Consider the following 68,908-nt stretch of genomic DNA (forward strand, 5'->3'; position numbering starts at 1 on the left):
TTTGTCACCAACTGCCGAGGAACCTCTGGAATGAGGTCAGGACCCTGGAGATGGGCACAGGCTGGTCAAGGGAGGGACTACCTTCACTGGGGGACATGGGGAGGCCAGCCCCCCTTCCCACCCCCAAGCTGGCCCGTCAGCCACAGTCACTGCGCAGCTCCCTCACCGCAGCTCCCTCACCGTGTGGCTCAGAAAATTCTGCATTAGCTGCCGCCCACATGCCTTTCGCTTCTCGTCAGGGGTCACCTCATACTCTGCCTGTAGTGGGGGGTAGAGAACAGGCAGAGGCTTGAGGGCTGGACCAGAGGGAGAAGGGGTGCTGCTGGGGAGCAACCTGGGAGGGAGGGAGGGAGGGAGGGATGGAGGCAAGGAGGGAGGCAGGGTGCCGGGCCAGCCTTGCACTTACCACCCCATCCAGGAAGGAGATACAGCGAGTCAACTCGGGCCTAGTGGCACAGAACTCCCGAAAGAGCAGCCGCCCGATGGGCTGCCGTTCACACAGGCTGTGGTAATCATGTTCTGCAGGGCAGAGATTAGGGGCAGGGGGTTGGGCTCCTAGGCCTTCCCTGCCCCACTCCAGCCCCCTTACTCATCCCAAGGTTTGCAGCTCCTCTAATCAGAGAGGACCAGAGACATCAACTCACTCTCCCAAAGACCCAGGGCCTTGAATTCTCAATTTCTCCCCTTCCCCAGAGCCACCCCCGGCTCACATCAGAGCTGAGGGTGGGTGCGGTCCAGAGCACCAGGCCCACACCTGCTACTGCCTGTCTGCTGGGCTGGGGCAGGAGGGAGGAAGTTGTGGCTTCCGGGGGACCAAGCCTCTTCCCAGGTAGTGGGAGCCCTAGTACATCCTGGGCCCATGCACAAAGGAGCCTGGGTCCTTCTGGCCCTCTCGGGAACAATCTGTCATACTGTCTAGGCTAGACCAGAAGTGGGGCTTCCAAGGCAAACCATCTGGGAGTGGCTCTAGCCCCCGCCATGGCCTCTGCTGGTTAGGATGTCTGGCTCACAAAGGCCCTATCCTTAGCTTTCTCAATGTCTCTCTGAACTGACCCCAAATATGACCCTGCCCTCCCCAACCCCATGGGTCCCCAGAGCCCTCTGTGGTCTTTGTGGTGCCACCCCAGGACGGGGTGCACCCCTGCACCCCCACTCTCTGCTTGAGGCCTCACCCAGGCACAGCCGCAAGTCTTCACACTGGCTAATGTGGGGGAACTGCAGCATCTGACGCCATTTCTTGCTCTTGCCTTTTCGGGTGCCGCCACCGCCTTTAGAAGCCAACAAAGGGGGTGTTGAGTGAGGGGCCAGTGCCACCAATCCTGGGGCACACTGGTTGTGCTTAGAGGGCTCACTCTCACAAGTGCTAAGGAGGGCTGGGAATAGATCCCAGGCCCTCGCGTCTGGCTCAGCACAAGCTTTAAGCCTTCAAGTCCATCCCCTGGTGTCAACCAAGCCAGCTCACGACTCAGTGTAGTTTGGAAGCCTCTCAGCACGGGCCTCCCCTCCAAAGGATCTGCCTCTTTGGGGGTCTCTTTTCATTTTCCTTTTTTTTTTTTTGTCAGCTTGGCTATACTCAGGGCTAATTCCTAACTCTGTGCTCAGAGATCACTCCAGGTGGTGCTCAGGGGGGCTCGATGGGATGCTGGGGATGAAACCAGGTCAATGGTGTTCCAAAAAAGATCCTTACCCACAGTACTATCACTCTGGGTTCTAACACACACACACCTGGTCCCCTCCAGCAAGGGTCTCCTGGCTGGGCTGAATCTACAGGCCACAAGGGAGGGACTGTGGAATTTCTGGGGAGCTGAGCAAAGGGCCAGATTCAAAGATGTTCTCCCAGGGAAGAGAATCAAGAGCATTGTGTGTGAAAAGCATTAGATCAAGGCCTCAAAGATTTGGGATCCAAAGAGAAGAAGCCAGGGCAGGGAGAAGAAATTTGCCTACATTCCTCCACCACTGGTTTGATCCCCAGCACCCCAATATGTCCCCTGAGCACTGCCTGGAGTGATCTCTAGAGCACAAAGTCAGGAGAAAGCTCTGAGTACTGCTAGGTAATGTCTCCCCTCCCCCTCCCCCCCAAAAAAAGAAGTAAAGAGGGGCCGGAGTGATAGCACAATGGTAGAGTATTTGCGTTGCATGCAGCCATCCTGGGACAGACCCGGGTTCGATCCCCAGCATCCCATATGGTCCCCCGAGCCAGCCAGGTGTAACCCCTGAGCGCCACTGAGTGTGACCCAAAAACAAAACAAAAAAGTAAGAGAGGGGTCAAAGAGATAGTACAGCAGGAAGAGCATTTGACTTGCCTGTTGCAGAACTGAGTTTGATCCCCAGCATCCCATATGGTCGCCCAAGCACTGCCAGGAATAAGTCCTGAGCAAAGCCAGGTGAGACCCAAACACCAAATAAAATAAATACAATAGTCTGGATCACAGGAGGGTCCAAGCCCCTATTTCCAGGAGATGCCTAACTTGGAGCTATCAAAGATGACAATATATAGTGGCAGAAACAGATGTTACTCAGGGGTCATTTGGTCCTACCACCTGCCTCAGTTTACTTAGCTGACATCACCAACCCACCACCTTGTTTCCAGGAATCTACTGAGACCCAGTTTCACACAGCTTACATGCATCCAGATGGGGCAACAGTGAGTAGTGGGGAGTGTGGCAGAGTGGCTGGGGCAGGTGTCTAAAACAGGGGCAGCAGAAGTAGCACCAGCCTGAATGCCAGCCTGGTGCCAGGCTAGCTACTGTCCACAATGATCAACTCTTTTGATTGTTCAAATCCAGCTGGCACAGGGGCTGGAGTGATAGTACAGCGGGGCGGGGAGCTTGCCTTGCCAGTGGCAGATCCCCAGCATCCCACAAGGTCCCCCAAGCACCAGGAATGAGTCCTGAGCACCGGCAGGAGTGAACCCTAAACCAAAACAACTACAGCAGGCACAACCTCTCTGTCATGTGATCTCCTGGTCTGAGGGGCTAAGCTGCTGCCCCAAGTGGTAGACCATGTGTCCAGCTTTTGTGTGACCCCCAGTTCGATCCTCCCACATAGTCCCCGTGAGCACTGCAGGTTGTGGCCCTATAAGTCCCTGAGCACTGTGAGGCCTGAGAATCACTGAGAGGGGCCCCAGTTAGACAGTGAAAGAAAAACAGACGTGGGCGCAGCGGCATTTGCCTTGCAAGCAGCCAATCCAGGACCTAAGGTGGTTGGTTCGAATCCCGGTGTCCCATATGGTCCCCCATGCCTGCCAGGAGCTATTTCTGAGCAGACAGCCAGGAGTAACCCCTGAGCACCGCCGGGTGTGACCCAAAAACCAAAAACCAAAAAAAAAAAAAGAAAAACAGACGTGGAGCTGGAGTGATAGCACAGTAGGTAGGGCCGTTTGCCTTGTACACAACTGAACCAGGTTCAATCCCTGACATCCCATATGGTCCCCCAAGCACCGCCAGGAATAATTCCTTGAATGCAGAGCCAGGAGTAACCCCTGAGTGCTGCCAGGTGGTCCTAAAACAAACAAACAAAACAAAAAACAGACATACACCCACAAATAAGATGTGAGAAAGCTGGCCAGATGTTGGCCCATGGGCCACCAGGTGGAGAATGGAACCTCACAAGGCCTGGATTTGAATTTCCGATTCTCATCATTGGGGCTTTTCACCAACCTCAAATTTTCCAGAGGTCTTTCCGGTCCTAAGACCCCATGGAGGTGGAGGGAGAGTGACAGGAGCCCATTAATCCCGTTCCCACTGGGGCTACGGGGGTGTGGCAGAAGCCAGGAGTTGGACCCCAATTCCCACCACTTGCTGGCCATCATAGGCAACCACTCTCCCTAGCCCAGCCTCAGTTTCCCCTTTGGTTTCCGCGGCCTGGTTTCCATGTGGCCTGAGTGAAAGCTGGGGGCGGGGAGGGGACAGGTGGAAGAGATGGCCTGAGGGACCGTGGCCACTCAAGGGAGGAAGTATAGCATGCACCCCATTGGGCAACCAGTTTGCAGCCTCCCCCTCAAACTGACCCATCGCACCCAGGCGTTGCTTCACTGCTAGTAAGCAACAAAACCCTCAGCCAGAAGGGGAACTCCTCCCCTGCACCCCATAATCCCTCCCCCAGACTCCATCCGCTGCCGCCCTGCCCCCAACCCAGGCAGTTACTTCCTCCTCCCTCTCCTCCTGACCACATCAAGGCAACAGCAGATCACATGCAAATTCTAGGGTGGCTTCTAGGGTGGCTTAGTTCCCTCCAGGAGGACATAGAGCAGGGGACTTATCACCAGCCGCCTCTCACTCCTGACAGGACCCCACCACTATTTCCAAAACCACTCTGCCACATCTAGCACAATGCCAATCTCATAAGGAGTTTTCCAAAATGAGTAGTCCCTGGGTTCCAGAATCAAAGGACCTTGGAGATGACAGGGAAGAACTTGAACCCAGATCCTTGGACACCTTATCGACATGAGGCACCCCTTAGATGCCAGCAGGAGACATTCTCTAAGGTTTCCTGATTCCCAGCAGTCACGAAGCTCAGAAAGGGAGGCCCGAGTGTTAACACAGCAGGTAGGCGCTTGCTTGCCTTGTACAGCGCCAACCAAGGTTCAATCCCCGGCATCCCATATGATTGATCCCTCAAATGCTCCAGGAAGGACTCCTGAGTGGAGAGCCAGGAATAATCTCTGAGCACTGCTTCTGTTTTGGTGTGGCCACAAAACAAAACAAAACAGCTCAGAAAGAGCCAATTCCTGGTCTTGGACTCTGTGACCAATGGAATCCTGCATTTTCTCTTCGTACAGGTAACTGTTGCTCAGCATGGTTTGTTCGGTGCCATGCAGGTGGGAGGGGGCAGAACCGGGGTTCTCAAATTCACTATATCCACCACCCCACTAAATACACCAAGCAACACACTCCAGCCAGCCTCTTGCCTGAAGGAAACTGCCCATATACTGGTCTGCAGACCTGAGGCTGCAAAGGCTAGGGCCCAGCCAGGCTCTCACCATACCCCTCCTCCCTCAGGCTGGATGATGAGGCAGAAAGCAATCATGGGTGGATGCCCCCAGAGGCTGGCAGTTCAGGAGATAGAAGAGGTTCCGGCATGAAGAATGCAAGTCTGCCCGGAGTTCCTCTTTAAGGCACTAGAGCACCGGAGATTCGACCAGCCCCCAGGCTCTTCGATGCTTTCTAAAAAAACTCTAGCAGAGGGCAGCCCTGGAACCTGGGCTAACCCTGATCCATCTGGGTGGCTCTGGCCTCAGTTTCCCACCTGTAAAACCGAGCACCGAATGGCAGCCCACAAAGCGGAAAACTGGATACTGGGGGGGGCCCTCAGAGCCCCCAAAGTTGCTGGCCAGGAAGGGACCCAGAAGGGGTAAACGGAGCTGAGAAGCACAGGGACACAAGGACAGCAGCAGGCAGGAAAGTGACCCGGGGCAGGCAGCAGTGATCCCATACTGGTGAGGTCGGAGACGCCATCCCCCTGGCCTGGCTGGCCGTGCTGAGCACCAGAGCTCGGCTCCCCTGCGCCCCGCGCCCTGTCGCCCCACTGAGTCTCCCTCCCGGGAGCAAGGACGGTGACTCATTCACCTTTGTTCCCAAAGTCCCACAGGCACGGAGCGTTGACAGCAGAACCCAGGGCAAAGCGGGCCGCCTTGCCCCGAGCCGTGGGAGCGAGGGGCCGGCCCGGCCATTCATTCCCAGCCGCCTGGCCAGGCCACCTTCACCTCCGTGCGGGTCCAGGCACGGCGGGCACGTGCTGGCGACGGGCCCAGCCGGTCCCGGCGGCATCTCCTCCCCGCGGGCAGAGGCCCGCCTGCAAGAGGCGCTGCCCTGGCTCGGGTCCCACCCGGGCTGCTCTTCCTTCCTCTCTCTCCCCTGCCCGGGCCCGCTCGCTCGCCCTTGGCGGGCGCCACACGGCCGGCCCGGAGGCCCGACCTCGCCCTGGGCCCGGATCCCCGCAGGGCAGGTGCGCAGGGGCCGCCCGGGGCGTGCATGCAGGGCGAGTCGGGCCGCCCCACTCCGCAGCCCCCGCGCCCGGCCCGCAGCCTCACGCACCTTCGCGGGCTTTGAGAAGCACCGTGTTGGCGACGATGTTCTCGAGCTCCATGGGCTGCGGCCCCCCGAGGGCCGGGCCGGGCCGGGCCGGACGGCGATCGGCGCGGCTGGACTGGGCTGGGCTGGGCTCGCAGTGAGCGCGCCGCGGCCTCCCGGGCCGCCGCCGCCGCCGCCGCCGCCGCCGCCGCCGCCCGCCGCGCTCTCCCCGCCTCCTCCCGGGGGCCCCGGCCGGCCCCGGCCTCGCCCCGCCCTGTTTACTTCGCCAGGCCAATCAGCAGGAGGGTGATCCTCGCGCCGCCCGCCCATTGGACAGCGGCTGCTCGGGGATTCGCTCAAAAGAGTTGAAGGCGGGACTTAACGAGCCACACCTCCTTCTGGTTGGCCGGCGGCCGCGGCTCAACGCCTAGATTCGAATTTCTGAGCCGTGGTAGGATAGCCAAGCTGTCAATCAGGGTCGAGCCCTCTGTCAGGATTGAGGGGGCAGGGGCCTCCGGAGCCACGCCCTTGAGTTGCGCTGTTTGATTGGGTGAAGCGACGTCAGTCATGGCTAGAGCTGCGCGCTGATTGGAGTATGTGTGGGTGGGCGGGGTGCTGGTGGCCGAGCGCTCATCTGGGGATGCGCTTGTTGCTACTCTAGGCCTCGTGAGCTCCCCGCGCTTTCTCGGGCCCTGTGTCCGGCCAAATTGCTCCGCGTGGGCCCATCCTGGGGGATTCCCGTGGAGCAATTCTCCCCCGCTGCTCGCTCCCTGCCAGGGCTCCGGCCTGACCGTGGCGGGCGGGGTCCCCCTGCTTGGCCTCTTCTGCAGGATGTTGTGATTTCTCCCCACCCACGCAGCGCTGCTGCCCTCGACCTCTGCTGCCTTATAAGGCCGCGCCAGCGCCGGGCCTGGAGGATGAGCTCACGCCCGAGGTACAGGTGACCCGCAGAGGCCCATGGCTGGCCCCAGGCCGAGATGAGGAAGAGCCCCGGGCTGGCATTGTGCAGCTTACCAACACGCCGCCGAGTTCAGCACCCTCCCACTCTTCGCGCCAGGAAGCAGGGCCTTGCCCCAACTCAATCAGGTAGCTGCAACACTCATGAGGCTAGTCCTGAGATTCTCCTTGTGGTCACTGGTCCCTGGATGGCTGCCACACTCCCAGGAGCAAATCTGAACCCCAGAAAAGAATCTCTCCTGCCAGTAAATTCTTCTGAGACACCATGAACCAGCAGCTAAGCCATGCAGTTAAATGACTGAAAAGGACTTCTCTTTTTCGGGGAGGGTGTCCTACCCAGCAATATGCTTGGGTTACTCAACTTAAGTGCTCATAATCATGCCTAGAAGTGCTCCGCAGACCATGCAGTGCTGGAAATCTCACTGAGTTATAGACTGGCCCAGAAGAACCATTGTTTCGTTTGTTTGGTTTTTGGTTTCGAACTAAGCGAGGCTGTGCTCAGGGTTTACTCCTGTCTCTGAACTCGGTATTCACTCCAGGCAGCTTCTGGAATTGGGGTCAACGAGGCAAACACATTCCCGACTGTACTATAACTCCAGCCCCTATTTGTTTGCTTATGAGAGAGACTACATGAGTCTACTCAGGGCTTACTCCTAGCTCTATGCTCAGGGATCATTCCTGGTTGTGCTCACCGATACATATTCAGTGCTGAGCATAGTACTTGGATGGTAAGTGCCAAGCAGCCACCCAGAAATAGCTTCTAAGATCCCCCCAAATAGGAGAAAAGAAAAAATAAATGACTCTTTACCACTTAGTGGGGCAGAAGCAATGGTTCCTCCCTATTGGAACCCCAGATATATTTTTTTTTGTTTTTGGGCCACACCCACTGGCGCTCAGGGGTCACACCTGGCTCTGAGCTCAGAAATCGCTCCTAGCAGGCTCAGGGGACATATGGGACGCCGGGATTTGAACCACCATACTTCTGCATGCAAGGCAAATGCCTTACCTCCATGCTATTTCTCCGCGCCCCCCCAAAAAGAAACTTAATTTTGGGGCCAAAGAGGTGGCACAAGTAGTAGGGCATTTGCCTTGCGTGCAGCTAACCTAGGACAGACCTCGTTCTATCCCCTGGCGTCCCATACAATCCCCCAAGCCTGGAGCGCTTTCTGTATGTATAGCCAGAAGCAACCCCTGAGCATCACCCAGTGTGGCCTAAAAAGCAAATAAAACTTTTAATTTTGATTTTGGCCCACATCTGGAGATGCTCAGTGATGCCTGGTGGTGCTCTGGGTACCGTACAGGATTCCAGGAACCAAAAATCCTAGGTTGCCTTACCTGCTATTAGACTCTTTCTCCAATCCCAACTCTAGAAACTAAAGGAGGGGAAACAGAGATAGAATATTCAAAGCCGGGACCCGGAAGGAGGCGCTAGAGGTAAGGTGTCTGCCTTGCAAGCGATAGCATAGGACGGACCGAGGTTCGATCCCCCGGCGCCCCATATGGTCCCCCCAAGCCAGGAGCGACTTCTGAGCGCATAGCCAGGAGTAACCCCTGAGCATCAAACGGGTGTGGCCCAAAAACCAAAAAAAAAAAAAAAAAAAAAAAGAGAAAGAGAATATTCAAAGCTGGGGCCGAAGAGATAGCATGGAGGTAAGGCGGTTGCTTTTCATGCTGCAGGTCATTGATTCGAATCCCGGCATCCCATATGGTCCCCTGAGCCCGCCAGGAGCGATTTCTGAGCATAGAGCCAGGAGTAACCCCTGAGCGCTGCTGGGTGTGATTCCCCCCCCCCCAAAAAAAAAGAATATTCAAAGCCTGTGAATGTCCCTCTTTGATCTCCAATGGACCATGTCTTCATCACCACTCCTTGAATAGCCTTTTGGGTTCCTTCTCCTTCAGTACTTTGAGTTCATGTTTCTGGAAACTCTTTTCCTCCCTCTCGCTACTGCAGACTTCTACTCTTTGCCAAGACTTATCCAAAAGCCTTTTTGAGTTTGGGCTGGAGAGTTAATACAGTGGGAAAAGTGTTAGCGTTGCATGCAGTCAAGACAGATTGGAGAACACCCCAGCACTGCATTGGGTCTCCTGAACACCAAGTCAGGAATAAGCCCTGAACAGAGCCAGGTGTGGCCCCTCATTCAAAAAAAGTCTCTTGCATTCTGAGCAGGAGCTGCCCCTTCCCCCAAATGAAAGAAGCCTGTGGGGTGGACATAGGTCAAGGGCTGTACTCAGAAGCAACCATGCACCAATGAGGGAACCTTCAGAAGCTCGAATAAGCAGGTCCTATACCACTGCGAGTTTCACTTTCATCAGGAACTGAGTAACTGCCACCGCAAAATGCTACCTTTAAAACAAGGTGCAGAAAGGGGTGCATACTGCCCTTCTCCTGGGCTTCTGTGCCAAGGAATTTTCCAGCATTGGCCACTCCTGAAATCCAGTTGAAAAATACTGTGAGGCTGGAGAGATAGCACAATGGTAGGGTGTTTGCCTTGCGACCCAGGACTGACATTGGTTCAAATCCTGGCATCCCATATGTTCCCCGTGCCTGCCAGGAGTGATCTGAACACAGAGCCAGGAGTAACCCCTAAGCTCTGCTAGATGTGACCCAAAACAAAACAAAACAAAAATACTGTGTTAGGTCAAAACCAGAGTAGAGGGGCTCGGAGAGATAGCGTGGAGGTAGGGCGTTTGCCTTGCATGCAGAAGGATGATGGTTCAAATTCTGGCATCCCATATGGTTCCCCGAGCCTGGCAGGAGCTATTTCTTTTCTTTTCTTTTCTTTTTTTTTTTTTTCCGGCCACACCTGTTTGATGCTCAGGGGTTACTCCTGGCTAAGTGCTCAGAAATTGCCCCTGGCTTGGGGGGGACCATATGGGACGCCGGAGGATTGAACCGTGGTCCTTCCTTGGCTAGCACTTGCAAGGCAGACACCTTAACTCTAGCGCCACCTCACTGGCCCCGGAGCGATTTCTAACTGTAGAGCCAGGAGTAACCCCTGAACATTGCCGGGTGTGACCCAAAAACCAAAAAAAAAAAAAAAAAAAAAAGACCAGAGTAGACCAGGTAAGGTGCTTGCTTTTCATGTGTCTCATCTGGGTTTAATCCCAGGCACCCAATATGATCCCCCAAGCCTGCCAGGAGTGATCTCTGAGTGCAGAGCCAGAGTCAGTCCTGAGCACAGCTAGGTGTGGCCCAGAAAATAAACAAGTAAAGGAAATACTATGGTTTGGGGCCTGAGCAATCCCTGAGCACAGAACAAAGAGTAACCCCTGAACACTGTTAGAGTGACCCTCCCCAATGCTGTTTTTGTTTCGTTTCGTTTTGTTTTTTACTTTTGTTTTTGTTTGTTTCTGAGGCTCACCCGGTGATGCTCAGAGGTCACTCTTGGCTCTGAACGCAGGTCTCACTCCTGGCAGTACTCTAAGTACCCTTTAGGCCGCCAAAGATTGAACCCAGGCAGGCCACATGTAAGGCAAGTGCTGTTCTTTTTTTTTCTTTTTTTGGTTTTTGGGCCACACCCGGCGGTGCTCAGGGGTTACTCCTGGCTGTCTGCTCAGAAATAGCTCCTGGCAGGCACGAGGGACCATATGGGACACCGGGATTTGAACCAACCACCTTTGGTCCTGGATCGGCTGCTTGCAAGGCAAACGCCGCTGTGCTATCTCTCGGGGGCCGCAAGTGCTGTTCTAACACTACAGCCCTACTGTGTTTGGTTGGGGCTGGAGTGATAGTGGTTTGTTCTGTTTTGTTTTTGTTTTTGGGTCACACCTGGCAGCGCTCAGGGGTTACTCCTGGCTCTACCCTCAGAAATCGCTCCTGGCAGGCTCGGGGGACCATATGGGATGCTGGGATTTGAACCACCGTCCTTCTGCATGGAAGGAAAATGCCCGCAGTGGGCATTTGCCTTGTACTCAGCCAATTTAGCTCAATCTCCATCTAGTATAGTCCCCTGAAATCCACCAGTAGTGATGCCTGAGTGCAGAACTAGGAGCACTACTACCAAATATGTTTTAACATCCAAAAAAGAAAAAAATGAGAAAGTAAATACACTTCCCCAACCACATGGACTCTAAGAGCCCCTTAAAGTGCAGAGGCTTCTCTCCTTGTCCCCCCATTCTTCTCCCTCCCCACTAGTTCCTGGGAATGCAAGAATGGCCCTCATTGAGGTTATAGAAATAACTCATGGGGCTGGAGAGATAGCATGGAGGTAAGGCGTTTGCCTTTCATGCAGAAGGTCATTGGTACGAATCCCAGCATCCCATATGGTCCCCCGTGCCTGCCAGGAGCAATTTCTGAGCATGGAGCCAGGAATAACCCCTGAGCACTGCCAGGTGTGACCCAAAAACCACAAAAATAAATAAATAAATAAATAACTCAAAAGCTATCTCTGTAAGAACTGGGCTCAATCCCTAGCATCACATGATCCCACAGTTCTGCCAGGAGCAATGCCACAGCACAGAGCCGAGAGACCCAGTGACCCTTATGCCACATTTTTAAAAAGTTTTTTTGGGAGGTCACACCTGGCGATGCTTAGGACTTACTCTTGGCTCTGCACTCAGAGATCACTCCTGGCAGTGCTGGGGGAACATATGGAATGTCAGGGATCGAACCTGGCTGTGCCGCATCCAAGGCGAACATCCTTCCTGCTCTCTGATCGCTCTCTAGCCCCTCATGCTACTTTGATGCCCTGTAGTGATCAGAGAGTGAGAGGGGGCCCCCTTGGCTCATTACTTAACTTGCACTTCCCAACTTCTAACTCCTCAGGCCCTGGGGAATGTTGGCCTCTGCATAAAAAAATAACTTAACCAATCCTACTTCCCAGGGGGCCAGAGCAATAGTACAGAAGGGAGGGTGCTTGCCTTTCACATAGGAAACCAGGGTTCAATCCCTGGCCCCGAGAACTGCCAGAAGTGATCTCTGGGGCCGGAGAGATAGCATGGAGGTAAGGCGTTTGCCTCTCATGCAGGAGGTCATCGGTTCGAATCCCGGCGTCCCATATATGGTCCTCCCGTGCCTGCCAGGAGCAATTTCTGAGCCTGGAGCCAGGAATAACCCCTGAGCACTGCCGGGTGTGACCCAAAAAAAAAAAAAACCACAAAAAAAAAAAAAAAAAAGAAGTGATCTCTGAGCACAGAGCCAGGAGTTACCCCTGAACACCACTGGGTATAGCCCAAAACAAACAAAATTTCTGTTTCCCATGTGATGAGACCTTGACCCATGTCTATTGATCTGGACTCCAGAGCAGTCTGTCCAGCGCCATGAAACTTCTGTTGCTCCTGGGGTTCTTGCTGGCGAACCTGGAGTCTGTGATTTTGGTGAGGACTATGGGAATCAAGAGGATTGGACAAGGGGTTGCCAGGTCAGGGGTCAGGAGTCAGAGGTGAGTGAATGGTATTCTGGTTTGGTGCCAGGGCCACATATCCACCCCCAGCACTGCGGGAAATAGCTGTGGAGGCCATAGAGAACAGCTCCCAAAATGACGAAACTCAGGGATCATACCACAGTCTGGGAAACTGCCGTGGTCTCTAGATCCAGAAAACTAAAACAAAACAATTTTGTTTGTTTGCTTTGGGGGCCAACTTGGTGGTGCTCAAGGTTGACTCCTGGTTCTGTGTTCAGTGATTAATTGTGGTGGGGTCAGTACCATATGGGTTGCTGGGGATGGAACCCAAGTTGGCTGCATGCAAGGAAAGTGTCCTCCCTGCTATACTATCATTCTTTTTTTGTTTGTTTGTTTATTTGTTTTTTGTTTTTGGATCACACCTGGCAACGCTCAGGGGTTACTCCTGGCTCTATGCTCAGAAATTGCCCCTGGCAGGCACAGGGGACCATATGGGATGCTGGGATTCGAACCACCGACCTTCTGCATTACCTCCATGCTATCTTTCCAGCCCCTATACTATCATTCTTACCTCTGATTTGATTTTGATTCACACATAGCAGTGCTCAGGACTTACTCCTGGATCTGTGTTCAAGGATCATTCCTGGCAGGCTTAGGGACCAAATTGGGTGCAGGGAATGGAGCCCGAGTCAGTCATCTGTAAAGCAAGTGCCTTACCCTCTATATTATTGCTTCAACCCCAAGGCCTGCTTTATTTTGTTTTGTTTGGGGCTCATATATAGCTATGCTCAGGGCTTACTCCTAGCTCTGTGCTCAGAGATCACTCCTGATAGACTCAGAGGACCTAATAAGATGCTGGGGATTGAACCCAGGTCAGTCTCATGCAAGTCAAATGTACTATTTAGTACAAACTTGATGTACTATTTCTCCAGCACTAAGGCTTTTTTTTTTTTAAGGTGAAAAGTTGGGGTCATATCTGGTGGTTCTCAGGAGTCACTCCTGGTCAGTGCTTGGGGGTTCTACTAGCCGTTCTCAGGGGACCCTATATAAAACCAGGGATGGAGCTGGGCAATATTCAAGGCAAATATCTTAACTCCTATTGTCTTTCTCCCTAAGACCCAAGCTGGGGAGAGAGAGAGAAGCCAACCAGCTTCAAGAGGCCGGGATTAATTTTGGGGGAGAAAGGAACCCAGCAGCAGGCCTGGGAAGAGAATGGGGAGAGGTGGGAGGAGCTATGTCTTGCAAGGAAATCTTTTAATTTGGGGTGTGGGGATGACACTAAAGGAATAGATTCAGTACTCAGCTATGATGTGACAAATTCCCCACTGCTGTAGATCCCACCTTGGAAAGGCCGAAAGGAACAGAAGCAGGTGGCAAATGGACACACAGTGAGTAAGTAGCTGACTCTACTCCCAGGCACCCTGCGGCTAGCCTGAGAGGGATCTACACAGGCCAAGTGGGGCTTTGCATAAAAGAGGCCTGGATTTGAACCCCAACACTGTCTGGTCTCCTGTGCACCCTGGGAGTGATCCCAGGGCATCCAGCTGGGAGCAGACCTTGAGCTTTTACCAAAAATACTCCAAGAAAGGGCTGGAGAGATAGGATAATGGGGAAGGTATCCCATAGAGTCCTCATTTTTTTGTTTTTGGGCCACACTCTGCAGTGCTCAGGAGTTACTCATGGCTCTGAGCTCAGGGATGAGGGATGATAGTGCTCGAGGAACCATATGGGATGTCAGGGATCAAATCTGGGTCAGCTGCATGCAAGGCACATGTACTACAGGCTGTATTATCACTCCAACTCCAGGAGAATTTTTTTTTTTTGTCACAGTACTCAGAGCTTATTCCTGGCTTTAAACTCAGGGGATCAATCCTGGCATATTTGGGAGACCATATGAGATACTAGGGATTGAACCTGGTCGACCATGTGCAAGACAAACCCTACCTGTTGTATTATCACTCTGGCCCCAACAGGAGATTCTTTTTGTTTGTTTGTTTTCTTGGTTTTTTGGGCCACACCCGGTGACACTCAGTGGTTATTCCTGCCTATGCACTCAGGAATTGCTCCTGGCTTGGTGGACCATATGGGACTCCAGGGGATTGAACCAAGATCTGTCCTAGGCTAGCGCTGGCAAGGCAGACACCTTACTGCTCCACACCACCACTCCGTGCCACAACAGGAGATTCTTGAATGCACGAGTAACTCCCGAGTATTGCTGTTGTGGCTCCCTGCCCCCACCACAGATTTGGGACCACATTCAGGAATAAGTGATCAGAAATTACTCCTTAGACCATGCTTTAGAGACCCTATGAAGCATTAGGAATCAAACCCAAGTAGGCTGCAAGCAAAAGGCGAAGTATCTTACCCACTATACTATTGCTCTTCTTCTGTATTATTTCTATTTTATTTTATGTTTTGGGCCCTTCAGAGGTGCATATTCAGTGGTATTGGGGGTGGGACAATGTAGTGTAGGGCTCAAACTCAGAGTCCTATGCCAGTTACATGCTGTTACAGAAAGATTTATCTGTACCCTCGCCCCACCCCAAATTCCCTTCTCTCTATCTCTCTGTCTTTTTCTCTCTTGGTTTTTGTGTTCAGGGGTTATTTCTGGCTCTGCATTTAGGGATCACTTCTGGCAGTGCTTAGGGGATCCTATAGGGATGCTAAGGAATAAAGGCAAGTGCCTTCCTTCCCTTCCCTTCTCCTTTTTTTTTTTTTTTTTTTTTTTGGTTTTTGGGCCACACCCTGCGATGCTCAGGGGTTACTCCTGGCTGTCTGCTCAGAAATAGCTCCTAGCAGGCACGGGGGACTATATGGGACACTGAGATTCGAACCAACCACCTTTGGTCCTGGATCGGCTGCTTGCAAGGCAAACGCCGCTGTGCTATCTCTCCGGGCCCCCCTTCTCTTTTTTTTTTATTAATTTTTTGGGAGGATTATACCTGGCTATGCTAAGGGCTTTCTCTGACCCTGTGATCAGGAATCATTTTTGGTGGGATTCAGGGGAACCCGTGGGGGTACCAGGGACTCAACCTGGGTCAACTGAGTGCAAGGCCTGAGTTCTCCAAACTAGCTCTACCACACCTGGGTTCCCTTTCAAAGTAATCTCCCTGTGCCTCCGAGCCTGCCCTCTTCCCTCACTACATTCCCTAATATTATTCTCCCAGGGACTAATATTTATCTAGTGATAGCAACTAGATGAACTCTGCCCTCAGAAGCTGTGGGCAGGTCAAGCTTCTGTGAGCACAGGGTCAGGAAGTCCAACTCACAAAATCTGAGGGCCTTGGCCTCCCGTCCTTATCACCTCTCCCTTTTGCCGCTCGCTTTCCTTTCCTTTTTGGGGTGTGTGTGTAGAGGTATGTGTGTAGAGGTGTGTGTGTGTGTGTGTGTGTGTGTGTGTGTGTGTGTGTGTGTGTGTGTGTGTGTGTGTGTGTGTGTGTGTGTGTGTGTGTTTGGAGAGCTTTCCAAGCAGAGATTAAGGGCCTGAAACACTTGTCTGCTGGACTAGGTGATTCAATGCTTGAACCTGCTGATGTGATGCTCTTTTGGGCCAATAGGGGGCGATGTGGTATCAGGGATCAAACTTAGGGCCTTTCACAAACAATGGTATGTTTCCTGAGTTTTCTCCAGTGCCTGCTTCCTTTCCTTTGCTTTCAAATTTTTTGTTTTAGTTCTTGAAATTGAACCTGGGTTGTCTGGATGCACAGCAAGTGCCCTACCTGCTATACTATCTCTCTAGCCCACTTTTTTTTTGTTTGTTTTTGTTTTGGGATCACACCCAAAACTTACTACTGACTCTGTGCTCAGAAATCCCTCCTGGTAGGTATGGGGAACCATATGGGATGCCGGAATTCAAACCACCATCTGTCCTGGATCAGCTTCGTGCAAAGCAAACGCCCTACCACTATGCAATCTCTCTGGCCCCAGCTTTTCTGATTACTGAGCCATACCCTGCTGTGTCCAGGGCTTATTCCTGGTTCTGCACTCACAAATTATTACTGAAAGGGCCTGGGGGACCAATCTCTAAGAGTGCAGGGATCACAAATAGCAATATGACAAGATTGCCTTGAGAGCATGTGGGTGACAGAGGGGATCTACTTCATGGCCTTGTGTTTGCTGGACTATCTCTCCAACCCAGAAATACAACTATGGAGTCTGAGCAATAGTGGATAGGGCACTTGCCTTGTAGGTGACTGACCTGGATTCATTCCCTGGCATCACATATGGTCCCCCCCAAACACTACCAAGTGTAATTCCTGAGTGTGGCCCTATTACCGATAGATAGATAGACAGACAGACACAACTTTCAAACTTGGGTAGGCTACATGCAAGGCTCATTTTCCAGAAATAAAATTTCTTTTCCTTTTCTTCTGTAGAATTAATTAAATTAATAAGAGTCCTGGATGATGGTGGATCCTTTCTCAGCCTGCCCAGCACCTGCAGCTTCTTTGGTCTGGCAGGTCTGAGGGTTCAGGATAAAATCGCGGAAATTATCCACAGCAGTCAGATTTCAGGAGACATGAAGCTTTATCATTAATAGGCCCCTGGCCACCATGTGTGACTTCATTTTTTTTTTTTTTTGTCTTTTGGGTCACACCCAGCAGCACTCAGGCATTACTCCTGGCTCTATGTCCAGAAATCGCCCCTGGCAGGCACAGGGGACCATATGGGATGCCGGATTCGAACCACCGTCCTTTCCTCCATGCTATCTCTCTGGCCCCATGTGTGACTTCTAAGCTAACCTTTTAATCAGCCTCCATCAGCTGCCCTGCATCTAATCCTATCTCTCTCCCTGCTGCTGCTTCTTCTTTTTTTTGGTTTTTGGGCCACACCCGGTGACGCTCAGGGGTTACTCCTGGCTATGCGCTCAGAAGTGCTCCTGGCTTGGGGACCATATGGGACGCCGGGGGATCGAACCGTGGTCCGTCCAAGGCTAGCGCAGGCAAGGCAGGCACCTTACCTTTAGCGCCACCGCCTGGCCCCAAAATTCCTTTTTTGTTTGTTTGTTTTTGTTTTTGTTTTTTTGGGCCACACCGTTTGATGCTCAGGGCTTTCTCCTGGCTAAGCGCTCAGAAATTGCCCCTGGCTTGGGGGGACCATATGGGATGCCAGGGATAGAACCTTGGTCCTTTCTTGGCTAGCGCTTGCAAGGCAGACACCTTACCTCTAGCGCCACCTCGCCGGCCCCATTATTTTTTATTTTTTATAAAAGGGTCTTTATTCATAAAAAGCCAAAGAGGCCCCAGGAGTGACAGGACAAGCAGGCAGCTTCTCAGGGGTCAGGGGCATTTGGGTGATGCGCTTGAGTGGGGGGTAGCACCCTCCTAGTCGTCTGTGTCACCCTGGGCTGCCTCAGGGACAGGTGGCACTGGCTCAAATACGGAGTAAGCTTCAGAGGCCTCAACCTCCAGCAATTTTGGAACTGGCTCCTCCTTGATCAGCATTGAGGGTTCATCAGTACCTCCTGCTGTTAAACCCCGGGATCTCTCTTCTGACCTAGCTGTGGAGGCTGAGCTTCCTCGGGGACCCTCTGGTGGTCCACCAGGTGATACAGGGTGGCTGGGCTGGGGGTACCCCCAGGACTGGGCTCAGTTCCCTTCTGTACGGCGCCTTCCAAATGGAAATGCTGGTTACTGTTCTCATGATTGAGATGGAGTAGGAGGAGTGGCCACCTCCGAGAGGACTGATGCCCCTGCCCCTGCCCTCCACTCCCAGCCCCTGGATCACTCTGACCACCTGCCCACCGGCACTCCTCCTGGGGTCCACAACTGACACCCACTTGAAGATCCGAAGGGAAATGTCACCCACGGTTACCCAGCGCTTCTCCCATCTCCAGACCTTCTCTCTCTCTCTCTCTCTCTCTCTCTCTCTCTCTCTCTCTCTCTCTCTCTCTCTCTCTCTCTCTCTCTCTCTCTCTCTCTCTCTCTTTTTTTGTGGTTTTTGGGTCACACCCGGCAGTGCTCAGGGTTTACTCCTGGCTCCAGGCTCAGAAATTGCTCCTGGCAGGCATGGGGGGGGGGGGGATCCGAACCGATGACCTCCTTCTTTTTTTTTTTTTTTTTTTTTTTGGGCCACACCCTGTGACGCTCAGGGGTTACTCCTGGCTATGCGCTCAGAAGTTGCTCCTGGCTTCTTGGGGGACCATATGGGACGCCGGGGGATCGAACTGCGGTCCGTCCTAGGCTAGCGCAGGCAAGGCAGGCACCTTACCTCCAGCGCCACCGCCCGGCCCCCCGATGACCTCCTTCATGAAAGGCAAACGCCTTACCTCCATGCTATCTCTCCGGCCCCATCTCCAGACCTTTTCAATGGTCGACATCACCTTATTTTATTTTATTTTGGGGTCACACCTGGCAATGCTCAGGGGTTACTCCTGGCTCTATCCTCAGAAATCGCTCCTGGCAGGCTCGGGGGACCATATGGGATGCCGGGATTAGAACCACTGTCCTTCTGCATGCAAGGCAAATGCCTTACCTCCATGCTATCTCTCTAGCCCTAGACATCATCTTCTTGATGTCATCCTTGGGCTGGTTCAGGTCTCGGCTGTACAGTCCGGCCAGCCATGCTGGCGAGACTGGGGCCGAGGCCAAGCCCGCGGCCGCCTCCCGTCCGAGGGCTTAGGCTCAGAGCCATGCCAGGGCCACCCTCCGTTTTTTGTTTTTTGTTTTGTTTTTTTTTTTTTGAGACACACCTGGCAGTGCTCAGGCGTTACTCCTAGCTCTGCAATCAGAAGTCACTCCTGGGAGACCGGAGAGATAGCACAGCGGTAGGATGTTTGTCTTGCATGCAGCCGATCCAGGACAGACGGTGGTTGGAATCCCAGCATCCTATATGGTCTCCCGTGCCAGCCAGGAGCAATTTCTTTTTTTTTTTTTTTTGTTTTGTTTTGTTTTTTTGGGTCACACCCGGCGATGCTCAGGGGTTACTTCTGGCTGTCTGCTCAGAAATAGCTCCTGGCAGGCACTGGGGACCATATGGGACACCGGGATTCGAACCAACCACCTTTGGTCCTGGATCGGCTGCTTGCAAGGCAAACACCGCTGTGCTATCTCTCCGGGCCCAGGAGGAGCAATTTCTGAGCACAGAGCCATGAGTAACCCCTGACTGCCACCAGGTGTGACCCAAAAACAAAAACAAAAACAAAAAAAAAAAAAAAAGGAAAGAAATCACTCCTGGAAGGCTCGGGGGACCTTACAGGATGCCGGAGATTGAACCTGGGTCCATCCGTGTCAGTAGTGTGCAAGGCAAATGCCCTACTGCAGTGCTATCACTCTAGCCCCCAAAAAGATAATATCTTTTCATTTGTTTGTTTGTTTTGGGGTCACACCCAGCTTGGGGGACCATATGGGATGCCGGGATTCTAACCAGGGTCCGTCCTGTATTGGACGCGTGCTAGGCAACGCCTTACCACTGTACTATCGCTCTGGCCCCAGAGATAATGTCTTAATCAGGACACTAACTTTTTGCATTTTTTTTGTATTTGGGTCACACCTGGTGGTGCCCAAAACTTACTCCCAACTATGTGCTCAGGAATCACTGAACCCTGTCTGTAACATACGAAGAACTTTACCTATCTTTAAGTATCTTTGAGGCAGTGAACTTTGTTTTTATTTTTGTACCACACATGATGTTCAGGGGTCACTTTTGTCTCAGCGAATCCCGGCTCTTCTTAGGGCAGTGCTTCTCAAATAGTGGGAAGCACCCCTCAGGGCGGGCGTGAGGCTCCGTAATGGGGGCACGTTTGACCTTGGCAAACACTGTCATAACAAGTTTAGCCCTTATCTCTGTATGTCTCTGGAGCTGAGAGTTGCTGTGGCCTGCTTCAAACTCCGCTTCTAAAAGCTATGCATTGCAAAACGTGCTCATTGTAGCCATTAATCCAGACATCACCTCTGATTTAACAGCTCAAATTATTTTATATATTTTTGTTTTCAGGTTAAAGTCTTTTTTTAAATAAAGATACTATTTACAGTCATGCGGGGGGGGGGGGCGCGAAAAATGTTTTCTTGTTCCTAGGGGGGCATGACAGGAAATAATTGAGAAGCACTGTCTTAGGGGATCATATAGGATGCCAGGGATTAAACCCAGATCAACTGCATTCAAAGAAAATGCCCTCCCCCCTGCTGTACTGTCACTCAGACTACAAAGGCTGTTATCTCTAGACCCAGGAGACTATTGGGGGGTGGTAATACCTCTTCCCTGGCAGTTAGGGGTAGTGCCAGGAAAGAGAGGCCCTGGGAGATTCTCTAGGGCATATTCTCCCTGCAGCACTGACTGTCAGCGGGGAGCCCTGCCATTTCCCTTTCAAGTACCTTCAGAAGCTCTACTACCACTGTACCCAGAGGGGCTGGCCTGGCTCCCGGCCATGGTAAGGCTGTTGGAAGGGGTGGAAGCTTGAGCCCTACCAGAGAGGGAAGCTGTCCCAGAATCTTTGCTTGAGGAAGGAGCACAAGGAGGGGGTCCTCCCTGTGCCAGGTGTGGAAACTGGATCTCTTCCAACAGGTGTGCTACCACCCCCAACTTCGATCAAGACCAGCGATGGGGGTATTGCCTGGAGCCCAAGAAAGGGAAAGGTCACACTGGAGGTGACCCAAGGCTCTTCCCCCCACCCCAAGGGGCTGTTCTGGTTGGTCATTGGCCCCATTTACCCCATCCCATGCCTATGATTTTGTCAATACCCCCCTCTCCAGTCTCTTTCCTTCCCTTCTGAGGGAAAAGCATGGGAGGGAATGGACCCATTTCACAGGTGGGTAATTAAGGCATGACCTCTTGGGATTGTCGTTTGAGGAAACAAGTGGGATCAAGTCTGGCTCCACCACAAGGACTTAAGGGGTCAGTGGGTGGGGCTGTTAAGGGGTCAGACTCAGGATCCCCTTATTTTTTCAGACCACTGCAGCAAACACAACCTGTGCCAGAACGGGGGCACCTGTGTGAACACGGCCCGTGGTCCGTACTGTGTCTGTTCAGAGAACTTCACTGGAGAGCACTGTCAGAGAGGTGGGGAGGCACCAAGGACTGGCCTGGCTAGGGAGAAGGGGCTGAGCGGTGGCGCTGGAGGTAAGGTGCCTGCCTTGCCTGCGCTAGCCTAGGACGGACCGAGGTTCGATCCCCCGGTGTCCCATATGGTCCCCCAAGAAGCCAGGAGCAACTTCTGAGCGCATAGCCAGGAGTAACCCCTGAGCGTCACAGGGTGTGGCCCAAAAAACAAAAAAAAAAAAAAAAAAAAAAAAGAAAGAGGTTTAGGATCTTTGGAGTCTCCTCTGGGGACCAAAACCCCCCCCCCCCCATCACCTCTATTTTTCAGAAAAGTGCTTTGAGCCTCAGCTTCTCCGATTCTTCCATGAGAATGAAACCTGGTACCGGGCTGAGCAGGCCGGTGGAGTCAGATGCCAATGCCAGGGCCCCCGGGTCCAATGCCAGTTGTTGACCAGCCAAGGTGAGCACTTGGAAGGCCAGATATGGGTGGGGGAGCTGTCCGGTTAAGGGCTGTGTGTGTGTGTGTGTGTGACTTCCTGTCCTTTTCTCCCAGTCTGTGGGACCAACCCATGTCTTAATGGGGGAGACTGCCTGCAGGTGGAGAACTACCCGCTGTGTCGCTGCCCCAAGGGCTATTCTGGAACGTTCTGTGAAGTAGGTGAGTGAAGGGGTGTTGTATTAAGTTAAAATACAGCGTCTTGAGGCTGGAGAGATAGCATGAAGGTAAGGCGTTTGCCTTTCATGCAGAAGGATGGTGGTTCGAATCCCGGCTTCCCATATGGTCCCCGGTGCCTGCCAGGGGCTATTTCTGAGCATAGAGCCAGGAGTAACCCCTGAGCGGTGCTGGGTGTGATCCAAAAACCAAAATAATAATAATAATAATAATAATAATAATAATAAAATACAGAGTCCTGGAACTGGAGAGATAGCATGGAGGTAGGGCGTTTGTCTTACATGCAGAAGAACGGTGGTTCAAATACCGACATCCCATATGGTCCTCCGAGCACGCCAGGAGCGATTTTGGAGTTCAGAGCCCGGAGTAAGCCCTGAGCACCATAGGGTGTGACCCCAAAACCAAAACCAAAAAATATATAGAGTCTTAGAGTTGGGGTGAGACCTTTCTCGGCCTGGCATGGCGCCTATAGCCCCTTTGGCGGGTGGGCCTGAAGGCGCAGGATAAAGGCGTAGAAACTCACACCGCAGTCAGATGAAGTTCCAGGAGTCAGCCAGTTTTGACGGCCCAAACCGCCATGTGCATTTCCCCACATGGCTTCTATGCTAAGCCTTTTCAAAAAACCTCTTTCTGCTGCCCTCTATAATCCCTTTCTGCCGCCTTTTTCTGCTGCCTTCCTCCCCCTCCCCTACCCCCAGGCAACACCCTTATTCCCAACCGCAGACCCCTCTCAGCTGTGGGTGGGTCTGACCATACCTGACATACAGGTGATATCAACATATGGAATTAGGGGGGGTAACAAGTAGGGGAGTAAGGTCTTGAAATGATTTCATATTTCTCTAGCCCCTCTCCCTAAATGTTTGGGGGCCCATACCCGGTGGTACTCAGGGTTTACTTCTGGCTCGGAATTCAATCAAGGATTACCTCCTGGCAGGCTTAGGGGATCCTAAGGGTGCTGGGGCTCAAACCCAGGTTGGGCACATGAAGCACCCTCCCTGCTGTACTATTTCCGATTTTTGCGGGTGGTTGTTGGGGCACAGCGTCAGAGGAGCTGGAAAGATTACTCCAGATTCCATTCTAAGGGGTGATGATCAAATTGCCAGCAGAGGGCTGTGATCCATGACCTTTGCCTCTGGGTGTTTGGGGTGAGTTGTTTTGGGGTGGGGAGAGGGCACATCTGCTGCGGGAGTCGGGGGTGCCAGGGATCGAATCAGGAGCAGAAGCAAGGGCCTCACGCACTCGACGGTCTGTCTCTGCCCGCTCCCTGCCAGATCTCACCGCCAGCTGCCACGAAGGCCGCGGTCTCGGCTACCGCGGCAGGGTGGGGATCACGCGATCGGGCGCTCGCTGCGCGTCGTGGACCTCGGAGACCAGTTACCGCCACGTGGGCGCCGAGCAGGCGCGGGCCTGGGGCCTGGGGGAGCACGCCTTCTGCAGGTGCCCGGGCGGGGCGGGGCGGGGCGCGGCCTGGCGGGGCTGGCAGGGCCTGATGAGTGGCCGGGCGCGGAAGTGTCTGCCGGGCGGGGCCGGGCGCGGCGGGCAGGGCCTGGTGGAGCCGACCGGGCAGGAGGGCGAGCCGTCGGCGCCTCTCTGGACGCCGGCGCGTCACGGTCCCCCTCGCGACGGCCACAGGAACCCCGACAACGACACCGGCCCGTGGTGCTTCACGTGGAGAGGCGGCCACATCAGCTGGGAATACTGCGCGGTGCCCCGGTGCCCGCCCCGGCCCAAGCTGTGGACTCCGCCGAAGGGCCGGGCACCACTCGGGCCAACGCTCTCGGCGCGGCCCCTGAGCCCCGGCGCGAGTCCGAGTCCTCGCCCGGCTCCAGGTAGAGTGTTCGCCTTGCATGCAGAAGGTCGGTGGTTCGAATCCCGACATCCCAGAGGGTCCCCCGAGCCTGCCAGGAGCGATTTCTTAGTGTAGAGCCAGGAGGAACCCCTGAGTGCGGCCGGGTGTGACCCCCCAAAATATTATATTATGCTAATTATATTATTATATACTATATTTTATTGTTACATTACATTATCTTATTGCATTATGTATTATCTGACATTAATACCAGAGACGCGAAGCCACGGGGACTTCGGGCTCGGGGCGGCTGGCGGGCTACTCACTCTGCTCTCGCTCCTGCAGCAGCCTCGCCCGCCTCGGCCCAGCCCTCGACCCCGGCCTCGACCCCGGCCCCGGCCCCGGGCTCCGGGCTGCGCCAGGTGGAGCCCCAGGACTGCGGCCGGCGGCTGAAGAAGCGGCTGTGGTCGTCGCTGTCGCTGCGGCGAGTCGTCGGGGGGCTGGTGGCGCTGCCCGGGGCGCACCCCCACATCGCGGCGCTGTACTGGGCCGACGGCTTCTGCGCCGGCAGCCTAGTGGCGCCCTGCTGGGTGCTGACCGCGGCCCACTGCCTGCACAAGCGGTGAGCCTCGGAGCGCCCGCCCGGCCCTCTCTCCAAGCCCGGGCCCGACCCTTGGCTAACGCGGCCTCTTCTCTCCCGAACGCAGGCCGGCGCCCGCGGAGCTGACGGTGGTGCTGGGCCAGGAACGCTACAACCAAAGCTGCGAGCACTGCCAGGTGCTGGCCGTGCGCACCTACCGCCTGCACGAAGGCTTCTCCCCCGACACCTACCAGCACGACTTGGGTGAGCTCGGGGCGAGGCGGGAGGGAGGGCGCGGAGCCTGGGGTCCAGTCGCGGCCGCTGACCCGCTGCTCTCCTTTATCTTTTTTCTTTCTTTCTTTCTTTCTTTCTTTCTTTCTTTCTTTCTTTCTTCTTTCTTTCTTTCTTCTTTCTTCTTCTTTCTTTCTTCTCTTTCTCTTCTCTTTCTTCTCTCTTCTTTCTTTCTTTCTTTCTTCTCTTTCTTTCTTTCTTCTCTCTCTTTCTTCTTCTTTCTTTCTTTCTTTCTTTCTTTCTTTCTTTCTTTCTTTCTTTCTTTCTTTCTTTCTTTCTTTCTTTCTTTCTTTCTTTCTTTCTTTCTTTCCTCCCTCCCTCCCTCCCTCCCTCCCTCCCTCCCTCCCTCCCTCCCTCCCTTCCTTCCTTCCTTCCTTCCTTCCTTCCTTCCTTCCTTCCTTCCTTCCTCCCTCTACCTCCTTCCTTCCCTCCCTCCATCCCACCCGGCCAGCCTTGCTGCGTCTGCAGGAACGCGCGGACGGCAGCTGCGCGCTCGCGTCGCCCTTCGTGCAGCCCGTGTGCTTGCCCCGGGGCCCCGCCCTGCACCCCCAAGACGCCAGCCAGGTCTGCGAGGTGGCTGGTTGGGGCCACCAGTTCGAAGGTAGGAGGAGGGACTGCGGGTGGGAAAGCACGAGGGTGGGCCTCGGGAGCACAGACGAGAAAGCCCACAACTGTTGGTTTTTGTTTGGGGCCACACCTGGAGATGCTCAGGGGTCAGTCACTCTTGGCTCTGCGCTCAAGGATCATTATTTCTGGTGGTGCCGTGGGTAAGGAACATATGGGGTGCCGAGATTTAAGTCTGAAACCCTGCCAGCAGCTATGCAAATCTCCGACTTGGGTCTGCTCCATCCTTCCAAAGTTTTTTTTTTTTTTTTGGTTTTTGGGCCACACCCGGCGATGCTCAGGGGTTACTCCTGGCTGTCTGCTCAGAAATAGCTCCTGGCAGGCACGGGGGACCATATGGAACACCGGGATTCGAACCAACCACCTTTGGTCCTGGATCGGCTGCTTGCAAGGCAAACGCCCCTGTGCTATCTCTCCGGGCCCCATCCTTCCAAAGTTTGAGTTTGGGTTGTTTGGGTGGGGGTGGGGGGGTATCCGCGGTGCTCAAGGTCTACTCCTGACTCTGCGTTTAGGGATCACTCCTGGTCGGGATCCTATGGAATGCTGAGGATAGACCCGGGGTCAGCTGCCTCAGGGCAAGCGCCTTACCTGCCTCACTATCTTGGCAGCCCAGATTCTTGCAGAATTTGGACCTAAAGAATACTGTCAGGGTTGAGATTCTCATTTAGGAAGGGATCCCCAAATGCCCTAATGGTGTTTCTGGAGAGTCACCTTGAGAACCTGTGACTCCCATAGGACCGCAACTGTAATGGCCGGAGCCCAAGGTGGGGTGATCTCTCTTCTATGAGCAGCTCCTTTGGATTTTGTCTTCATGAGATCATAGACGTAGCAGCCTATGTCACCAATGTCAACACTTATGGACTCAAACAGGGAATGTGGCAGGAGGAGATGCCTCATGCTCTGTGTGTATCCCAGGTGTCAAAGTATTCCACAGCACTGACACTTCAGACAGGGCCGGTACCAGTTTCTGTCTAACGACATCAACCTCTCAGGCATTAGGTTACCAAGGCTCACAAAGGCATGTGTAGCAGATGGGGAGGCAGGAGGGGCAAGAGAGGATGTGAGACCCCTAAACAATGTGAGACTTTGTGTTTTGTTTTCATTTTGAGGCCACACCTGACGATGCTCAGGGGTTCTTCCTGGCTCTGGTCTCAGGAATAACTCCTGGTGGTTCGAATATGAGATGTTGGTAATTGAACCTGGGGCTACTTTAGAAATCCAGGTCATTGAAATCTTTCCTCCTCCCTGGTGGTTTTGGATATACTTGGACTGCTCGAGCAGAGCCGGAGCACTGTGAGTGAGCAAGGCACTCTTGGTTGGCAGGAGCGGAGGAATATTCCATCTTCCTTCAGGAGGCTGAGGTGCCCCTGATCCACGCTGAGCGCTGCTCCGACTCAGAAGTACACGGATCCGCTTTTCTGGATGGCATGCTGTGCGCCGGCTTTCTGGAGGGTGGCACTGACGCGTGTCAGGTGAGTTTCTCGGCCCATTCATTCCTCCCCAGACCTCGGCAGATCTGGGGGCAAGGGATCTGAACCATACTTTCCCTCATCAGGGGGACTCTGGGGGTCCGTTGGTGTGTGAGGACCAGGACGCAGAAGGACAGCTCATCCTTCGCGGAGTGGTCAGCTGGGGCTCTGGGTGTGGCGACCGCAACAAGCCAGGTGTCTACACCGATGTGGCCTACTACCTGCCGTGGATTCACAAGCATATGGCTTCCTGATTTCGCCCAAGGATGCCTCTTTCACTCCTGGACGAGACCAGGGGACGGGGCAAAGGACTTTTCTGGAAGCGTCACATAGGGGGTGGACGCAGTAAGAACAGGTAGGGCCCTTGCCTTGCAGGCAGCCCAACTCGGCGCCATTCTCTGTGGTTCCCAGAGCACTACCAGGAATGTCCTCTAATCTCATAAACAGGAGTGACCCCTAAGAACTTCCAGGTATTACTCAGAAACAAATAAATGAATTAGTTTTGGGTTTTGTTTCTTTTCTTTTTTGTTTTTGCTTTTTGAGTCTTACCGGCGGCACTCAGGGTTTACTCCTGGCTCTGTGCTCAGAAATCACTCCTGGCAGGCACAAAGGACCATATGGGATGCCGGGATTCAAACCACTGTCCATCCTGGATTGGCTACTTGCAAGGCAAAAACCCTACTGCTGTGCTATCTCTCTGGCCCCTCTTTTCTTTTACTTTTTTTTTTTTTTTTTTTTGTCATACCTGGCAGCACTCAGGCTTTATGCCTGGCTCTGTGTTCAGAAATCATTCCTAGCAGGCTCGAGGGATGCCAGGATTCGAGCCACCATCTGAGCTCTATGCTCAGAAATCGCTCCTGGGAGGCTCAGAGGACCATATGGAATGCCGGGATTTGAACCACCGTCCTTCTGTATGCAAGGCAAATGCCTTACCTCCATCCTATCTCTCCGGTCCCATTTTTCTTTTCCTTTGTTTTTTGGACCACACAGGCGATGCTCAGGGTTATTCCTGACTCTGAGCTCAGGAAATATTGCTGGCAGGACTTTTGAGACAGTATGGAGTGCTGGGAATCAAATCCTGGTTGGTCACGTGCAAGGCAAGCACTATTTCTCTGCCCCCATCCTGGATGCCATTATGGAGAAGCCTCAGCCAAGCTAACTATAATTTCCCAATACTTTCCTAGAGGTGTGATCCACAGCCTCTCTGACCAAGGGAACCACCTGTGCCCAAGCATCACTTCTTCTCAATTAAATAAAAATCTCTAGGGGGTGTTCAGGGTTAAGGCCTTGTACCCTGCGAACTCAGATCAGAATCTCTGGTAGTGGAGCAATTGCCTAGTGGGTAGGGCATTTGCCTTGCATGTGATTGACCTAGGTTCAATCTCTGGCATCCTGTATGATCCCCTGTGCCTGCCAGGAGTGATTTCTGAGCACTGCCAAGTGTGGCTGCAAAACAAAACACAAAACTAAACAAGAATTCCTGGTACCATATATGATTCCCTGAGCACCGCTAGGAGTCCCTTCTGAGCACTGAAGTTCCCCTGAAAACAACTGGGTGTACATTCACTCCCAATAAACTCAAAATCTCTAGGGACAGAAATGGGAGGTTTCATTAACTTTGCCACTTGGTTCTGGGACGATAATACAAGACTTAAGTGTCTTAAAAGCCCTGATTTGAAACCCTCCCCCCACCCTCAGGATCCCTGAACACTGCTGAGTGACTTCTGAGCACAGAGCCAGGAGTAACCCCTGAGCATCTTGGGGTATGGCCCTACTGCCTACCTAAACTCTTGTTTTTCTTTTTGCTCTCTTTTATGGGGTACACACTCAGTGGTGCCCAGGACCTACTCTTAGCTCTGCATTCAGGGATAATAACTGGTGGATAGGGGGACATATGAATGCCAGGGATCAAACCCAGGTCAGCCATACGCAAGGCAAGTGCTTTACATGCTGTACTGTCATTCCAGTCCCTCTTTTTGCTCTTAAACACCCTGACTTTGTGTTTCCTGAACCACTCAAGTTGGTTTGGAGAGTATTATTCTGATTAATGTGATTCTCAGCTGATGCAAACTAGGCTCCTCATGCTTAAGAATCCATTCAGCGGGCCCGGAGAGATAGCACAGCGGCGTTTGCCTTGCAAGCAGCCGATCCAGGACCAAAGGTGGTTGGTTTGAATCCCAGTATTCCATATGGTCCCCCGTGCCTGCCAGGAGCAGACAGCCAGGAGTAACCCCTGAGCAACGTCGGGTGTGGCCCAAAAAAACAAAAACAAAAACAAAAAAAATCCATTCAGCACACACTAACCTAGGATGGACCGAGGTTTGATCCCCCCGGCATCCCATATGGTCCCCCAAGCCGGGAGCGATTTCTGAGCACAGAGCCAGGAGTAACCCCTGAGCATCACCAGATGTGGCTCAAAACCAAAAAAAAAAAAAAAAAAAAAAAAAAAAAGCCATTCTTAAGAGACTAGAGGGGCCAGAATAATAACATGGTGAGTAGAGTGTTTGCTTTTCACACAACAAAACCGGGTTCGATCCCTGGCATCCCATATGGTTCCCCTGACCCAGCCAGGAGTAATTTTTGAGTGAAGAACCAGGAGTAACCTCTGAGTGCTGCTGGGTGTGGCCCAACCCCCCCCCAAAAGAGGCTAGAGCAAATAGGGTGCTTGGTTTGCACTTGGTCAACTTGGGTTTGATCCCCAGCATCTCCTATCGTTGAATCAGTAGATTCCTGAATACAGAGCCAGGAGAAACCTCTGAAAACCACCAGGCCTACTCCCCACACCCCCCCCAAAAAAAAAAAAGTCAATTCAGGAGAATCTAAGCACAGAACCAGGAGTAAGTCCTGAGAACTGCTAGATGTGACGTCCCCAAACAAAACAAAACAAAATGAAGAAAAGAGTCCATATAGGAGCAGGAGAGGCTAGTTCAGAGGTTAAGCAAAAGCAAGAAGCGCTGGCCCTCCAGGAATGATCCCTGAGCACCATCTGGTGTGCTTCAATCACCTCCACTTTAGCAAACACATTCTCAGCCCCTTAGCTCTGTGTGATGTCACAGCCTGTCACAGAGCCCCTGTCAGTCGTGGGGCTCTAGCTCACAGAGCCAGAGCAGGTGGAGCACCGGGTACCAGCCGAGCCAGGATGGGCGACTGGAAGGGCTACATCTGCGCGGTGCTGCGCGACCAGCGCATCGACGACGTGGCCATCGTGGGCCACTCGGACAATCGCTGCGTGTGGGCCTCGCGGCCCGGAGGTCTGCTAGCGGCCATCTCCCCGCAGGAGGTGGGCCTGCTCACCAGCCCCGACCGGCTCACCTTTCTGCAGAGCGGCCTGAGCGTGGCAGGGCGCCGCTGCTGCGTCATCCGCGACCACCTGCTGGCAGAGGGCGATGGCGTGCTGGACGCGCGCACCAAGGGGCTGGACGGGCGCGCCGTGTGCGTGGGCCACACACCACGCGTGCTCCTGGTGCTCATGGGCTGCCGCGGCGTGCACGGAGGAATCCTGAACAAGACGGTGCACGAGCTCATCCGCGGGTTGCGCACGCAGGGCACTTAGCAGCCACGCACCCCGAATAAAGTGAACCCCAAGTAGGAGGTGCCGCCTCTTGGAGCGAAGCCGCAGGAGCTGGAGTGCTTGGAGCAGCTTACTGTGAAGCTGAAGGCTTGACGACTGGGTTTGGGGCTTAGGTTGGTTGGTGGGTTTTTAGACCACACCCGGCAGTGCTCAGATAGAACCGCGGTCCATTCAAGGCTAGCGCAGGCAAGGCAGACACCTTACCTCTGGCGCCACCGCCCGGCCCCCTTACTTCCTTTTCTATTCTTTTGCTTTCTCTTCCACATCCATCAGGGCTCAGGGTTAGTTACTCCTGGCTCTGCACTCAGGAATCACTCTTGGCAGGACTCAAGGGATCATAAAATGTGAATTTCGACCCCCCATCACCCACATGCAAGGCAAGTGGACCAGATGTATTGTTGGAGTGAGTTTGCAGTCTGGATCCTTGAGAGCTGAGCAGGCTGCTTTTCCAGCAAAGCTCTCTGTGGCATGGTGGCATGATGTGTGTGTGTGTGTGTAGTGGGGGTGTGGCACTGCCAAATCCCAAGTCTGAATGTCTTCTTCCTGCTTCAACGGAGAGCGAGACGAACAGGTAATGGTATGCGTGTCATTCTTTTTATTTGTCATCAGGCAGCGTAGGAAAGGGTGTGTGTGTGTGTGTGTGAAGCAGTGATGAAGAAAACTCGGGTGACCGTGGAGACTAGGAGGGAGGAGGGAAGGCAGCGGGTCATACCTGTGGCACAGGCACCCACATCAAAACATGTGCAAACTCCAGCAAGTCATTCACACAGACCCTGGAATTCAGCAGGTGTGTGCTTCAAGACTCCGGCTGGTGCTAAGACAGAAAGTCCGGCCCGGGGAGCGCTGATCCTCCCTGCCACACTGGGGTTGCTCCCCGCAGCACCCGCACTTGCACACAAGCTCTCCCAAGTGGGCACGCACAGCCCCAGACCTCGCGGACCCGCCTCCGGAGGCCGGGCCTTGGCCAGCCGGTGCCGTCGTCCCTCCTCTGCCTTCCTCCCCGCCACCGGGGCTGGCTAGAGGCGCGTGGCACCGGCGCTGTGCCGAGCGGGCAGCGCCAGGCGCGGGGAGGGGGTGGCGGGGGGCAGCTCCTCCAGGAAGACCCTGGCGGGCCGCGGAGGCGAGCGGGGCTCGGGCCGCGCGCAGCAGAGGGTGGCGCGGGTGATGAGGCGGTCCAGGGGCTGCAAGGAGTGCATCCAGCGGGGCAGGAAGTCCCAGGTCTGCAGCCACTTGGGCAGGCGCCCGGGGTCGCGGCTCTGCAGGCAGCTGACCAGGGCCACGAAGGCCAGCAGCGCTGCGAAGGGGGCGCCCACGCCCACCATGGCCCGCCAGCCCGCCATGGAGAGGCCGAACACCAGCGAGGGCAGCAGCAGGAAGCACAGGAGCAGGTAAAGGACGGCGAACCAGCGGTACTTGGCCGTGCGCTTGCCCAGCGCTTTGGCCATGCGGATGGGCAGGCGCAGGCAGGGCAGCGGGTACCACAGCAGGATGCCCGAGATGTTGAAGAAGAAGTGGCAGAGGGCGATCTGCGGGGGAGGAAGAGGGGCTGGGTGGACTCGGCCAGCCGCAGAGCCCAGGCCTCGTCGCCCTGCCCCGGGCGCGCAGCCGGGGCACAGCGTGGCAGGCCCGGCGAGGGTCGAGGGTCTCTTGGCTCACAACCGTGCGACACTTTCTTTTTGTTTGTTTGTTTGTTTTGGGGTCACACCCGGCAGCGCTCAGGGGTCACTCCTGGCTTTAAGCTCAGAAATCGTTCCTTGCAGGCTCGGGGGACCATACGGGATGCCGGGATTCGAACCACTGTCGTTCTGCATGCAAGGCAAATGCCCTACCTCCATGCCATTTCTTTCTTTCCTGTCTTCGCTTGGGAGATGCTCCCCTCAGCGAGGCAGGCTGAGCGTGGCAGAAATCACGCCGTGATGGGAGGAGGCCTTGGGCTCCCGCCAGAAATGCATCCCTCTGGCCTGTCTTTTGCCTCTCCCACTCTGATCAGCGCTTATTCCTGGCTCTGAACTCAGGTACCACTCCTGGCGGGTTGGGGTGATCATGCGGTATGCGGGGATGGAACCCAGGGGACGTCCCCTACATGGAGGGTAAGAGTTCTACACACTAGCGAGCTCTTTGAGCCAGGGCCGCACTGAGTTGCCTGTAACCAGCTGGTGAACAGCCACGATCCCTATATTGTTTCCCACATTGGTCCCTTGTTCAGAAATTCCCCTACAAATTCCCCACACACACACACTTTTGGACTTTTTGGGCTACACAGTGATGCTCAGGTCTTAATCCTGGCTCGGAATTACTATGGGTGCCTGAGCTTGAACTGGAGCCATCTTTTGCAAGGCGAATGCTTTACTCGCTGCACTATCTCTCTGTCTCTGATATTTCATTGATAGCTCATCGGTTAGCTGCCTCATGTTTGGTCAGCACTCTAGTTTCCTGATTTTTATTTATTTATTTATTTATTTATTTTTGGGTTTTGGGTCACACTCAGCAGCGCTCAGTGGTTACTCCTGGCTCTACGTTCAGAAATCACTCCTGGCAGGCTCGGGGGACCATATGGGATGCCGGGATTCGAACTACCATTCTTCTGCATGCAAGGCAAATGCCTTACCTCCATGCTATCTCTCCGGCCCCTAGTTTCTTGATTGGTCAGCAATCCTTGGGCAGGAATCACCCGATGGTCATCTAGGTTTATCAAATACTCCTTTGCTTCTACTGCCACTGGTCTGCTCACCCTTGATACTTGAGAGGGCCAGGACCCCTCTTATAATGCGCCTGTCCTCAGAGTGCAAATCCCACTTGATTTCCTTTATTGCTGTGATTATAAACTTTGCACCATTCTGTGGTGCTCAGGGTTCTGCACTCAGGGATTGCTGCTGGCTGGCTCAGTGGACTGTGTGGTGTACAAGATCAAATCTGGGTGAGCTGAGCTCTACCCACTGTATTATCTGTTCTGCCCTGCTGTGATGATCATACTAATGTTATCTTGTTGAACACTAAGATCTTTTTAACAAGGTTGGGGTGGGCACACAAAATCTGGAAGAGAGGCATGCTTTTGCCAAAAATGAAACACAGGACGTAATCCCTACAAGTGGCACTTAAGCCCCACTTAAATCACAGCTGATGACCCCTCTCCTTCACCAAGTGACCCCAAGCTTTCTTTGTCTGCATGGTTTATAGGAGCCTGAAACAGTGAGAAATTTCTAGCAATCAGAAGCTAACTAGGGGCTGGAGAGATAGCACAGTGGTAGGGCATTTGCCTTGCACACAGCCTACCCAAGATGGACCCAGGTTCAATTTATGACATCCCATATGGTTCCCCGAGCCTGCCAGGACCAATTTCTGAGTGCAGAGCAAGGAGTAGCCCCTGGGTGTGGCCCAAAATGCCAAAGGAAAAATAAAAATAAATGGGGGACAAGAGATAGCATAGCGGTAGAGCTTTTGCCTTGCATGTGGCTGACCTGGGAGGGACTGGTTTGATTCCCGGCATCCCAGGTCCCTCGGCCTGCCACGAGTGATTTCCAAGTGCAGAGCCAGGAGTAACCCCTGAGAGCTGCTGGGTGTGGCCCAAAAAACAATCAACAAATAAATAAAGTTTAAAAATAAAATAAAAATAAATAGGGGCCAGAAAGCACAGCAGTAGAGCATTTGCCTTGCACTGTGGTGACCCAGGATAAACCCAGATTCAATCCCTGACATCCCATATGGTCCCCTGAGCCTGCCAGGAGTTATTTTTGAGTGCAAGCCAGGAGTAATCCATGAGCACTGCTAACTCCAAAACAAACAAACAAAAAAGAAGGTAACTATTGAATAGCTGGGCCTTGAACAACATGAGTTCTTAGTTTTTTGTTTTGTTTTGGTTTTGTTTTTTGTTTTGTTTTTGGGTCACACCCGGCAGCGCTCAGGAATTACTCCTGGCTCTACGTTCAGTAATCACTCCTGGCAGGCTTGGGGGAACATATGGGATGAGCGGATTCAAACCACCATCATTCTGCATGCAAGGTAAATGCCCCACCTCCACAGCATGAGTTCTTGCACTCAACTCTTCTTTGTTTGGGGCCACATCTGGTGATGCCCAGGGACTACTCACAGGCCTATGCTAGGGGGTTCTTTCCTGCAATCTGATCAAACTTTCTTTATGCAAAGCATACATTCAGCACTCTGAGCATCTTTCCAGTCCTCGGATTGGATGTTCTATCTGTGGGGTCGAATCAGCCCCACAGTTAAATTTGATGAATCGAGAGGATTTTAAGGGGACTCAGATTCTGGTATTCACATATGTGAATGTGTGAATGGTCCTTTAATTGATATCCCTTCTGGATATCAAGAGACAATTGTATGGGCAGAAGAGATATTATAAGGAGCTTGCCTTGCCATGGCTATGGCTGACCTGAGTTTGACCTCCAGAACCCCTCATCACCACCAGGAGTTATTCCTGAGTGCACTGACAGGAGTAACTCCTGAGCAGGGTCAGCTGTGATCTCTCTGCTCACCCACCACCAAAAAAAAAAAAAAAAAGACAACTGTAAATATTTAGGAAGAGTTAAAAGTTATTGGCTCAGGGCCGGAGAGGTGGCGCTAGAGGTAAGCCTTGCAAGCGCTAGCCAAGGAAGGACCGTGGTTCGATTCCCCCGGCATCCCATATGGTTCCCCCAAGCCAGGGGCGATTTCTGAGTACTTAGCCAGGAGTAACCCCTGAGCATCAAACGGGTGTGGCCCAAAGAAACAAAAAAAAAAGTTATGGGCTCTTGGGGCCGGAGAGATAGCACTGAGGTAAGGCATTTGCCTTTCATGCTGAAGGATGGTGGTTCAAATCCCAGCATCCCATATGGTCCCCTGTGCCTGCCAGAGGCGATTTCTGAGCATAGAGCCAGGAGTAACTCCTGAGCACTGCCGGGTGTGACCCAAAAACCAAAAAAAAAAAAAAAAAAGAAGTTATGGGCCCTGGGGTTAGAACGATAGCATAATGGGTAGGGCATTTGTCTTGCACTGGGCCCACCCTGACATCCCATATGGTCTCCCAAGCCTGCCAGGAGTAATTTCTGAGTGCATAAATTAATTTTGAGTGTAGTAACTCCTGAGTGGCATTGCTGGGTGTGGCCCAAAAAACAAACAACAAAAGAATTTATGAGCCCTCAGAGCCAGAGCAGGTAGGGCATTTACCTTGCATGTGGCTGACCTGGATCCAATCCCTGGCATTCTATACGGTCCCCTGAACCCACCAGGAATGATCCCTGAGTGCCTGGGTGCTGTCAGAAGTGACCCAAGTGCTGCCAGGTGTGGCCCAAAAACTAAAACCAAATACCCTCTACCCTGTACCCTCTGGCCCAGGTGTTGCCAGGAGTGACTCCTGCATGCTGGGGAGTCCCCAAACTTCCCCAAAGGTGTAGGCACACCTGGAAGGCACTGGACAGCTTCTCCTTGGGGCTGGCCAGGGCTGCCAGGATGGCGGTGGTGGTGGTGCCGATGTTGGAGCCCAGGGTGAGCGGGTAGGCTCGTTCGATACTGATCACACCCAGGCCTGAGGGGGTGAGCAGAAATGGGGGAAGAAGCAATGATCAGCCAGTCACCCCTACATCTCCAGTTCCCTCACTTTTCCTTCACCCCCAACCTGCTGCTAGAGACTCACCAATGAGAGGGGTGATGGCTGAGGTGAACACGGAGCTGCTTTGCACCACGAAGGTCATGCTGGCACCCACAACCATGGCAAAGTAACCAGTGGCCCAAGTGAAGGGAGCAGGGAAGTCTGACAGTGGGGATACAGGGAGAGGGGATGTGCAGGCAGAAGGCACCAGAAATGGGAGTTGGATTGGGAGAAGTAGGGCTACATTCCTCAGGGAAGAGGTATGGAATGATCTATTGCCTTTGCTGAGGCCAGGTAGCCCCCCCCCAAAAAAAAAGCTCAAGATAAAAAGTAAAGGGATTGGTGTACAAGTACAGTGTATAGGGTGCATAATGGTTCCCTAGGCCTGACAAACAGTGATTCCTGCATGCAAAGCCAAGAGTAAAGCCTGAGGACCGTGGGGTGTGGTCCCCAAACAAAAAATAAATAAGGGGGTAGTAAGATAGCCCAAAAGGTGGGACACACATGTTTTGCATGTGGAGATATCCAGTTCCATCGCCAGAATCACCTGGTCCCATACTGCCAAATAATCAGGACCTTATGGCCAGGCCAAGTATATAAGAGGCAAGTGGGGAGAGGTTGGGCCACATCTGGCAATGCTTGAGGACTCCTCTGAGCATTGTACTCAGGGCTCCACTCCCAGTAGTTCTCAGAGGACCGTGAGGATACTAGGAATAGAACTAAGGTGGGCTGTGTTGAAAACAAATACCTTCAGCCCTGTCCTCTATTGCCAAGAGTGGCTCCCACATTCCTGAACATTGCTGGGGAGCCCCCAGAAAGTCCAGCCTCTGAGCCAGAGAGCCATAGTACAGTAGGTAGGGCACTTGCCTTGCACACTACTGACTTGCTTTCAACTCCCGGAATCCCATAGGGTACTCTGAGCCCCGCCAGGAATGATCCTGAGCCCAGAACCAGGAGGAAGCTCTGCGCAGGTGTGGGGGAGCCTCCTTCAAAAATGACGGAGAGATTTTCTTCAGGGTTCTCCAGACCTGTGTGGGATCTGCGGGGACTGGAAGACACGCCCCCCACTCCCGGGGCTCACCGGTGTTGATGACCTTTTGGATGACCTTAGCCACCTGACCCTTGAGCAGGGAATTGAGCATCTTGACCAGGAGAATGAGGCAGGTACAAAGCAGCACCAGGGAGCCGGCCAGCAGGATCAGCCCCACGGCCAGGTCAGGCAGCCCTGTGTCCACAAAGATGTGGTGGCCTGCAGGGGTCGAGAGCACCTGAGAATAGATCCATGCCATAACCACCCACTTTTGCCTCCCCAAGGGGCTCCAGCACAAAACTCTCCAAGAGCTGGGAGAGGGTGGCTGAAACCACTGTGGCCAGAGGAAGGCTGGACACTCACATTTCTCCATGGTAGTGTTTCCCAGAGTCTGGCTGGAGTTGGCCACAGCCTGGGACACAAGCATAGGAGCCTGGGGGAAGAGGTTAATATGGCAGGTTTAGGACCAAGTTGGTTGTTCAGTGACCAAGTAGAGTTGGGGGGAGATGGGTGATGAGGTGACATTCTTGCTTTCAGGACATAGAAGGTCTTTTTGGGGAGGAAGGGGTTTGGGCCCCACCCAGGGGTGCTCAGGAGTTACTCCTGGCTCTGCACTCAGGGATCACTCCTGGAGGGGGGGAATTCCAGGGATTGAACCTGAATTGGCTGCATGCAAGGTAAATGCCTTACCCACTGTTTTTATGCCAACTCAGCAGTGCTCAGGATTTACTCCTGGTTCTGTGCTCAGGCAACACTCCTGTGGGGCTCAGGGGATCATATGGGGTACTAGGGATGGAACCTGGGTCTGCCACCTGCATGGCCAACACCATACCCACTGTACTAACTCTCTAACCCCAAGGCACTTGGATAGTAAACCAGAAGCTAAAGCTGGCTCAGGGCCCAGATGCGACCCCTATTGTTGCTTGAGGGGATTGTTCATGGTGCTGCAAATCAAAGCTGGTTTGCAAATCAACTGCCCACCCTCAAATGCAGAGAACCCAGAGCTGGTCAGGTCACCCAAGTGTCAGGTCCAGACTGCAGGTGTGTCTGTGTTGGTGGGGAAGGTGCTAGTTCCAGAGCTACTTAACTCAGCCTCTCAGCTTGCAGTGACTTAGCCCTCACTTGTCAAGGGAAACCACCACAGGAATCTGATAAAAATCTCCCCATCTAGGGCCAGATTGATAGTATAGTGGGGAGAGTGCTTGTCTTATAGGCAACTGGTGTCACACCGAAACCTAAATCCAGTCAAACTAAGTCTCCCTCATCCCAGGAAAAAGTCCTGAGCACTGCTGAGTGTGGCCCCCAAACCAATAAATAAGTAAAACAGATAGTGCAGTGCAGAGGGCATTTGCCTTGCATGTGGCCAATCTGGGTTTGATCTCTGGGACCATATGGCCCCCAAAAGCTGATATGGTGATCTCTGAGCAAAGATCCAGAACTATGTCTTAAACAGAGCTGGTTATAGCTCTCTCCCAAAAAAATTAGGATGAGTGCCCGACAACAAATAGTGGCTAAAGAAACTGGGTACATCTGCACAATGAAATACTATGCAGCTGTTAGGAAAAATGAAGTCATGAAATTTGCTTACACAAGTATGGACATGGAGACTATTATGAGTGAAATTAGTTATAGGGAGAGAGACAGACACATAATAGTCTCACTCATCTGTGGGATTTAAGAAAAATAAAAGGCAGTATAGTCTTTTTAACCAGAGACAATACAGATGAGGGCCGGAAGGAACAGTCCATGATATGAAGCTTACCATAAAGAATAGTGAGTGCAGCTAGAGAAATAACTACTCTGACAACTATCATGATAATGGCAATGAGTGAGAGAAACAGAATGCCTGTCTCAATAACAGGCAAGGGGTGGGGGAGGAAGGAGATGGGGGGGTATTGGTGGTGGGAAAGAAATACTGGTGAAGGGGGGTATACATTTGATGACTGAAACCCAACTATGAACATTTTTGTAACCACAGTGCTTAAATGAAGAAATTATTATTATTATTATTATTATTATTATTATTATTTTGGTTTTTGGGCCACAACCTGTGATGCTCAGGGGTTACTCCTGGCTATGCACTCAGAAATAGCTCCTGGCTTGGAGGACCTTATGGGATGCTGGGGAAACAGGGTCCGTCCTGGGTCAGCTGCATGCAAGGCAAATGCCCTACTGCTTGCACCATCACTCCAGCCCCAAGAAATTATTATTAAGATTGGAAAGATAGCACAGCAGTAGAGTGTTTGCCTTGCAAGCAGCTGACCCAGGACCAATGGGGGTTTGAATCCCGGCATCCCATTTGGTCCCCCGTGCCTGCCAGGAGCAATTTCTGTGCACAGAGCCAGGAGTAACCCCTCAGTGCTGCTGGGTGTGGCCCAAACCCCCCCAAAAATAAATTATTATGATTATTATTTTGCTTTTTGGGCCACACCCGATGACGCTCAGGGGTTACTCCTGGCTATGTGCTCAGAGACTGCACCTGGCTTAGGGGACTATATGGGATGCTGGAGGACCGAACCGAGGTCTGTCCTATGTTTGCGTGTGCAAGGCAAAGGCCCTGCCACTTGCGCCACTGCTCCGGCCCCAAGAAATTATTTTTAAAATATTAGGATCAGCTAAGTAGTCCAGGACTAATTCCAAATACTTTTTTTACCATAGAAAAAAAGAAATATTTGGGCCTGAGAGATTGTGTAAAAAGAAAGGCACTGCCTAGCATTTATCTGACTTGAGTTTGAATTATGGCACTGCAATGGTCCCTAAACACGACCTTAGTGATTCCTGAACACAGAGCTAAGAGTAAGCTCTGGGTACTGCCAGCTATGGTCCCTAAACAAAAAAAAAAAGGAAAGAAAGAAAAGAGAAAGTAAGAGAAAGAAGAAAGAAGAAAAAAGAAAGAAAGAAAGAAAGAAAGAAAGAAAGAAAGAAAGAAAGAAAGAGAGAGAAAAGAAAGAAAGAAAGAAAGAAAGAAAGAAAGAAAGAAAGAAAGAAAGAAAGAAAGAAAGAAAGAGAAAGGAAGGAAGGAAGGAAGGAAGGAAGGAAGGAAGGAAGGAAGGAAGGAAGGAAGGAGGAAGGAAGGAAGGAAGGAAGGAAGAAAGGAAGGAAGGAAGAAAAAGAAAGAAAGAAGAAAAAGGAAGGAAGAAAGAAGAAAGAAAGAAGGGAGGGGGAAAAAAGGAGGGGGAGAGAGAAAGAAAAAGAAAAAAGAAAGAAAGAAAGAAAGAAAAAGAAAGAAAGGAAGAAAGAAAGAAGAAATAAAAAAGAAAAAAAGAAAGAAAAAAGAAGAAAGAAAGGAAGGAAGGAAGGAAGAAAGAAGGAAGTAGGAAAGTAAGAGAAGAAATGAAATTTCTTTTGAGGTCACCATTCTGCAGTGTCCTGGCTCTGTGCTTCAAGGATCACTCCTGGCAGTACAGGGGTGGGGGGAACCTGCCAGGGTTGGCTTAGTTGAGGTAGGTGCCTTATCTCCCTGTGCTAGTTCTCTCTGACCCAGAACAAATGGGAGGAGGGGTTGTCAACACCATACAGTGCTCAGAGTTCACTGCTGGCTTTGCTCTCAGGAATTTTTTCTGGCAGAGCTCAGGGGAGCATATGGGATGTCAGGAATCAAATCTGTGTCTCCTGCTGTACTATTATTGCTCTAGCCTAGATGTGTGTGTGTGTGTGTGTGTGTGTGTGTATGTGTGTGTGTGCCACACTCGGCGGTGCTCAGGGGTGACTCCTGGCTCTGTGCTCAGAAATTGCTCCTGGCAGGCTCGGAGGACCATATGGAATATTTGGGATCGAAGCAGGGTCCGTCCTGGGTTGGTAGCGCGCAAGGCAAACGCCCTACCACTGTGCTGTCACTGAGGCCCCTGAAATAAATTTTTGTTTTGGTTTGGCTTTTGGGTCACACCCGGCAGCACTCAGCGGTTACTCCTGGCTCTATGCTCAGAAATTGCTCCTGGCAGGCTTGGTGAACCATATGGCATGCTGGGATTCGAACCACCAACTTCTGCATGCAAGGTAAACGCCTTACCTTCATGCTATCTCTCCGGCCCCATACATTTTTTAATTAAAAAAAAAAAAAAAGCAAGTACTTATTTTACCTCCTCCAACCCCATCCCAGGACTCTTGCGATCACTTACGGGAAAAGAAGGTGGTGGAAGAGCTTGTCGGGGTAGAAGGTACCTCCGAGAAAAAAATCTGGGTTCCAGAAAGAGCCAACTCTTCCCAGTGCAAAGCTAAACTTTATGTAGCTGCTGCTGGAAAGAAATTAAGCATAAGAATAGGGTATTGCCGTGTATGCGGCAGTATCAAACGTGACCACTAGTGGGCACTCCAGATCACAGAGCCCGGAATAGTTCATGAGAACCTTGGGTTTGGGCCCTAAACAAAACACAAGTAAAATAAACTTCTCCCTGGCCGCCACAATCTGTCTCTCCCAGAAACTGACCAGCACCCATTCCCTAAGGACCTCACCTTCCTCCAGCCTCAGGAGGGCTCCTTGCCCTTTGATTTCAGCAGCATCTTAAGCTTTGATTCTAAATTATGTCGTTGAATAAAATGAAAACTTTTTTGATTTTTGGGTCACTCGGCGGCGCTCAGAAATCGCTCCTGGCAGGCTAGGGGGACCATATGGGATTCTGGGAATTGAACTGGAGTCTGTCCGGGGTTGGCCACGTGCAAGGCAAACCGCCCAACTGCTATGCTATCAATCCAGCCCTGGATACAATGATTGATAGGCCTCAGAACACTTGGTTACATCTAATTTTCAATCGGGTTGGGTTGGGTTTGGGTAGGTGCCACCTTTGGCAGTGTATGGGGCTTACTCCTGGCTCGAATCTCAGCAGGGACGGTTGCTCCTGGTATGTTCAGGAGACATAGGAACACTGTGTCTTAATCAGTGGAGTCATCATTTCGACCCTCACTCTGGGCTCTATTTCACCGACATGGACTCCTGTGAGAGGGACAATGTTTGGGTGTCTCATCTGGCCTGCACAGAGCCAGTTCAGGAGTCCCCCAAGGTCTGGGCCAGAATCTCAGGTTTGGGGTGGGGGGGACTAGAGGTAGGGCATTTGTGGCCAACAGGTTTGATCTCCAGAATCCCATATAGTCCCCTGACCACCCAAATACCACCTGGAGTGATTCCTGACTGGAGCCAGGAGTATCTCCTGAGCATTGACAGATATGGCCAGCCCCCTGCCCTCCTTTCAACTAGAGGAAACAGTGCTGGAGAGATGGGAAGATAGTTAAGTTACTTGCCTTCTATGGGGTCAACTAGGTTTGATCCCTGGCACCCCTCAGTCCTCTGAACCCTTCAGTAAGTGACAGCCTATGAAACTATGGCCCAAGGCATTTCTGTGGGTAGGGACCTCATTTTAAGAAGAGTAAAATGGAAGGTCCCGCCCAGGGCTGGCAGGATATGAAAGTCCAGAATAAAACAGAAGGCTAAGACCTCTGGGGTTTGGGAGCCTTACTTCTTAGGTTTGTGGGGTTCTGTGAGAGGGCAGCAAAGATGGGCAACAATCCTGAAAGGAACAGGAAAAGGCACATCCCCAGACTTTTCACTTTCCACTAAAACAAGGAACTAGGGCAGTGAGGGTGAGAGAGAGAGAGAGAGAGAGAGAGAGAGAGAGAGAGAGAGAGAGAGAGAGAGAGAGAGAGAGATCAACAGATTAAATGTAGGTTTTGCATGCAGAAGGACCCAGTTTATTTTTGTTTAGTTTGGGAATCAACCTATCTGTGCTCAGGGCTTCCTCCTGGCTCTATGCTCAGGGATTACTCCTAGTATAGAGTGCTGGAAATCAAGCCAGGTCAGTTGTTTGTAAGACAAAAGACTTCACCTGGTCCTATTGCTGTGGCCCCAGGATTGGGTTATTGTGAACATATGATCCACTAACCACCACTAAAAGTGATCTCCAAGCACTGAGCAGGAAGTAAGCCCCACATACACATACAGAACTGGGCCTCCAGAATGAGATGGGCCTTCCTTTTTTATCTTTTTGGGTTGGGGGCCACCTCTGCTGATGCTCAGGGGAGGAGGAGGAGGAAGGAGGAGGAGGAGAAAGAAGAAAGAAGGAAGAAGAAAAAGGAAGATGAAAGAAAAAGGAAGAGAGAAGGAGAAAGAGGAGGAGAAGGGAGGAGGAGGAGGGAGGAGAAGGAAGAAATCGCTCCTGGCAATGCTTGGGGAAGTATATGGGATGCTGAAGATTGAACCTGGGTTGGCTGCATGCAAGGCAAGCACTCTCCCTGCTGTACTATAGCTCCAGCCCTGGGATGAGCCTTCCTGTGTGCCCTAGGGCATCGTGCGTGCTGCATGCATGTGAGCCCAAGGATGGGAAGCCAGACAGTCCGGAGTCATGCTTAGTAGTGAGGGGCTTTGCTTCCCCCACCCCACCCCTGGAGTATGACGTCTAGGGCAGCAGGTGATGAGGACTGCAGGAACAGTGAATCTGGAACGTCCGCAGAACCACAACCCAGACTGAGGAGCGATGATGAAGCAAGCCTCCACAGACGTCTCTGGCCTCCACATCCGTCCCCCTAAGACCTAACTGTGTTTCTGAAAGCGGGGGCGCCAGTGCGCTATCTGGTGGCTAAGACAGGAACTGCTTCGGGCTGTGTCTTCCGCCCCAAAAGCGTCTTGGCGTGACTGCTGCCCCCTAGTGGCTTCCAGGCAGGGCTGTGGGTTCTGGATTCCTCCAGGATTTTCATTTTGTTTTCGTCCCCATAACCCTCGGGTAAGCCTCGATTTTTTCACCTGTGCCATGGGTAGATGATCCTTTTCTCGGACTTACTGTGCTCAGGGTTACTCCTGCCTCTGCACTCAGCAATCACTCCTGGCAGGCTCTAGGGACCAATTGGGATGCTCTGTTGCATGCAATGGCAAGGCAAATGTCTAACCTGCTGTACTCTCTCTCTGGCCCCAGGCAAAAGATCATTTTTGCCTCTTAGCTTACAAGTGTTTAAAAGATGTGTCTTTGGCAGCACACACTTCCACCGACCCTCTCATGGAACCACCTCCCAGATTGGCTGAAGTGTTTGTTGGTGGGCACCTCACCGAAAGTAATGTGATTCCACCAGGACACTGTACTACCCCTAGTTTCCTTTTTCTTCACTTTCCCCCCATTTGTTTTGGTTTTGAGGAAACACACAGCTCACCTCTGGACTTACTCCTGACCCTATGCTCAGTGATCACTCCTGGAGGATTCAGGGACCATATACAGTTCTCAGGACTGACGCTGGTTTGACTGCATGCAAGGCAAATACTCTACCCACTGTACTATTGCCCTAGATTTTTCCTTCCTTCCTTCCTTCCTTCCTTCCTTCCTTCCTTCCTTCCTTCCTTCCTTCCTTCCTTCCTGTTCTGTGCTTCCCCCCCCCCCCCCCCGTTCTTTGTTTTTCTAGGGGCCACATCAGAAGTTACTCCTGGTTCTGCATCCATGAATCACATCTAGCAGTGCTCAGGAGACCATCTGGGGTGCTGAATATTGAACCTGGACTGGCCAAGTGCAAGACAAGTGCCCTCTCCACTGTACTATCCCTCCAGCCACCCCCTCCTATTCTTCTGCTGCCAGGCCTGGTGATCACACTTACTCCCTCCTAACTACACTTGAATCCTGCTGCTTTCCCACATTGGGGCTGACATGTTTTCTGGGGGGCACACACCTGCCCAAGAGGCAGAAGACATTTTGTTGTGGGCCCAACCAGCAGAATCCAGAGGCTACAAACCACAGCACTGTAGAGATGATATTGGGCATACGGGCAGCAATGCAGAGGGTCAGGGATCGAACTTCTTGGCCTCCTATCTTCAAAGCAAGTGGTTTGCCACTGGGCCCCTGGCCTGTTTTTCTTTCCCCTTTTTCCTTTTGTTTTGTTTTGTTTTGTTTTTTTTGGTTTTTGGGCCACACCGGCATTGCTCAGGGGTTACTCCTGGCTCTCTGCTCAGAAATAGCTCCTGGCAGGCACAGGGGACCATATGGGACCCCTGGATTCGAACCATCCACCTTTGGTCCTGGATCGGCTGCTTGCAAGGCAAATGCCACTGTGCTATCTCTCCGGGCCCCCCTTTTTCCTTTTGAAGAATCTTGAATTCCCAGTCTTCTCCTTGGCTCTTTGGAGACTAATTTAGGCAAGACTGGATCCAGTTTTATGCAAGTTTTTTGTTAGTTTGGTTTTGGGATACCCTCAGTGTTGCTCAGGCTTTATGCTCAGTAATGACTCCTGGCAGTGTTTGGGGGACAATATAAAGTTTGGGGAGGGTTAAATATGGGTCAGCTGTATGTCAGGCAAGAACCCCTACCACTATACTACTCTCAGACTCCCATGCTACTCTTTTTTTGGAAGGGGACCATTTGGCCATAGTTGGCTTGGCTCAAAGGCTCTTCCTGGCTCTGTATTCAAGAATAATTCCCTGAGGGCCAGAGTGATAGTACAGTGAGTAGGGCATTTGCTTTGCATACAGTCTACCCAGGATCAATCCCAAGAATCCCATATGGTCCCTCAACACCACTGAGTTATTCTTGAGCACAGAGCCAGGAGTAACTCCTGAGCACCACCAGGTATGGCCCAAGAACCAAACAAGCAAACAAACAAATAAATACATAAATAAGAAAGGGGCGCTTGGCAAGGTTTGGGACTCAGGAGGCAACTCAGGGTGTCAGCGCACATGCCTGTGTAAGATCCTCAGTTCAGTTTCTGGAATTCAGTCCCTGGCACCATTCCTTCAGGACCACCAATTTTGGCTGTGGGAGATACCAAACACCACTGAGCTCAAGTTGCAGGGGGCCAGTTCACTGTCCTTCAGACTGTTGGAGGGCCAGATTATAGTAAAAACAAAAATTATGAACAAATTTCTATGCACACTGCATATATCTTATTTAGAAGAAACAAAATGGGAATAAATATAATATGTGGCCCACGGGCCATAGTTTGAAGACCCCTGTATAGAGCCCTGCTAGTCTGAGCCTAGAAACATCTGGCCCAAAGGAAGTGCCCCCGAGTCCCCTGAGCACTGCTTAGGAGGCTTCAAATAAAATAAAAATTATGGGCTCGGGCCAGAGAGATAGCACAGCCATAGGGCATTTGCCTTGCATGCAGCCAACACAAGTTGGACCCTAGTTCAATTCCAGAAATCCCATATGGTCCCCCGAGCCTGCCAAAAGTGTTTTCTTTTTTTTTTTTTTTAATTTTTTTTTAGTGTTTTCTTTTTTTGTTTGTTTCGTTTTGTTTTTGGCTCACACCCAGCAGCGCTCAGAAATCACTCCTGGAAGGCTCTGGGGACCATATGGAATGCTGGGATTCGAACCACCTTCCTTCTGCATGCAAGGCAAATGCCCTACCTCTATGCTATTTCTCTTGCTCCAGGAGTGTTTTCCGAGTGCAGAGCTAGGAGTAATCCCTGAGAGTTGCCAGGTGTGGCCCAAAAACAAAAAAATTATGGACTGGAGTGGCAGTACAGCAGGGAGAGCAACTGGCTTTGCATATAGCCAAGCAGAATTCAATCTCCAGCACACCATATGTTTCCCTGAACGCCATCAGGAATGATATGAGTGCAGATCCAGGAGAAGCCCTGAGAACTGCTGGATGTGGCACCAAAATAAAAAATTAATTTAAAAAATTAATTATGAAATAAATAATAGGGGTCGGAGAGATAGCACAGTGGCGTTTGCCTTGCAAGCAGCGGACCCAGAACCTAAGGTGGTTGGTTCAAATCCCGGCGTCCCATATGGTCCCCCGTGCCTGCCAGGAGCTATTTCTGAGCAGACAGCCAGGAGTAACCCCTGAGCACCTGGGTGTGGCCCCCCCCAAAAAAAAAAACAAGAAATAACTAATAAAGAGGGTTTGAGAAAATAGTACAACGGGAAATGCATAGGTCTGCATGTAGTGGATCAGCTTTGATCCCCACCTCCCTATAGGGTCCCTGAACCCTGCCAGGAGTGATACTTGATTGCAGAGCCAAGAGGAAGCCTGAGTACATCTAAATGTGGCCTTCAAATTTAAACAAATTAAAAAACAAAATAATAATAAAAGGGGCTTTCTGGGGCCGAAGCGATAGCACAGTGGTCGATAAAGCCTTTGCCTTGCATGCAGCAGACTTGGGACAGACCTGGGTTCAATTACCAGTATCCCATATGCCCCCACCCACCCCCAAGCCTGCCAGGGGCAATTTCTGAGCACAGAGCCAGGAGTAACTCTGAGTGCCACTGGGTAAGGCCCAAAGCCCCCCACTTTCCCCAAAAAAAAGATAAAAAGGGGGCTTTCTAGGAGAACTGGGAGCAGCTGCCACTGCTCAGGTTATGTGTCAGCTGGAGTTTCTGGTTTCTGTTTTGTGAAGGTCCAAGTAAGTGGTCTTCTCCTCCAGGTTGGCTGGTGAAGCAGAGAGGGCCTAGGCCCTAGAGAGAGATGGGGAGAGGCTGAGGGTGCATTGGAGTGTCACAAAGCCAGCACTAGACCTGTGGTGAGGCTTTCTGAGGTTCAGCAGCCTGGAGGCTAAACAAGACAGGGCTGAACTGTTGGGTTACACTTTATTTTACCTAAAACAAAGTTTATCCCTGGTTATTTGTATCTGTTTGTTTACAACTTGGTTTCACCCAAAACAAAGATTGTCTTATTTGTAAATCTGGGTGGATTTACTGCCCCACCCTGGGGTGATCTTTGTACTCAATAAAAATGGCAGTTCTGGCAGGCAGCAAGGGCCATACTAGTAGAAGACTGCCAGACTACACTTGTTTTACCCTCAGCCTGGTCTGAATTATTATTATTATTTTCTTTTTTTGGTTTTTGAGCCACACCTGGCGGTGCTCAGGGGTTACTCCTGGCTGTCTGCTCAGAAATAGCTCCTGGCAGGCATGGGGGACCAGATGGGACACCGGGATTCGAACCAACCACCTTAGGTCCTGGATCGGCTGCTTGCAAGGCAAACGCCGCTATGCTATCTCTCTGGGCCCTGGATTATTTCTTGTGCAACCCTGATTCAGACCTATTCACCTGGGGCTGGAGATACAGCACGTGGGGTGATTTTACAATTGGTGCCTGAACAGGGATGACTTGAACCCTGGACCCAAGAAGAAGGCCTCAGCGATGGTGAGTGCTAATTATGACTTGACCCTTTGGTGGATTATCACCATGACAGTCCCCTTGAACTGGACTGAATGTGCTGTACCTGTCACTGAAACATCGGTTAACAGCTCCTATTCTTAATGGCTTTATGTTGCTCTGGTCCATCTACCTGCATTTCTTACTCTGGATTGTATGTGTCAGGCTCCCTATAGATAGATTCTCCTGCACACATTCCACAAGAGGGGAATAGTGCCTTCCCAGTGATGATGAATTTCTAAAGGCCTTCCCGAGGCTGATAATTTATCACTTACTACTGACACTAAACCAGAGAGATTCCATCTCCCAAGAATGATCAGCCAGTTACCATCTCTGCAGACTCAGAGTCTGAAAACAGCTCAACCAGAGATACCCTCACACCCCATACACTGAGTCAGGTAGACAAGCCAGTGCTGGAAATCCAAGCCCTGAGCACTGTCAAATGGTTCAGTGTCTGGAATGGTTATGGATTTATCAACAGAAATGACACCCAAGATGTCTTTGTTCACTGGACAGCTATTCAGAGAAACAATCCCAGGGAGTTTCTGTGTAGTGTTGGAGATGGGGAGACTGTGGAGTTTGATGTTGTTTAAGGAGAGAGGGGACCAAAAACTGCTAATGTATCCAGACCTGGTGGAATGCCAGTGAAAGACAGCAGATATGCCCCCAATCTACATAGGTTCTGTGGATTAATTCCTGGCCTCACTCAGCTGGCCCACCACCTATGGTGGCAGAGGGCCCCTCAAGTGAGACAGAAGCAGGTAGTGAAGAAGAAAGAGTTGAAAACTTTGGGTTGCATCCCAGATGCCACCGTCTTCTATCTTTCCTCTACCAAAGGAGCCTTTTTCCAGGACCATGGCCCCCAGATCTGCAGCAACTTATCAAGGAAACCCCAGGAGCCTAACACAAAGGTGAAGATGGAGAAGATGGAGGATCCAAGATCAACAAAGGAGAAGCTGCTTTTAGAACTTCCTGAACCTGGGTTACCTCCAAAAATTTAACTTTCTCCTAAACTAATCTCTTGACCCTATTTTCATTGGTCACTATATTGTTGGTTAAATTGTGTTTTATCTGTATGGATCTTGTTTTGTTCTAAGCCCCATTACAAACAGAAAATTTTTGTTTGCTTGTTTGTTTTTTTGGGGGGGCCACTCCCGGCGGTGCTCAGGGGTTACTCCTGCTGTCTGCTCAGAAATAGCTCCTGGCAGGCACTGGGGATCATATGGGACGCCAAAATTTGAATTAACCACCTTAGGTTCTGGGTCAGCTACTTGGAAGGCAAACGCTGCTGTGCTATCTCTCCGGCCCCAAACAGAAAATTTTGTATCTAACTTGTGTACTTTAATATTTGTTTGCAGGGGCCGGAAAGATAGCATGGAGGTAAGGCGTTTGCCTTTCATGCAGAAGGACAGTGGTTCGAATCCCGGCATCCCATATGGTCCCCCGAGCCTGCCGGGGCGATTTCTGAGCATAGAGCCAGGAGTAACCCCTGAGCACTGCCGGGTGTGACCCAAAAAAAAAAATCCTTAATATTTGTTTGCACAATTATGGGGAAATGCATGTTAGAGTTGTGAAAGTTCCAGTTATCCTAGTAGATGTTTCTCAATTGCTATGATGTTTTAGTGTCTATCTTATGTAGCAATTTATTCTCAAATTATGTCTGCAAAAATGTTCTAATCTCTTTGTCCACAGAAGTCAATGGAAAAGGAACTTGGATACTATAGAATCTTTTTTTTTTCTTTTTTTCTTTTGGTTTTTGGGTCACACCCAGCAGCGCTCAGGGGTTACTCCTGGTTCTATGCTCAGAAATCGCCCCTGGCTGGCATAGGGGGCCATATGGGATGCCGGGATTCGAACCACCAACCTTCTGCATGCAAGGCAAACACCTTACCTCCATGCTATCTCTCGGTCCCAGCAAACTTATTTTCAAATTGTATATATTTATGGAAATGTTCTTGTGATTTTTTGTTTAATGAAGGTTTATGAAAAGGAACTGAGATGTTCTAGACTTGTGTTACAGTGATCAGTGTAAGAATGCTTAAGGATTTTCTAATTAAGTGTATCTGCAGAAAGGTCCTAATGTTTATGTTCAGAGAAGTCTATGAAAAGTGTTGTGAGATGTGAAAAGATATGAAAAGGCTGACTGTTTTGAGAATGATGTATACAGTTTAAAATTTGATGCTATTACAGCCAAATTTTATGTGTCTATGCAAAATAACCACTTTTGCAAATTCTGATCTGGTGTTCTTGCCTCTAGAAGAGAAGAATAAAACATGGCTTATGTACCCTTCAATTTTTTTTAACAAAAAGGGGCAGTTGTTGTGTTACACCTTATTTTACCTAAAACAAAGTTTAGTTGGTTTCTTTGTATCTGTTTGTTTACAACTTGGTTTCACCCAAAACAAAGATTGTCTTACTTGTAAATTGGGTAGGTTTACTGCCCCACCCAGGGGTGATTTCTGTACTCAATAAAAACGGCAGTTCTGGCAGACAGCAAGGGTAAAGGATTGCCAGATGGAGCCAGAGAGATAGCATGGAGATAGGGTGTTTGCCTTGTGTGCAGAAGGTCAGTGTTCGAATCCCGGCATCCCATATGGTCCCCCGAGCCTGCCAGGAGCAATTTCTGAGCTTGGAGCCAGGAGTGACCCCTGAGCACTGCCGGATGTAACACCCCCCCCCCCCAAAAAAAAAAAGACTGCCAGACTACATGTGTTTCACCCTCAGCCTGGTCTGGATTGTTTCTGTGTGACCCTGATTCCTGGACTTGGAAATACAGTGCATGGAGTGATTTTACACTGAACCATAAAGGAACATGGAAGGGTGGAAGGCTAGGCTGTCCACACTGAGGGAAAGGCCCTACAACATCCAGGGTGAGCAGAAAGGAAAAAAGGGAAGAATTATCTGTGTCTGGGGTTTCAGAGGTCCCTGTCACTGGGTTATATCCAATTCCTGCCAGATGCAGATTAATTGGTAATGGTTGCCGAAAGCTAGTTTGAGTCTGGGAGGGATCAGCAATGTTTACCACAGTCACAGAATCAGTGAAAGAAGTAAATTTTAGGGGTCAGGAATTTTAGGGGTACAGGACTCAGGTGCTTGCCTTGCATATGGTCCATCTGTGTTCAATCCTGGGTGCCCCAAATGATCCCAAAAGCCCTACCTATAGTGATCCCTGATATAAGAGCCAGTGGTAAGCCTTGAGTACTGACCCCTACCCCACCAAAAAAGGCAAGTTCTTAGATTTTTGATATTGATCTCAAAAAATGAATTATTTTGGGGCCAGAGCAGTGGCGCTAGCGGTAAAGCACCTGCCTTGCAAGTGCTAACCTAGGTCGAACCTCGATTCAATCACCCAGCGTCCCATATGGTCCCCCAAGCCAGGAGCAATTTCTGAGCGCAGAGGCAGGAGTAACCCCTGAGCGTCACCAGGTGTGGTCCCAAAACAAACAAAATAGAGTTGTTTTGTTTTGTTTGGTTGGTTTTGGTATTTTGGTCACACCTGGCAGTGCTCAGGAGTTACTCCTGGCTCTACATCAGAAATCGCTCCCATGGGCCGGGCGGTGGCGCTAAAGGTAAGGTGCCTGCCTTACCTGCGCTACCCTAGGACGGACCACGGTTCGATCCCCTGGCGTCCCATATGGTCCCCCAAGCCAGGAGCGACTTCTGAGCGCATAGCCAGGAGTAACCCCTGAGCGTCACCGGGTGTGGCCCAAAAAAAAAAAAAAAAAGAAAAAAGAAATCGCTCCTGGCAGGCTCGGAACCATATGGAATGCCTGGATTCGAAGCACCATTCTTCTGCATGCAAGGCAAATGCCCTACCTCCCATGCTATCTCTCTGGCCCCAAGTTCTTTTGTTTTTGATATTTTGGAGGAAATACCCAGTCCAGCAATGGAGTATTCCTGGCTTTATTTTACTATTGTTATTATTTTGTTTGCTTTTGGAGTGCACATTGTGGTGCTCGGATTTTACTCCTGGCTTTCTGCTCAGGAATCACTCCTGCTAGGGCTCAGGAGACCATGTATGATGTGAGGGACTGAACCTCAGTCAGCCACTACAAGGAAAGCATCTTACCCACTGGCCTCTTGCTCAGGCACGAAACTTCGATATTTCTCATACAAAGGATCCCTTCCAGCCCTCTCAGCCATCTCCCCTGCACTTCTGAAGTATTTTGCAGGGACCATGACACCAACAGCAAGCTGCCTGAAGAAATGGGACTCACCTCTGGTTTGTCCGGGGTACACCAGATTCTGATGAGACTGTGGTTCCTCAGGGACTCATCACCTATGGCGATGCTGGTGATCACAGACTTGTCCAGCTGCGGGCAACAAGTGGCTAGGATGGAGGGCAAGGAGGCACTTCCAACCTTTCTGCTCCACCCTGGGTCCTGGGGTCCACCCCCAACCTGTATGATGAGCTTCGTGAAGGGCTCCGTGATGATCTTGAGCAGATCCGGGGCATCTTGGCCACCTCGAATGTTAAAGGAGGCCACCACGATGCGGGTGATGTGGTGCAGGTAGCCCGTAGCAGCCTCCAAGGGCAGCAGGACGAGGACCGACAGCCAGTTGAAGCAGTCGTGCACCGTGGCCCCTGCGAAGGCCCTGGGCAGGAAGCCAGGTTGCCTGGTGGCTGGGTAGGGCTCTGCTGGCACTGACACTGCCCTTAGCAGTCTCACTCCCTCCCTACACCCTGCCCTCATGCCCACCCAGTCTCACATCTGACATCCTCTGACATCCCCCTCACGAAGTCCTACTCCCGCTCTGCACCACCATCTCTTTTTTTTAGGAGTGATTTTTTTTGTTTATTTTTTGGGGGGTTACACCCGGCAATGCTCAGGGGTTACTCCTGGCTCTACGCTCAGAACTTGCTCCTGGCAGGCTCGGGGGACCGTATGGGATGCTGGGAGTCGAACCACCATCCTTCTGCATGCAAGGCAAATGCTCTATCTCCGTGCTATCTCTGGTCTCCATCTCTGTATTTTTATTTATTTTTTTGGTTCTTGGGTGCTCATGGGTTACTCCTGGCTCTGCATTCCTGGTGGTGCTCAGGGGACCATACGGGATGCAGAGAATCGAACCCGGGCTAGCCCTGTGCAAGGCCAAGTGCCCTTCCCACTGTACTGAAGATAGTGCCATCTTGAAAGCCTCATCTTTAAGGCCCCAAAAGCCATCACTCAGGGGCTGGAGAGCTATAGCACAGCGGTGGGCGTTTGGGCGTTTGCCTGGCATGCGGCCCACCCAGGAGGGTCCCAGTTTGATTCTCAGCATCCCTTGTGGTTCCCAGAGTCTGCCAGGAGCGATTTCTGAGTGCAGAGCCAGGTGTGGCCCCTGAACGCTGCCGGGTGTGGCCCCAAAACCAATCGATCAATCAATCAAGTTTAATAAAAAAAAAAAAAAAAAAAACAAAAAAAAAAACGGGCCGTAGAGATAGGACAGCGGTAGGGCGTTTGCCTTGCACCCAGCCCATCCAGGACAGATGGTGGTTCGAATCCCGGCAACCCATACGGTCCCCCAAGCCTGCCAGGGGCAATTTCTGAGCGCAGAGCCAGGAGGAACCCCTGAGTGCCGTCGGATGTGACCCAAAAACTAAAAATATTTTAAAAATTAAAAACAAAACATCTCTAGACCGTATCTTCTCTCTGCACCCCGCCTTAGTCCCGCCCCCTGCACGCGCTCAGGTCACACAAAAGCCCCGCCCCGAAAACACGCCCACATCCGCTGCATCAGCCTATAGCCGCCCATCCCTCCTTATAAGCGCTAAGCCACGCCCCCAGCACTTCACTCCGCCTAGACCCAGGCCACGCCTCAAGCCACGCCCAAACACAAAAGCCACGCCCTCGGCACGACGCCCCGTTCCGACCTAAACCCTGTCCCTCCAGTCCCCGCCCATGCTCGGCCACGCCCTCATGGCACCCGCCTTAAGCCACGCCCCCGAACCACACCCCGCATGCGCCCTACCCCCACGCTCCAACACCGCCCCGCCCACTCGCGGCGCCTCCCGACCGGCCCTGCCCTCACCGCCGGAAGTCCGTCCGGTCGCCCGCCTGCATGAGCGCCACGATGGTGTTGGTGACGGACGTGCCGATGTTGGAGCCCATGATGATGGGGATGGCGGAGCTCACCTCCAGCACTGGCGGGGGAGACGGGGCACACCCCGGGAGTGGTGTCACTGCGACAAGGCGGCCCAGCCCTCCCCGCGAGCCTGGAGTCCCAGCCGTGTTTTCGGGCGCGCCCGAGCGACCGTGCAGTGCGGGAGTTTAGATCCCCGGTGCCTAACAGGGTCCCCCGAGTCCCCCCGGAAGTGGACCCAGATTGCACAGCCAGGAGTAAGCCCTGAGCACAGCGGGGTGTGGACCCCAAACAAAACAACAAACCAAACCGCAAACGGGAAGGCACTCAGAGGGCAGGAGCGAAAGCTTTTGCATTCCGGAGTTTCCTCCTCCTCCTCCCTGTTCCAACGCGGGCCCCCCAGAGTTCCCCTGAAACGACTGCTTGCAGTGAACCCGAGCCTCAGGGTATGACTCAAAAACAACACAAAGAGAAAAGGTGTGGGGAGCCGGAATAGGCATACAGCGGTAGGGCTTGCCTACCCTTGCCTTGCACGGAGCCAGCTCCCAGGTGCAGCCCCATGCGCGCCTCCAGGAGTCATTTCTGAGTGCAGAGCCGGGAGTAAGTCCTGAGCACTGCAGACTGTGGCTCAAAAAGAAAAAGTGTGTGTACAGTTGCCATGTCTTTCTATACATGGTAAGTATACTCTGCAAATGCCAGCTTGTACTTAGTGCACACAGACTTGATGGTTAACGGGCTGGAACGGGGCTCCCACCCTTTGAACCTTCACGGCGGTAGGGCATTGACCTTACACGCGACTGATCCAGAAGGGATGGTGGTTTGATTCCCGGCATCCCATAGGGTCCCCCGAGCATGCCAGGAGTGATTTCTGAGCACAGAGTCAGGAATAACCTCTGAGCGCTGCTGGGTGTGACTCCCCCCAAAAAAGGCCTCTGAACACCGTAGACTTAAGAACGTGAATTCCAGCGGCGTTTGCCTTGCAAAGCAGCCGATCCACGACCAACAGTGGTTGGTTCGAATCCCGGTGTCCCATATGGTCCCCCGTGCCTCCCAGGAGCTATTTCTGAGCAGACAACCATGAGTAATCCCTGAGCACTGCCGGGTGTGGCCAAAAACAAACAAACAAACAAACAAACAAAAAAAGAAGAACGTGAATTCTTGGCCAGTTACAAATCTGAAGTTTGGGGACCAGAGAGATAGCATGGAGGTAGGGCATTTGCCTCACATGCAGAAGGATGGTGGTTTGAATCCTGGCATCCATATGGTCCCCCCGAGCCTGCCAGGAGCAATTTCTGAGCATAGAACCAGGAGTAACCCCTGAGCGCCACTGGGTATGACCCAAAAACCAAAAAAGAAACAAAAACAAAAACAAAAACCCCGAAGTTTGGGGAATAAAGCAATAGCTTTGCAGGTAAAGGGTTTGCCTTCCACATGGCCAACCTGGGCTTGATCACCAGCATCCCATATGGTCCCCCTGATCCTGCCAGGAGTGATTATTGAGCGCAGAGCCAGCAGTAACCCCTGAGTCCCTCTGGATGTGGCCCACAAACGAAAACAAAAAGAGAGGATGAGGGTGGGGGCTAGGTAGATAGTACAGTATGAAGTGTGCTTGCTTTGTTCTTGGCCAACCTAGGTTTGAATCCCAGCACCCCAAATAGTTCCCCAAGCCTGAGTAAAGAGCCAGGAGTAAGCCCTAAGCACTACCAGGTGTGTCCATTCTCCCCACACCCCAATGTGAGCCCATTCTAGGTGGATGGGATTCCCAGTGGGGAATTGAAGGCCAGGGCGGATTCTCCAGACTGTGCCTCCTTTTCTGACCATTTCCTGGACTAATGATATGAGTGTGGCAAGGTGGAGGTGAGCCTTCCTGGAACTGTACCCCATCCATCTTAGCTTTTTGGGGGTACCCCGAGTGAGTCCTGCATGTTTGGGAGGAGATGCTAGAACGATGCTGTTTGTTTAGTCTCTCAACCCCCATCCCTAATAAGCTAGGCCCCCCACACTGTCTCTCTCCTTGACCCCCACTCACAACCAGAGGAGACCATGCTGACAATGATGGACGTGGAGGTGCTGGAGCTCTGGACCAACACGGTCACCAGGATGCCCACCACCAGCCCTGCCACTGGGTTGGACAAGATGGCATTGTCCTTAAAGATGTCACCGGCCACTTTCCCTGCAAAACAGGCATCACTGTTGTCAGAGGTCCACCCCAGAGCCCCACCTGGGTCCCTCCACCCCTGCCCTACCTCCTGCTAGCTGGAAGGCAGAACTGAGCACGTCCAAGGAGCAGACAAAGAGGTACAGGAACACGAGCATCAAAGGGACCTTGAGGGTGTTCACCACAACCCTGTGCAGCTTCTGGGGCCACCCAGGCTCTGGAGACAGGATAATCTGGCTGTGAGAAGTGGCTCAGGGAGTCAACCCCCCACCCAACATCTTCCCACTCCTCACCCAGGCCTACCTGGCTGATGCCCTTCATCCAAGGCCAACTTGGCTGGTATCGGGTCATGACGCTCCAGAACCTCCCCAAAGGGACAGCCGTGATCAGCCAGGGCCACAGGGCCCAGACTGGGGAAGCCATAGGCAGAAGTGCCCGAGATCCTGTGTAGGACTGAGAGGACAATTGTGGTAAAGAGGCCTGGAATCTCAGTTTTCAGAGGTTCCCCCGCCAGGGATATGAAAGACCACACAGGTCAGGTTTCAGAATGTACTCACCCTGTGGGCTTGGAACATAGGCAAAGGCCTTCCCATGCATCATGTGCCCGCCACGGACAGGGAGAGGGGAAACAGCCGGGCCCCCTAACCTCTCTCCATAGGGTATCATCTTGGGGGCAAGTGTAGGGACTCTGTGGAAGGGACCACATAACCCTGATGAATGTACATGGGAATAATACAACCCCCAATGCCCCCAGATTGCTGTATCCCAACACCCAGAGTGCCCCCACTTATAGCTAGTAGAGCACCCTCTGCTCCAGGCACACCCAGAGTGGTGAATTGTTCACAAATTCTAGGGTTTCCTTTACAAGGGAATCTCAGGGGCCAGAGTGATAGTACAGCAGGGAGGGTATTTGCCTTGCAAGGGACAATTTGAGTTCAATCATTAGCATACCAAGTAGCCATATGGCCAGCATCCTATATGATCCCCTAAGCATTGCCCTAAGCATCATTGTGTGTGGACCAAAAACTAAACAAATCTTTCTTCTTTTGGGGGGGGGGAGTTAGGACAGGGTACTTGGGACCATATGGGATGGCAGGGCCAGATGCATGCACCCTACCCACTGTACTATTAAGCCTGCCTCTTTTTTCGGAGGATATTGGGGGAAGTGGGCCACATCCTGCTGTGTGGTGCTCAAGGAACCATATTTGGTGACAGCTGGAAACTAAGTTTAGCCATACGTAAGGTAAGGATCTTAACCTCCTGTATTGTCTCTATGGGGGGGGGGTCATATTGTCCACACTCAGGACTCAAGGCTTACTCCTGGCTCTGGGCTCAGGGATCATTCCTGGTGGGCTCAGGATACGGGAGAATGAATCCAGGTTGATTGTATGTAAGAAAAACTCCCTACCCACTATACTTTCTGGCCTCAACCCAATACGATTTCTTTGGCTCATTGGTCATTGGTTTAGGTAAGGAGTCCTAGTTCTCTGTTACTAAGTCTGGGAAGGACTTTAGGTACAACTAAATACCCCTTGGTGGTTGGGATGAGGGTGTCAAGCCAAATGCCAAACCCTGGGAGAGCATAAAAGTTACTTGGGGAGGGACTAGAGCTATATTATAGCCAACCTGGGCTTAATCCCTAACATCCCATATTGTCCCATGAGCACCGCCAGAAATAACTACTAAGTACAGAGCCAGGAATAACCCAAGTGTCAATGAGTGTGACCTAAAACATAAAAATTGTTACTTGGGGGACTGGAGAGATAGCATGGAGGTAAGGCGTTTGCCTTGCATGCAGAAGGACGGTGGTTCGAATCCCGGCATTCCATATGGTCCCCCGAGCCTGCCAGGAGTGACTTCTGAGTGTAGAGCAGGAGTAACTCCTGAGCACTGCCAGATGTGACCCAAACCCCCTCCCCAAAAGAAAAAAAACAGGCTGAGCTGGTGTCCCGGAGGGGAAGTTAGAACAGGTGTGAGTATATGTGAGGGGGCTGGGGGGAACAATATAATCCAAGTAAGGCACTTGCTTTGCAAATAGCCAACCCATATATTTAATCCCCAGCCCTACACAGAATCCCCTGAACCCCACCAGGATCCACAAGCACACATGCAGGTGCAGGTCCAAAACAAAGACAAAAGCAAGTAATAAAAGTGGGGCCGGAGTGATAGCATAGTTAGTAGTGTATTTGCCTTGCATGCGGCCGATGCCAAGATGACAGGTTTGATTCCTGGCATCCCATATAGTCCCCCAAGTCTGCCAGTATGATTTCTTTTTTTTTTTTTTTTTTTTTTGTGGTTTTTGGGTCACACCCGGCAGTGCTCAGGGTTTATTCCTGGCTCCATGCTCAGAAATTGCTCCTGGCAGGCACGGGGGACCATATGGGACGCCGGGATTCGAACCGATGACCTTCTGCATGAAAGGCAAACGCCTTACCTCCATGCTATCTCTCCGGCCCCTGCCAGTATGATTTCTGAGCACAGAGTCAGGAGTAACCTCTAAGCACTGCTGGGTGTGGCCCAAAAAGAAAAGGGGGGGGCAAGAGGCTGGAGAGATAGCACAGCAGTAGGGCATTTGCCTTGCAAGCAGCTGATCCAGGACTGACAGTGGTTCTAATCCCGGCATCCTATATGGTCCCCCATGCCTGCCAGGAGCAATTTCTTTTTTCTTTTTTCTTTCTTTTGCGGCCACACCCAATGACACTCAGGGATTACTTCTGGCTATGTGCCAGAAATTGCTCCTGGGTTGGGGGACCATATGGGACACTGAGGGATCGAACCACGGTCTGTCCTAGGCTAGTACACACAAGGCAGATGCCTTAAGGCTAGTGCCACTGCTCCGGTAGGAGCAATTTCTGAGTGCAGAGCCAGAAGTAACCCCTGAGCACTGTGGAGTGTGACCCAAAAAAACAAAACAAAACAAAACAAAACAAACAACAACAAAAAAAAAAACAGGGCCCGGAGAGATAGTGCATAGGCGTTTGCCTTGCAAGCAGCCGATCCAGGACCAAAAGTGGTTAGTTCGAATCCCGGTGTCCCATATGGTCCCCCGTGCCTGCCAGGAGCTATTTCTGAGCAGACAGCCAGAAGTAACCCCTGAGCACCGCCGGGTGTGGCCCAAAACCCCCCAAAGAAACAACCAAATAACAAAATAACTGGGGCCAGGTATTTCAGCAGATGGGGTGCTTGGGTCCAATCCCTAACACCCCATAGAATTTCCTGAGTCCTGCCAGGAGTGATCCTTGAGCACAGAGCCAAGAATAAACCCGAAGCACGACCAGGTTTGGCTTCAAAACAAAGAATAGTTGGGAGACACTGGGTGATGAGCTTTGTTCCACTAAGCTGGGGGTACAGTGTGGACTTACCTTGGGTTCTTCCCTTCAGTTTCTGCTCAGCTGCTCAGGGAAGCTGAGGGACCCTCCTTTTTGTACCCTTGAGTCAAGGGCAAAGTCCCTGGACCCCCAGCCACCCTCTGCTCTCATTAACCTTCTCTCCTGTCTGATTCCTCCCGGTTAATTTCTAATCGTCGCCTTTGCAGGGAAGTCTACAGTCCAGTTCGTCCCTGCCCCCCAGACACTCAGTCTCGATGGTCATTTGGCCTCATCCTGATACTCTGAGGGCATAGGCACAGTTCCTGCCCTCAGATAGAAAAGCTGATACGTCTTAGGGTCCCCCAAAAGGATTCTGTAACTCTGATAAGACTCCCTGTAGCCTTATGTGGTTCTTGATATCTGTATGTTTGTCTTAGGGGGTGAGTGATGGTATTTTTTGTTTGTTTGTTTTTGGGTCACACCCAGCAGCGTTCAGGGGTTACTCCTGACTCTACACTCAGAAATCGCTCCTGGCAGGTTTGGGGACCATATGGAATGCTGGGATTTGAGCCACCGTCCTTCTGCATGCAAGGCAAATGCCTTATCTCCATGCTATCTCTCTGGCCCCAGAGTGGTGGTATTTGGAAGAGAGGGAGTGTGAGGTAGAATCAGTGAACTCAAACCTGAGAGACTTGTGATCTTGAATCATGGGGACTCCAATGCCCCCCATGGGGGATATGATCCACCATGGGAGTCTAGAAAATGTGGAAACTGGTCAGAGTAGAAAGGACAATTTGTCCATCTGTCTGCTCATCATCATCCTTTTCCCCCCTTTGGTCTCTCCATTATCCATTCATCTGTTTATTCATCTGTCCATTTACCCACCCATCTACTCATCCATCCAGCTGCTCATTCATCATCTATCCACTTACTCATCTACCTGCCCACTCACCCATTCATTCAACCATCCACTGATATATGTCCACCCTCTACTCATCCACCTATCCATTCATCCACCCACTGATACATCATCCACACATCCATTCACGCATCCGCCCATCCATTCACCATCCCCTATCCCTCCAATCCATCTTCCAATCTACCCACTAACCAACCCAGCCATTCATTGATAAGCTTGTCCATGCATTCCTCTATACATTAGTGAATTCCTCTACTCTTGTTTAGCTTCTTTTCTGGTGTAAAGCTATCCCAGAGTTAGCCTAGAATTCTGACACAAGTAAGCTCACCCTCCTGAGCCCTAATCCCTTCACCAATGAAATATTGAAGGGCCAGAGAGATAGTGCTATAGGTAGGACACTTCCCTTACATATGGCTCATCTGAATTTGAGTCTTCCAGTGGTGCTTAGGACCATGTGGTGCAAGGACTTAGACCCAAGCAGCCTCTCCTAACTACTGTATCAGCCACTTGACCCCTACATTTCCAGAATTTCAGGTCAAAATCTTTTGGAGGAGCTGGAGTGATAGTACAGCCTGTAGGGTGCTTGCCTTTTCTAAGTCTTTGTATGTGGGCCCAAACCTTGTTATTTTATAGGTTCCCCTGAGTACTCCTAGGAGTGATCTCTGAGGTCAGAGAGGCTCAAAGGTAGCCCTGAGCAATGTTTGAGTGTGGCCTAAAAATAAACCCAAGAAATTTGTTGTTGATTTTAACTTTTGTGTCATACCTGGCTAGGCTTAGGACTTATTCCTGGCTCTGTGCTCAGGGTTCATTCCTGGTGTATTCTGGGAACCTTATGGGGGTGCCAGGGATTGAATCTAGATTGGCTGTGTGTGAAGCACACATCTTCCCCACTGTATGATTTCTCCAGCTCCTGAAATTCTTTGCAAAATTAAAAAGGGGGCTAGGGGAAGGTGGCTCAGGTTGGAGCATTGGCTTGGCCTGCAAGCATCCTGGCACATTTGATCCCCAGCAGGACAGAGTCTCCTGAATTCTGGGCTAGGAGCAATCTCTGCACAGCACCACCAGGTGTGTGTGTATGTGTGTGTGTGTGTGTGTGTGTGTGTGTGTGTGTGTGTGTGTGTGTGTGAGAGAGAGAGAGAGAGAGAGAGAGAGAGAGAGAGAGAGAGAGACAGAGAGAGAGAGAGGAGAGGAGAGAAGAGTGGTGAAGAGAAGAGACGAGAAGAGAAGGAAAGAGACGAAAAGAGACGAGAAGAGAAGAGATGAGAAGAGAAGAGAAGAGAAGAGAAGAGAAGAGAAGAGAAGAGAAGAGAAGAGAAGAGAAGAGAAGAGAAGAGAAGAGAAGAGAAGAGAAGAGAAGAAGAAACGTTTGTCAGAGTCTTGACGAGCAGGAGGAGCAGTCTTGGGGTGAAGGTGCCAAGTTCTATCTGTACAGAGTGTCTGGAACCTCAGTTGGGAGCAGTTGGCTGTGCGGGTCTGAGCACAAGCTGTGCTCCTCAACCCAGCCCGCCCCTCCACCTCCTCCTCTTCGAGCCTGTGCTGCGACCAGAGCCAAGGACCTCACGCATGCCTGTGATGTCCTGTCACATCCTGCTCTTCACCCTGCATCCTGTTCCCAGTTCCCATCTTCTTCTCTCCCAGCAACCTGGCTGAGGAGGAGGGAGACTCGTAAATGCTTTCATCACCTCCTGGTCGAAGCCACAGCCTCACCCGAGCTATATGCAACAGACACTCCCCTCCTGCCCTAAATTCCATCTCCAAGCAAACCCAGGGGGACAAAGAGATGCCAACGAAGAAAAATAGGCCTTCTGCATGCAAACCAGGTGCTCTAGCTATTGATTTTGTTTGTTATTATGTTACTGGGGTTTTTTTTGTTTTTTTTTTGTTTGTTTTTTGTTTTTTGTTTTTGCCAAATCCCAGTAGTGCTCAGGACGTAGTCCTGACTGGTCATTCAGGGATCACTCCTGTCAGTGCTCAGTGAACCCTATGGGGTGTCTGGGATTGAACCTAGGTTTGGCCACATGCAAGGCAAATGCCTTACCTGCTATACTATCTATCCATTATCTCTAGCTCTTTGAGCTATCTCTCTGCACACCTGCCTTCTACAAACTGATCCTGGAAGCCGTGAAGGAGGGAGAAAGGGCTACACCACATGCATTGCCTATGGGAGCCCTGGGTTCGATACCCAGCATGGCCCCACATCTCTGAAAGTGATTTGGGGTCCTACCAATGTGATCCTTAGCAAACAGCAAGTTTGTGATCCAGTGGTGCAAACTCCAAATCACAACAGCAAAAGGAAGGGAAAGGTAGGGAATAAACGACAGGAAAATAGAGCAGAGGGTTGAAGAGTGTATTGAGTATGCTTGAGACCCTGTGTTTGATCCACAACACAGTACAGTCTGAGCAGTGTGGACAGAACCCCCAGGGAGAAAGCATTGATTTTTTGGGGGAGGGCTTGGTTTGGTGGTACACAGGGCTTACTACTAGCTCTGTACTCAAGGGCCCCATGGGATGCCAGGTATTAAACCTGGGTGTCAGAGGTGTGCAAGGCAAGTGCTCTACTTGCTGTTCTATACTATCTCTCCAACCCCAGGATAGGGCTTCAAGCTCTCGGCCAGGAATTTCACCCAGAGCATCTCCTGACCCCTGACACTGTTGGGGAACCTCTCCCAATCCTGAAAAAGAGTAAATGTGTCTGTAGACAGGAGGTGGTTTCAAGAATTGTAGCTTTGAGGCCGGAGAGGTGGCACAGATGGTAGGGCGTTTGTCTTGCACTCGCTAACCTAGGATGGACTGCAGTTCCATCTCCCGGCATCCCATATGATCCCCCAAGCCAGGAGCAATTTCTGAGCGTATAGCCAGAAGTAACCTCCAAGTGACACCAGGTGTGGCCCCCCAAAAACCGTCAACCCCCCAAAAAAAACATAGCTTTCAAGAACTATATTTGGGAGCCTCTGGTTTAATCCTGAGCACTGCAGGATCACCAAGAACTGCCAATTCTTTCCTAGTACTGCTGGGGTGTGAGCCAAAATGAAAAATTTTAGAGTGTGTGTGATTATGTGTGTGTGTGTGTGTGTGTGTGTGTGTGTGTGTGTGTGTGTGTGTGTGTGTGTAGGGGAGAGTCTGGTGAAAGGTGATATTTGAACAGTGTATGCATGAAACCTAGTATTGCAAATCATGATGCCAAAAATTAAAAAAATAAAATAAATTCAATGTGGCCAGAATGATAGTAAAGCAGTAGGGTGTTTGCCTTGCACAAGGTCGACCCAGGATGGACCCAGGTTTGATTCCCGGCACCCCATATGGTCCCCCAAGTCTGCCAGGAGTGATTCCTGAGTGCAGAGCCAGGAGTAACCCCAGAGTGCCTCCAGATGTGGCCCAAAAATATAAATAAATAAATACATAAATACATACATACATAAAATTCAAAAATAAATTTAAAAATGGACTGAAGAAAAAAAATGGACTGAAGAAGTAGTACAGCAGGTAAGGAGCTTGACTTGTACATGGCCAATGCGGGTTCAATCTCTGGCACTCCATATGGTCTCCTGAACCCACAAGGCATGATCCTGAGCTAAGAGCTAGGAGCTCTGAGCACCACAGAGTGTGACCCCCCCAAAAAAAAAACCAAAAAAAAAACAAAAAAAACAAATGAGAGGACTACAGTAGTAGGGTAACATGGAGATTTAGTGATCTGAGGGGTGGAGAGGGAACACAAGGTTTCAGAGTGGCCAATATGATTGACAGGCCCAAAGATGTACTGAATATATCACTACTGATCCCAGTTCAAATACCTAGAATTACATAGGGGTTCCAGGGCCAGGAAGAAACCCTGAGCATTGCTAAGGTATGATCCAAGAAAGAAATAAAACAGGAGCCACAGCAGTAGCACAGTCTTTAGGGTGTTTGCCTTACACAAAACCGACAGGGGTTCAATCCCCAGCATCCCATATGGTCTCCCAAGCACTGGCAGGAGTGGCCCCTAACCAGGAGTTAACCCTGAGTGAAGGAAGAAAGGAAGGAAAGAAGGAAGGAAGGAAAGAAGGAAGGATGGAAGGGAGGGAGGGAGGGAGGGGGAGAAAAGAAAAGGAGAGAAGAGAGAAGAAAAGAAAAGAAAAATCAGTTCCCAGAACCAAAATGTTTACCCAGGAATCAGCTGCATGGTGGTGGCTCCATGCCAGTCCCTGCGACTCACAAGGAGCCTCAAGCCTACAAGGCTCATTGCTCTGGGGTTCTCTGCGGCAGTTCAAGTCAGGTCAGTCTTTGCCCAGCTACTGAGACTTTTCTTGGGGGTGAGGGTAGGAGGGTTCTCGACAAGATTCTTCATCTGTGGGGCCGGAATGGTGGCGCTAGAGGTAAGGCATCTGCCTTGCAACCCTATCCTAGAACAGACCGCGGTTGGTTTGATCCCCTTGCGTCCTATACGGTCCCCCCAAGCCAGGAGTGATTTCTGAGCACATAGCCAGGAGAAACCCCTGAGTGTCAATGGGTGTGGCCCACCCCCCCAAAAAAAGGGTTCTCCATCTGTTTCTTTGCAAACCTCCACCCCATCGTATTAACACATTTAGGCCGCCAATCAGCTGTGAATCAGTCATGATGCTGCATGATGAGATGGCATGGACCTCCAGTTCCTGCTTCTGCGTTGTTGGATTACCTATTTCCATCCTATTCAGGATAAACTTGTTACTGGACGGAAGCATCCTTTGGATTGGTCTCTTACTTGCGCTTCCCAATAAAGATCCCTGGTCTCAGGGAAAACGGCTTGGGGTTTCCATTTTCTATGACTGAACTTTCTGCTCATTGCTCTTAGTGCTAGGAGGAGGTTTATGGTAGAATTTCCTGAACCTGTTTTATCTCTTTAACTGTATATTGATTATTTCCTGTCATTTTCTTCCAGCCCTGAGTCTCTCCAATCCCCTGGGATTGGGGCATGAGGCTTCTGCTACACTGCCTGGGGATGCAGCTGACTAGCCCTCAACAGGCTGGACAATACCAGGCGGATCGAACCCAGGTCAGCCACATATAACTCAATCACCTTCTCTGCTGTCCTGTTTCTCTGGCCCCACCTCAGGCCATCTTTGTTTTGTTTAGATTTGGGGGACACACATGGAATGCTCAGGGTTTATTCCTGGCTCTGCACTGGCAGGACTTGGGGGACCATATAGGATGCTGGGGATGGAACCTGCGTCAGCCACGTGCAAGGCAAGCACCCTCTCCACTGTACACTCACCCCATCTTGATCTCTGGGAAAAAATTCTCCAACATTGGACAGGACTGCCTGCCATTGGGAGTTCTTTTTTTTTTTTTTTCCCCAAATGGGAGACCCAAGACTACTAGGGCTCTCTGTAATCCAAGGATGCCTTGTTCTTTTTTGGGCAGATGTGCCAGGTGTATTATTAATCCTGGTTGTCCAGCGCTGGTCACTCATTCATGGAGGAGGACAAAGTCTGGAGCTAAAAGAGCTGAGGCTGCTCTGGGATTTTCTTAGCAATCATAGTGTCCTGCACCTTCAGCCTTTGCCCTCCCACTGTGTGATCTTGTCTGACATGACTGTCACACCCCCCAGAATGAAGCTGGAGAAGGGGGATAGAGAGTTGTTTGGGGCAGTTTAAAGCGGAACTTGGAGCAACAATCTGACCGAACTATTTCTACTCCTGGCTCGGCTTTTCTCCTTGATTTCAACAGATCTTCGGCTGTATCTTTTTGGACTGTTTATCCCTTACTTTGTATACTTGTTCCTTTTACCTGGCCCTCAACCTGACCTTACCCTGGTCCCAAACCAGCTATCTCCCTTCTTCTCCCTCTCTTGGCCCGGCTTCTCTATTAAAACATCTTAAAGTGGGGCTGGAGAGATAGTACAATGGTAGGGCTTGCACGCAGCCAATCCAGGACAGACAGTGGTTTGAATCCCGGCATCCCATATGGTCCCCTGTGCCTGCCAGAGGGCGATTTCTGAGCACTGAGCTAGGATTAACCTGAGTGCCGCCAGGTGTGACCCAAATATAAAAACAACAACAACAACAACAACAAACCCAAAACACACACACAGCATCTTAAAATATCTTATCATGGGCTGGAGAGATAGCACAGCGGCTTTTGCCTTGCAAGCAGCCGACCCAGGATCCAAGATGGTTGTTTCGAATCCAATCCTGGTGTCCCATATGGTCTCTTGTGCCTGCCAGGAGCTATTTCTGAGTAGATAGCCAGGAGTAACCCCTGAGCACCGCTGGGTGTGGCCCAAAGCAAAAACAAAAACAAAAACAAAAACAAAAAAAGTATATTAAAAAAAAGTATCTTGGGCCCGGAGAGATAGCACAGCGGCCTTTGCCTTGCAAGCAGCCGATCCAGGACCAAAGGTGGTTGGTTCGAATCCCGGTGTCCCATATGGTCCCCCTTGCTTGCCAGGAGCTATTTCTGAGCAGACAGCCACGAGTAACCCCTGAGCAACGCTGGGTGTGACCCAAAAACAAAACAAAAACAAAACAAAAAAAAAAAGTATCTTGCCTGTTTGGCCCCTGGCAAACGAAAGGCTACCACCGACATTAGCAGCTCTCCTAAATGCCTTATTTTGGTGGTGGTGGGGGGAAGGATACCTGGTGTTGCTTTGGACTTACCCTGGTTCTATACTCATGTATTACTTCTAGCGGTGCTCAGGAAACCATATGAGATGCTGGAAATCAAATCCGGTGATCAGCCATGTGTGAGGCAAGCACCTCCCATTCCCTCTGTACTATTGCTCCGGTTTTTGTCTTTTTTTTTTTTTTTTTTTTTGATTCTGCACTCAGGGATAACTCCTGACAGTCTACAGGGAACCCTGTAGGGTGCTGGGGATCAAACCCTTGTCAGCTCCATGCAAAGCATGTATCCCACATGCTGTACTATTGCTCTAGCCCTGTGCTCCTAAGTTCTGACCCAAAGCTCTACTGTTTGCCAGATCCTGGAGGTTGTGTTCCAGTTTAAGATTTCGTACTCCAGGGCCGGGCGGTGGTGCAAGAGGTAAGGTGCCTGCCTTGCCTGCGCTAGCCTTGGACGGACCACAGTTCGATCCCCCGGCGTCCCATATGGTCCCCCAAGCCAGGAGCAACTTCTGAGCGCATAGCCAGGAGTAACCCCTGAGCGTTACTGGGTGTGGCCCAAAAAACAAAACAAAACAAAAAAAAAAAGATTTCGTACTCCAGGGGCCGGGAAGGTGGCGCTAGAGGTATGGTGTCTGCCTTGCAAGCGCTAGCCTAGGACTGACAGCGTTTCGATCCCTCGGCATCCCATATGGTTCCCCCAAGCCAGGGGCGATTTCTGAGCACATAGCCAGGAGTAATCCCTAAGTGTCAAACAGGTGTGGCCCAAAAAAAAAAAAAAAAAAAAAAAAAAAAAAAAAAGATTTTGTATTCCAGGCTCTAGGCTCCTGAAGCTCCAAGCTTCAGGTTTGGGTGCATCTCCCCTCAGTTGGATGTGGAGATGGTGCTGGGTCTCCTTGGCTAGTGGGGTCATCTCAGTCTGTTCATCCTGGCTGGCAGCACAGAGGGGCAGATCTGAAGGCAAAATGCTGGGCTGGGGCACTTGTTCTTGACTTTCTGGATCTGCTCTTCCCTTTGGCAAGCTCTCTGGAGATAGGAGCGGATGGAGACACAATCCTTGATTCAGGATCTGTAGAAGCTCAAAGGTCTTGAGTGGGGGTCGGAGAAATAGCATGGAGGTAAGGTGTTTGCCTTTCATGCAGAAGGTCATCGGTTTGAATCCTGGCATCCCATATGGTCTCCCGTGCTTGCCAGGAGCAATTTCTGAGCATGGAGCCAGGAAAAACCCCTGAGCACTGCTGGGTGTGACCCAAAAACCAAAAAAAAAAAAAAAAAAAGGTCTTGAGTGTATGTGATGTACTTACTAGGTTCTGGGGCTGGAGTGATAGTACAACAGGTAGGATGTTTGCTTTGATCATGGACAACCTGGTTTCATCTCTAGCATCCCTTAGGCTCCCCTAAGTCCCACCAAAAGTGATCTGAGTGCAGACCCAGGAGTAAGTCCTGAGTACCACTGGGCAACTGGTGAGACCGGTAAGCAAAATATTCAAAATAACAGCAAGGGCTGGAGAGATGATGGTACAGCTACTGTAGTGTGCCTGCCTTGCACAAGTTTGATCCCTGCCATTCCATATGGTTCCTAAGCACTGCCAGAATTTTTGAGTGAAGATCCAGGAGTAACCCTTGAGTACATGAAAGGAGGTAAAGTGATATGTATAATACTCCTTAAGTAACAATATTGCAAATCATAGGATGACATGAAATTTCTTGAAGCATATCATATTAAAATAATAAAAGGGCTGGAGCGATAGCACAGCAAGTAGGGCATTTGCCTTACATGTGGCCAATCCTGGTTCGATCCTTGGCATCCCTTATGGTCCTTGAGAGCAGAACTAGAAGTAACACCTAAGCACCATCAGGTATGGCCAAAAACCAACAACAAAAAAAAAAAATTCTGAAGAGATATAAAAAGAAGCTTTTTCTTGCA

The 68,908-nt window shown here is 51.4% G+C and overlaps 4 protein-coding genes and 1 pseudogene across 7 annotated transcripts in view; 2 read left to right on the plus strand and 3 right to left on the minus strand.

The window, feature by feature from the left end:
* The window catches only part of GRK6 (G protein-coupled receptor kinase 6), an 18,931-nt gene extending 12,764 nt beyond the window's left edge, over positions 1 to 6,167 (minus strand). For 2 of the 3 annotated variants that reach the window (XM_049775716.1, XM_049775714.1), the window contains exons 1-5: positions 6,036 to 6,167; positions 1,173 to 1,268; positions 407 to 519; positions 181 to 258; positions 1 to 44 (exon numbers count right to left, since the gene is read on the minus strand). The exon at positions 1 to 44 is cut by the window's left edge and continues 57 nt beyond it. In XM_049775716.1, the coding sequence (XP_049631673.1) occupies positions 1 to 44; positions 181 to 258; positions 407 to 519; positions 1,173 to 1,268; positions 6,036 to 6,087 (383 nt within the window). In that variant the 5' untranslated portion in view covers positions 6,088 to 6,167. The remainder of the gene's footprint in view (positions 45 to 180; positions 259 to 406; positions 520 to 1,172; positions 1,269 to 6,035) is intronic. The other variant, XM_049775715.1, reaches the window with a different exon arrangement.
* Positions 6,168 to 12,204: 6,037 nt separating this feature from the next.
* F12 (coagulation factor XII) lies at positions 12,205 to 27,227 on the plus strand. The gene is made up of 14 exons (XM_049775800.1): positions 12,205 to 12,284; positions 13,645 to 13,702; positions 20,579 to 20,678; positions 20,813 to 20,895; positions 21,197 to 21,307; positions 21,615 to 21,746; positions 21,840 to 21,944; positions 23,231 to 23,396; positions 23,592 to 23,683; positions 24,076 to 24,370; positions 24,456 to 24,592; positions 25,071 to 25,220; positions 26,567 to 26,715; positions 26,799 to 27,227. Exons 1-14 carry the CDS (start codon positions 12,228 to 12,230, stop codon positions 26,964 to 26,966), a joined length of 1,803 nt encoding a protein of 600 aa, XP_049631757.1. The 5' UTR covers positions 12,205 to 12,227; the 3' UTR covers positions 26,967 to 27,227.
* Positions 17,583 to 20,074, minus strand: LOC126010899 (B-cell CLL/lymphoma 7 protein family member C-like; annotated as a pseudogene).
* Positions 27,228 to 29,851: 2,624 nt separating the features above from the next.
* PFN3 (profilin 3) lies at positions 29,852 to 30,265 on the plus strand. Its single transcript, XM_049775781.1, has one exon. It carries the CDS (start codon positions 29,852 to 29,854, stop codon positions 30,263 to 30,265), a length of 414 nt encoding a protein of 137 aa, XP_049631738.1.
* A 1,034-nt stretch (positions 30,266 to 31,299) lies between these two features.
* SLC34A1 (solute carrier family 34 member 1) lies at positions 31,300 to 56,848 on the minus strand. 2 transcript variants are annotated; one of them, XM_049775718.1, is made up of 14 exons: positions 56,740 to 56,848; positions 56,486 to 56,635; positions 56,271 to 56,399; positions 56,054 to 56,197; positions 53,974 to 54,085; positions 52,362 to 52,557; positions 52,179 to 52,274; positions 47,563 to 47,577; positions 43,496 to 43,516; positions 37,258 to 37,285; positions 36,946 to 37,113; positions 35,910 to 36,026; positions 35,677 to 35,801; positions 31,300 to 31,809 (listed from the first exon to the last, which is right to left on the minus strand). In XM_049775718.1, exons 1-14 carry the CDS (start codon positions 56,846 to 56,848, stop codon positions 31,300 to 31,302), a joined length of 1,920 nt encoding a protein of 639 aa, XP_049631675.1. The 2 variants fall into 2 exon arrangements, with proteins under 2 accessions (XP_049631675.1, XP_049631674.1); XM_049775717.1 differs by lacking the exons at positions 43,496 to 43,516; positions 47,563 to 47,577 and having other exon boundaries at positions 37,258 to 37,327.
* Positions 56,849 to 68,908: the final 12,060 nt, after the last annotated feature.

Source organism: Suncus etruscus, chromosome 6 (assembly GCF_024139225.1).
Source record: "Suncus etruscus isolate mSunEtr1 chromosome 6, mSunEtr1.pri.cur, whole genome shotgun sequence".
In the NCBI taxonomy this organism is placed as follows: Eukaryota; Metazoa; Chordata; class Mammalia; order Eulipotyphla; family Soricidae; genus Suncus; species Suncus etruscus.

Coding starts and splice junctions, on each gene's coding strand:
- F12 (XM_049775800.1), top strand. CDS start 12,228: ATGAAACTTCTGTTGCTCCTGGGGTTCTTGCTGGCGAACCTGGAGTCT. Junction 20,896..21,196: donor AGGGAAAGGTCACACTGGAG/GTGACCCAAGGC, acceptor TTATTTTTTCAG/ACCACTGCAGCAAACACAAC. Junction 21,945..23,230: donor TGGAACGTTCTGTGAAGTAG/GTGAGTGAAGGG, acceptor GCTCCCTGCCAG/ATCTCACCGCCAGCTGCCAC.
- PFN3 (XM_049775781.1), top strand. CDS start 29,852: ATGGGCGACTGGAAGGGCTACATCTGCGCGGTGCTGCGCGACCAGCGC.
- SLC34A1 (XM_049775717.1), bottom strand. CDS start 56,848: ATGATACCCTATGGAGAGAGGTTAGGGGGCCCGGCTGTTTCCCCTCTC. Junction 54,086..56,053: donor CAGCATGGTCTCCTCTGGTT/GTGAGTGGGGGT, acceptor CTCCCCCGCCAG/TGCTGGAGGTGAGCTCCGCC. Junction 37,114..37,257: donor AAACACTACCATGGAGAAAT/GTGAGTGTCCAG, acceptor CGACCCCTGCAG/GCCACCACATCTTTGTGGAC.